This window comes from Coffea arabica, chromosome 4c, assembly GCF_036785885.1.
Source record: "Coffea arabica cultivar ET-39 chromosome 4c, Coffea Arabica ET-39 HiFi, whole genome shotgun sequence".
Lineage (NCBI taxonomy): Eukaryota > Viridiplantae > Streptophyta > Magnoliopsida > Gentianales > Rubiaceae > Coffea > Coffea arabica.
The window spans coordinates 5,771,221-5,841,339 of record NC_092316.1 but is presented as its reverse complement, the minus strand read 5'-3'; the positions used below and the strand labels follow the sequence as shown (position 1 = coordinate 5,841,339).

The window sequence follows — 70,119 nt, the reverse complement described above, 5'->3', positions numbered from 1 at the left end:
AAACTAGCACATGCATCGTGCATGCTGCAGCCCATACTAAACTAATGCAAGTTCATCTATTTATGAAACCCCCTTGAGCATGGAAAAATCCATCTCAGAAAAATCAAACACAATCGGCCTCATTCACCTAATTTTGATAGACAAATGGCAGCTTCTCATCTCATGCTTCCTTGTGTCACTGCTTCTTTAGTTCTGTTGTTCGTCCCTTGCTTCTTACCAATTGTCCAGCCACAAACCATTGGAAATTCACAAACAGGTCCTACTGTTAGCGAATGTGTGCCTCGCCTGCTGTCATTGGCTCCCTGTGAAGCATTTGTGCAAGGCACATCGGCATCACCTCCTCAGACATGTTGCTACAACCTCAGACATGTCTACAACCAGGAACTTAGCTGCCTCTGTCTCATGGTGAATGACTCTTCCATAAGTGCTTTTCCTATCAATAGAACACTAGCCCTTCAGTTGCCGGTCCTCTGTAATCTTCAAGGAGGCTTATCTGCTTGTTCAGGTACTACATAACATCTCATTATGCACAAAAGGACGAGGTTCTAAACATGACTAATTGTTTCTTGACATTTTGATTTTTCTTCATCAGTTTTAAAATTTTGCTTTGGGAGCAAGATAACCCCTTATGCATTTCTGACAAATGTCACTTATCTGTGTTTCGCTCTTGTCTAGCTGGAGGCATAGCTGTACCCTTCCCTCCTAGTTCACCAACTTCTCAAGTTTCATTTGGGACAAAAACAAATGCTACTGTTGCTGGTATGCAAACTAATCTAGCCTTATGTATGCTTTACAGACTAACTTAAATCTGTGCGCTAGCTAGTATATCAAACTAAAATACCGGAACCAGCTAAATACTGATGCAGCCAGAAATTAATCACAGAGAACTTGAGTTAAAAGCTTAACTAAATTATCAAAGTTTAAAAATAGATTAGTACTTCTGATAGGGTTTAGTTTCTTTGTTGTCATGCACGCTCTAACAATCTTAACTTGTTTCTTGATTTCAGCCTCTCCAATGATCACAGTATCGCCAACGACTGGCATCCTGGGATCCATCCCGCATAGTGTAGCAAATCTGAATGCAATAAATCACTTGGTGGTTGCATTGATAGCTGAAATGCTCTTGCTTGGGATGACATACACTTTAGAGGCTTGGAATATCATGTTTCTTACATTCTAAGCCTTGGGTCAGTTCATAGTAATTAGTTACTATATGTCTTATATCCATTGCTAAAATAAGTTCAGCACAGTTTAATCTCAATTAGCTTGTTGTTGTGGAACTTATTAGCAGTTTGATGTTGTAGCTTAATTCTGTAGCTCTATAAATTCTTTATAAGTATCAAACTGCAAAATCTTGTACATTAAAGAAGCTCTTACCTCCTATGCCATCATGCTATGTATAACTACCGAAAGCAAAACATTGCATATTAAAGAAGCCCCAGGTTCAGACAGCATTTTTCTCTGTAGGGTCATCCCTTATAACTGGATTTGTTTCAAAACAATAAAACATCTGGATACAACAGCTTTCAAAGCAAAGTTGCTATTTAATTACTTGAAAGAAGAACTGATCTTTTAAAGCTTGTGACATGGCACTAATCCAGAATAGCTATCACTGACCAGTTGCACAACTAGTTCAGAGATAGACGGACAACTAGATGGAAAAATTAGATAAAGGACAGTTTGCAACCATGCATAATTCTGAGGTAATGTTGGCAGCAACAAACCTGAAATAATATGGGTGCTTGATTTGGTGATGCACCTATCATTGTATGCACAAGAAAAACACTCTGCTTGTTTATTAACAGACTATGGCATAAATGCACCTTCAGCTTGAATTGGTAGTTTTTAGCCTTATGCACTCAGATGACAAACTAAAATTCTGATACTTCTTTCAAGCCATTGAATCAACCACATCTTTTGGTTTTTGGCCAGGAGAAGATCAAGTCTTTGTGGGAGGCTTAAGCTTCATCAGCCAAAAACATAGGGCAGAAGTCATTAACAGTCCCCTCAATCGGGTATGGCTCGGTTTCACAAGAACTTCAGATAACCAACAGTGTGATAGGCTTATTTTTGTTATTACGAAATTGCATCAAAACTCCAAATTTTAGCTAGAAACTGTTGACCTGTCAATGAAACAATACCCATACCAATAAATATACTTCAGTGAACAAAAAAGATGCCTCTTTCTCCAATATCTGGCAAACTTGCAATTAGACAGAGAAGATACCAAATATGCAATGTACAACTATTTGCAGTTGAAACACAAACTTCTTCCATGATCTCATTGCAACTCCTTGAGATCAGTTGAACTGAGAGATGCAAAGGCAGCATACAGGTATAAATTGGACCAGAAATAATGTGTATTTCCTCATTGAAGCTACTGAATTCTTTAAGTTTCACAACTTCAGTGCATATCATTTCTATACCAATGTAATCCAAAAGAAAACAAATAGAAGATAGACACAGAATTCAAGATACCTTAGAATTTATCACAATTTCATGTCAGCCAAAGCCAGGATAGTTATTCCAAACTAGGCGCTTCCTCAGTCGGATTAGACTCAAAAACATCTGAGCCAGAGGCCTCTGGTTCCTCTAAAAGCTCTCTAGATTGGATTGATTCCTTGTATGCTGGTGTGTCTTTGAAATCTGTTGCTCCCTCATTATATGTAGCCACAGCAATGCCACAAGCAATTAACTGCAAACAAAAGAAGACAAATTCATCATGAATTCCTTCAAACTTGTTGGGCAGTGCAAATCTACGAGAAGAAAACCCGTGTAAGATGAATCTCCAATAAGACTGATACCATAAATAAATAAGCCAGAATCAACCCTATCTTTAGATGTAATACGGCTTTTCCAGGTCCTGTGAGCTCTTGCGATATTCTTCTCACCAAATTTCACATTGAAACTATTATGAATCTGTACTATGAAACTATGAGTGCAATCTTTTTGTGTTCCAGATTCTATAATTATATGAAGTTCATCCTATATGCTTTGTATCGAGGCCCTAGAGACAAGATATTGGGTGCTTTATTGTTCTCTTTGCTGTCTTTCCACACGAGCAGTGGGATATGGTGCTAATAACTATCAGAAGTAGTGATACATGCAAAATGTAAAGCATCTATCCTGGCCTTTGACTGGGATAACTTTTTCTTGGCCAGTGTGAAACATCCACTCAGAATCCCTGCATTCTTAGGGAACACTAGAGTGATAATTTGAGGGGGCCATCTTCTCCTTCAACTGCCTAATCACACGAGAAACAAGCACATGAATTGCGACATCATGACCTGTATCACTTGGCACCCGGATATGACTTCGAAAACCATTTTCAGCTAATTAGTAACCTTAGTTCGCTATCAGTGTCTTTATTCTTGAGCATCTTTACAAACATGACCACGTTGACAACTTTTTCTAACTATACTTCATCAAAGTTGGTTTATATTCTCCATCCCCATAACGTGATATCATTGAAGAGCAGCTATAAATTGACAGACCTGACTTAATAGGAATCTAATCCACTTGATGCATTTCTTTAGTTGCTGCAGTTGACGAGGAGGGAAAATCTTTTCTCAAATGGGTTAACAATAAAAACTGGAACAAGAAAAAGAAAAGAAAAGAGACCTAGGCATCCCACTATATGGGAGCTAAATTATTCGTCCATAAACAAAACTAGAAACATCAAATATTGCACAATATGTAGGGAACACAATAGTCCTAAAAGTTTATTGGCAAATACAATATTCTTGCTTTTCCTTTAGATGTGTTTTTCTTTGTATTCCTTTCCATTCTGTGGTGGAATGAGTTTATTTTTGAAGCAAGTAGAACTGAATCCACCTAACTTCCTATTTCCAACTACCTCAGCTCACCATCTCTTCCCTTCCTCGTCATGAGTTGAACAGAACAACCACCATTTTAATATAAGAAAGAACAATGAACAAGAAAAGCTAGCTTTCTCCTAAACAAACATTACTTTAATCAAGCTTTCTCGTTACCAACCCACCTAGTACAATAAATTGTGCTAATGTAAATCTATTACTTTTGCTTAATTTCATCTCACTTCCGATTGTTCAGTACTCGAACCAATCAAATTAACATTTGAGCATAAATTGAGTAAATTAACCAAAAAAAAAATGTACAGACAAGAAAGAATCAACTAAATTACCGCGAAAACAATGCCAAAGGCCCACAAGTACTGGATGACGAATCCAAGAGTATCCCATTGAGGACCTTCCCAAAAATCAGGCTTTTCACCAGGAAGCTCCGGCATCACAAACCCGTCATCAACGGTTACAGTTGGGCCACTACCATCAATATCAGCCGTCCGATCAAGCTCTTTGAGCTTTGGCGCTTCTTCAGCTTCTTCTGTAGTTGAAACCGAGCTTCTTCTCTTCTTGCTGTCAAACTTGCCTGTTCTTGAGGAAGACAGCTTCTTTGAAGCTGAGACTACGGTCAGATGATGGGTTCTTGGAGATGACAATGGTGGTAGTAGAATCGTACGGCGGAGAGGGCAGTTGGCGCATGGCGTCCTGGCTGGGGTGTTGTAGAGGATTTGATTAGTGTTGAGTGCCATTTTTGAGTGGCTAGGAGAGTCTGAGCAGAGGACAGCATATGAGCGGATAAAACGAATTAACTGTTTTTCAAAGAAGATTAAACCGGTGAAACGACAGCATTTGCGTTGTTCTTTTATTGGGCTCTATTGGGCCTTGGATCAACCCAAGGAACTGCTCTGCATTGGACTGGCATTATTTCGTTGCATCTCTTGATAGATTTTTTTCGGTTTTCATCTTTTTAAGACTGATTTTTGTTATACAAAATAAATACTTTTCTACATTTTTGTTTTATTGAAATTATAAATTCAAGAGAGAAACATTTTTTTTACTATGATTATCGCAGGAGATTAAAGAGCCAAGGGGTTTAGTCTACTAGTAAAGTTAAGATCTACACAAATACTTGGTGTGGGCATTCAGGGTCATAGGCCTTCCTATTTTGAGATCATTCGGTTTCTGAAAGAAATGAATTATAACAAAGCTTAAACCGTGTAGATTGTATTTCCTTTTTGGGATTTTTTTTTTTAGAAAATAAATAACATAATTCATTTTTGAGATGCAATATATGTGAAATAATAAAGTAGTTCGGAGATGTGAATTGAATATCTTCCTGAAACTCAAGAAAACTTTCCAAAAAGAGTATCCAAAAATTATATTACTAACATTTGAACGCGTTAAGTAGCAACTTAGTGACAACCTATTTTTAAGAAAAAAATGGTTTTTACTGAATAAAAATTTCCATATAAGAATCTTAAACATAAACATGTAACCTTTCACGTACGTTGCTTCATTAGTTTTTGACAGCTTGTATATTCATGTTTGCAAATGCTATAATATATTTTGTCGTTAGTTTTAATATGATAGAGGGCTTGTTCTCGTTTAATCGTTTCAGGAGAAAGGTTGGGTTGAATGATAAGATGGAAATGTTTGTAAGTATAAAATCTTAACTTCAAGATCATCCACTCATTTCAATGTAGCTTCAAGATTCATCTTTGTTACAGCAATAGAAGAGGGGGGAAGGGAGGGAATCTAGCTGATTGCAAGATGATGATATTTTAAACATTGATTGAGTGACGAATTAGGTACAAGACAAGTACGATATGCAGAATTGAGCTGGAAAATACACGTTTCGTAGTTCTCGCATGTGTCAAAAGTCTTGATCAAGACCCTCTTGAGTCTTCGATATTTGCAAGCTCACTGAAGTTTCATAGCTCATTCTCTATTGGACTGAATGGTAAACGTTCTAAACTTGGAAAAAGAGAACCCCCACAGGCCAACAACGAAGTTACACGCCTGAGTTTCAAGGTACATAATTGAGATGTTTTCTAAGAGGAATTCGACAGTTCCGGTAGTGATTATCCAGTACAAATGGAGAGGAAACTTTATCCTGGTACAATTTGCTTCAAGTTGACGTACAAGACTCTCGTAAATTTCCCAACCAGTCTCCTAGAATTTTTGAAAAATCGCCCTCGTGAGTGCTGATCTATTTCAAGAAACATTAGGAAACTACTTGGAAAGTTTAACGAGTAAAGCGACTTGGTGAGAAAAGTCTAGGCTTGATTTGTGGCGTAGTAACAAGACTTTACAAAAGACTGGGACCATGCAAAGTCTATACTAAAATTTTACCATGTCAAGTTTGTCTTGCTCAAATTAGACCGCACTCCTAATTGTAACATATAATTATATTAGAGGTGTTAATTACAATCTAATCATATTGATAGGTACACCAATAACCTGTCCATTTATTTTTAATGGGTTTAAATGAGTTTTCAATTAAACCCATTTAAATGGTAAGTAACGGGTTGACTTAACTTATCCATTCATACTCATTTAAAAATAATTATATATTTAAACTCAACTTTTAAAGAGTGTTAAGCAAATAAAATTGAATTTATTACTAATCTAATAATAATAATAATAATAAAATACTGTTATTTTTTTTGTCAAACGACATGCCAAAAAAAATTGAAAAAATAAAGTAGAATTTTAAGTGACTTATAAATGGGTATTCATTTATTTAAATTGGTATAAATGGATTAATCCAATTATATTTATTATCCAGTTACGATCCACCTAAACTCGTCCGAATCACCTGTTTTTACACCTCTACATACATTAGGTAGTCTAAATACACGCAAATATATAAAAAGTTTGGTGTTTAAGTTTAAATTGAGATGATATGATATGCATTTAGACCCGTTAATGTATACAGTGATAGTATAGAAAAAATTAATCCATAATATAAAGTACAGTAAAAATTATGTGCCCTAGTGTGACAATATAGAGCACCCTCCTAATTGTAACACGAGAATAGGAAGTAAGTGCCTTAACATGGTAATTGCATGGTACACTTCTAATTCCCATACACAATAAGATGCAAAAATAGCTCACAGAAAAAACTCAGTCAATTTACTATTTCACCCACCTCATTTCTTCTTTTTTTTTCGGAAACGATCACCCACCTCATTTCAAATTACTTTTTTTTTTTTTGTTGTCTAATTGGCCTTTTTGTCCTTTTTTACTGTCTCTCTGTCCGTGAAAGCGACGGAAGCTAGTGGGCTGGACCTCATCAATGACACAGCTGATGTTGACCCAAGGCCCGCTAATATCTTTTCTTTTTTCTTCTTTTTTTTTTCCGAAGGAGACTCAAGTCTTGATTGATGCAAGCAGACAATCTGCAGCTACTTTGTAGTTTTCTTTCTTTTCCTTCTTTCACACTGGAGAGAGCAGTACAATGTCAGATCAAGTAGTCTAATAAATCACGCCTTGTTTCACCATACCATGCATTAAAAAAAGCAAAATAGCCATAGAGACGTGGGATTTAAGAAATGGGAAAGCATAAAGGAAAATACTCAACAAAAATTTGTTAAAAACTCTCTCAGGTTATTCGATTGATTGCTCTCATACTTGGCATGAGATGATAGAAATTTCAATAGTGAGTGTGTTTAGATAGTAGATTATTTGAATTTTTTTTTTAAAATTCTGTGATACACTTTTTTGTTCTTATATATATATATATATGATATAAAAAAATGATTAAAAAATGTGTTGACGATACAAATAAATAAAAATTAAAAAATAAATTACAATCCAAACAAATCCACAAGTGTCTTTTAATATATTAAGCTCGATTTGGTAGGCATAATTTTCATTTGTTTCAAAAAAGTCTACTCCTAAAACTCGACTCTTTTAATATAGTAAGCTCAATTTAATAGGCATAATCTTCATCTGTTTAAAAGAAAAAAAAAATCTACTACAAAATTTTTTTTTTTCAACTATCCAGATAATTAGAAATCCCCCAACAAAATTAAATTAACACTCAAAGATAATCGACGTCAAGGTGCAAAGCACATTCTAAGATAGAGCCCACAAACCAACACCATCCAATCTAAGGTGCAAAGCACAATCGAAGGTAATCTACTACAAAAGCTTGAAAATTGCAATTAGATATTAAAAAATAAACCACGCTCCCGCAATAATTTTTCAAACTTTTTTGTAATCAAACAATTAAACTAAGCCGAAGAGAGAGTTGATCAAGTGTGTTTGGATTGAGATGATTTAAAAAAAAAAAAAAAAACTTATTTCATAAATTTCAATCATCCTTTTATCTCACATATATCACATTACAAAAAATACTACAGTAATTATTTCAAATAAATCATCTAAATAAAACTCGTATCCAAACTTCATTTTTATGGCCTCCCACTTATAAAAAAAAAAAAAAAAATCAAGGTAAGTAGGTTAGGTTCCACTGCATTACACCCTAAAATAAATGACAACAGATTTTGAAGCAACCTGAAGTACCGCACATGCGGGCCAAACTGTTGAGGCTTAAGATTCTCAAGACGGTAAAGTGGTCATTGTGCTTTGCCGTTGTCTTTTGCCATAAATGGACCATCAAGGAAGTTTCCCCCAAAATATGGCGAAACCTTTCTATCTTTTGAATTTCAACTGTGCCAATATCTATGGAAGGAAAAAGGATAGACGTGAAATTACAAATTATGATAGCCAGAAGAAAAAAATAAAAAAAAAGCCAAGAAAGATGGCTTTTTTTTTTTCAGTTAATGCATGGACATTTTTGCTTCTAACAAATTCTAGATTTTGTGAATGATGCTCAAAAGCTGCCCGGTCTGTGACACAATCCAGCAATTTATTTCAATTTGGTATGCCTTTCTTAATAAATTTCCAATAAAAATAAACAAATAAAAGAAATTAAATTCTGCTTTTCATATGCATAACATATCCATTGAATTTCAGTATCAATTTTCTGACAAATCCTTTTGTTCTAGTTTCCTTTTTCGTTTGGGCATCTACCAGATTTACACCCTACGCTACCAACCACACCTACTAACATCCTCCCTCTAGCCCGAATATTCCAAGCTTTTACAAGGCAGGCAAGGACTCGGGCCGCCAGCCCAAGTCCGAATAATCGAACAGCCCATCAACCGTCACGAAATCTCCGTTGCCGCTGGCACCGTGATTGTTCTCACCGAGTCCCAACTCGAACGAGTCGTAATTCGGCAGCTCATGCTCAAACCCAACCATGTTCCCTAGCCCGTCCACGTCTTGCTCATTTCCATCTGGCATGTTCACGGGCTGATTCTGGGCTTGGGACTCGGAGACGGTGGGAGGAAGGCCCAGCTCATCGTCGGAGGCTTCCAGGAGGTAGCCCAGGTCCGGCCGAGAATCGCCGGAATCCGAGTTGAACTCACCGGCCGGTGGGTGAACTAGGGAAGGTGATGACTGGATTATCTCTTCCTCGAAGCTTCTGATGACCGAATCAAGGTCCTGAATCCCCGTAGCAATCTCCGGTTCATCGAGGATGTCCAAAATGTCTTCCCGGAACGTCATCACCCCGGGAGGGTCCAACTCGTTCTCGGCTGGGTCAGACTCGGTCGAGTTATCCTCTGAGTCGTGCTGGCTTTGGTTGGGCTCGTTCGAGTCGGGCTTCTTGTCCGTGTCAACTCGGTCTGACTCGGGATCCGAATCGGTACCGACTTGAACCCGCTTGGACTCGGGTGAGTCGGGCTCCAGCTCGCCTGAGTCGTACCGGGCTCTTTTTTTGCTACTCTTATTCTCGCCCGCGCACTCTTCCGTTATTTCCATTTCGCTACGGCACAAAAGAAAGAAGATTCCTACGGGCGCGCGTTTGGCTAAAGAGCAGAATGAGGACCGCGGGACCAACAGAAATAATGGAAGACAGGCGACAAAGTGGGGGTGGAGTTTGTAGTTCGGACACTGTGAGGAGAGAAGAAATGAGCCCTCAATATATATAATGCAAAAAGATTGCAGAGACAAACAAGACCTAAAGATATGGGGTTTTGGGAGAGGATCTTAGACAAACAAATAACTTGTGGGAATGTAGTTGGATGAGATGTGGAAAGGAAAATCAATCAATCAATCAATCCATCCATATAGCCAAGTCACAAGAGAGAGGAAAAGAGAGAAATGAGATGAATAACAATTACTACCGGTTGAAAAAAAAAGGGGGGGGGGGGTTTGGGAGAGAGAGGGAAAGGCGAGGGGGATGGGTTTGGGGTTGGGTTGGAAACAAGAAATCAAAAGGGCTAATGACTAATTGTTGGTTTGTTGGTTGATAGAGAGAAAGGGTGTGTCCACTTGAGATTGCAGTGAGGGGGAAAATGAAGTGTAGATGGCTTATATAGTGGGGAAATGGAAGGTGGAGAGGTGAGAGATTTCCAGGGAGAGAGAGAGAGAGAGAGGACCAAAAGGTTGAGCTGTTGGTTGAGATGAAAGATAAGGAAAAATAGGGGCGGATGGGATGGGTTTACTTTTAGTCAAGACGGAAGGATTTCACGAAAATTCCAAGAGAGAGAAAATTGTTCCCAGTGGGTGGATGGGTGGGAGGAGGGAGATGAAATGGGAATGGAGGAGGATTTATATAGTGAGTAGGGTAAGAGAGAGATTGTTTAAATTTCTGGGGGCGGATTTGTTAATTTTGTTTAATAATAGGGGTTGCGGGGGCCGAGGGGGGGCGTGTTGGGTTGGATTAGAAATGGAAAGATGTCGACAGGCGCGTGTTTGGCGGATTCTTAAAGTCCCCTCCCATCACGTTTCACGGACATCTTGCCTTTTTCATTTCTTTTTCCTTTCTTTAGTTGGATTTTAATTCTCTTTTCCCTCTTTTTCCTGTCCCTTCCATTTTAGATGTCCCTCATTTTAAACTGCATTTGAATTCCGCATTTCAAGTCCGCTTCCCCGGGCCCACTGGTTTCGGAGAAAAGTGCGGCTCCACTTTGGACTAAGGCGTCTTCTCTTGCTCTCTACACTACTCGGCTAAGCCGGCTATAGTTGGGTTCAGATCTCACACGGCTCCTCCATTTTTTTTTTTCTTTTCTTTTTTACCTGACGTCTCTTTCTCGCTTCGTGTAGGTTTGTACCTCTCTATCCGGAATGTGTACTGTCACTAAAATATTTCTATTCAGAACCACATCCGCTCTACTGTTCTTTTGGCTGTAATGTAATCCAACGCATCCCCAATTGGCACTCTTTGGAGGCTGGAGCGTGGTTCGTTGGACCGGAGGAGATTATTTGGGGTAGCACTTTTTTTTTATGTGATATGTGCGAAATAAACAAGCGATCAAAAAATATATTGATAATATAAATAAATCAGTGTATGTAAATAAGATATAAATTAAATAATTTTATTTTTAGTGAGTGAATTAGAATGCAAGAGGTTAATTAGGGGGTGCGAATATTTTTTTTTTAAATTATTTGTCAAAAATTATTTGTTTATATCACAAATATAATTTTTTAATATATTTTTCTATCTCATGTACCTCGTCTCGTAAAAGGTGTTATCGTAATTATTTCAAATAATCTACTATTCAAACATTGGATTAGACATAAAATCAAAGAACTTTTTCTTTTTTTTTTGTTTGTCTAGAAGCGGTTTAAGATTTTTCCAAACTGTGCATATCAAAAGTTTGCTCTTATTATTTTTCATCATTTTCGCCGCCAACAATAAGTTTCAACACACATGACAATCTTCTAGAGTTTCTTTAGGAGTAATTAACAGCCACAATAATTAACCCTTTGATATAGCTGACAACAATAAGTTTGAAAATTAGGGACTTGGGAGTTTATCTTTATTTTTATTGTTCCATTAAAAAAAAAAAGATTTTCACTTTGTTTGACTCTCAAATTTGAATATTACTATTGGAAATTCAATAATTTTAAGGGAATCTGTAAGTAATGTAATATATATAAATAGTTGGTACCTGCAAGTCTTTTCTGAGAAAACTAATCATCAATATCCTTCAATTGTATCTGAAGTGTCTCACATCCAAGAAAAGAAATTGAATGCTAGTTTCTACACGGAAGAAAATTCTTGTGAACTATAGAGGCAGCAAATCTAGTCACGACACGTGTCCGACCGGTCTAACCTATCGAGTCAAGGGATTGAATGAAGCATTGAATTTAAGAAAGGATGACTCCGTAAATCCCTAAGATAAGTCCAATTCCTTTTGTTTATTATCCATAGTTACCTAATAATTTCCATAATTGTTTGGTAGAATGTTATTTATGAATAGAAAAGATAAGTCCTACCTCTCTCTCTCTCTCATGCTTATCTCATAAGACCCTATAAATATCATATTATTGTTTGATTGGATTGTCAACTATAAGCAAATTTTCATTTGTTTGTGATATCGGTATATTTTTTTAATTATTTTTTATCTTATATATGTCACATCAAAAAGTGTTACAGTATTTAAAAGAATTATCACGCACTCATAGAATAAAAAATTATTCCAAATAATCTGCCATCCAAACACACTCGTCCAAGGCAAAGAGGCCCAAAAAATGAAATGATCAATTATTCTTTTCTTAATCTTCTTCAAAAATTCTTTGTTGACTTGAGCATCGAAATTAATACGGGAAATTAGTCCCATATTTATTCTGTGCAGGTTAGTCCCATATTTATTCAATTTCGATTTAGTCTTTGTTCAAGTGCATGAAATTGAGAGCTCATTAGAAAACAAGAGGCAACAAATCATTTGCTAAATCACCTTATTAAAAGAGAACGATTTTGGTTAATTATGGTACAGATCGATTTCATTTACCTTGCTAGCTAGTGAGGGCTACTACCATCATTTAAAGTTACGGTGCAGAATTGGAAAGCAAATTATTCGACTAGGGTTTGTCACGCCAACTTAAAAGAGTGTCTACCCTGTCCATAAGAATAAGATCCACCATACTAGTTGCCGAAGCAAAAGAGGTTGTTTGAATCGCACTTCTTTTTTTTTTTTTTTTTTTTGACAAGACCCATCATGCCAGTTATTAAAGCAGAAGAGGTTGTTCGAATTGTGCTTTTTTTTAAAGAAAGTGTTCTTGCGTGCTTCTAATGGGCGTTAACTTTCGGGTGTTTCTAATTTAATTGTGTGTGTGTGTTTCTATCGTTTACGAAAAAAAAAAAAAAAGAAAGAGCTCTTGAGAAAGATTTTAGCACATTTTAAAACGTCATATACGACGGAAAAATGTGTAAAAAAATGTTCACAGAAGAATATAAAATTATTCCCCAAAAAAAAAATATTTGCCCTTGAGGTGGGCAACAGAAAGGGTCTCACGCGTCTTTGATCCTTATAAGGTGTCAAGTTTGGAATTTGCCATTCTCACAAGCATATGGGGATTAACTTTCACATTTTTGGTCATCGAGAAGAAAAGAAGAAGAAAGCATGGCGTCTTAAAATGGAACCAACGTGATATCTTTGACTAGCATGATGCTTTTGGCTTAGGGGAGAAGAAAGGTTTCAAGTCATGATGGGCATCATATCATATCATGACTGTAGGCACCCATCATGACCCGTTACACTTCCATCCCTTCAAAAAAAATCCCATCAACCTTTTTATCATCTGATTAAGCTACGAAACTCCTTTTGCTCTAATTGGACATGCCACGTTTTGCATACAGTATTTATATATTGATCATCAAATGTAATTTATTAATACTCCTATCAAACATTAATCATCATGTTTGGTTCACAACTCAAGGGCCCCATTTGATAATACATCTAGTTTTTGAGATTTTGATCAGATAATGTTGGGTAATGAATGACATTTGTCCAGTTTTGACAATAGATGGCAGCCACGGTTGAACATTGTAAGAGTTTGATCAGTGGCTAATTATTTGTGTGTGTGTGTTTTTAATACCTGCATGCTGCTTAAATGAAATTCTGAGGTAGAAGATTCTCAACAACTTGACTTGAGAAAAGACACTGATATATGCTAATAATACACGCACTTGGAATTATATTATGCATTTTGTACAGCGGTAGTATTTTTTTATTAAACGATAGCATTTAATTAAACCTACTTCTATTTTATCCTGCATACACTAGGTTCTAAAGAAATCAACGAGGACTGAATCATCATCCAAACAGGTGGGTACACTATGCACGTTTAGAAGAAATTACGTATAATGACACGTTGATATAGACTATTTGTTTAGCAGTAATTGATTTAGACCATTTGGAGGCTACGGAGCATGGAGGGAGATCTTACTTACTGCATATACCTAGCATGCTTTCAAAATTCATCTTTCTTTATTTGTGAAAACTGGAAAGAAGTCGGTTTAGTCCAATACAAGCAAACTGCAAAAAATGGTAGTGATACCTAATGCACAAGAGGAACGAGCAAAGAGAGATCTGTTGTAGGTTCTTGCTTTTGTGTGTCGAAGGAAAGAAACACACTACTACTAGTACTATCATAATTGTAGATACTCCTCTCCTCTTTTTCTTTGCTTTTCTTTTCTTGGCCAGAATTACGTTAACCTCTTTTTATTTTTTGTTATTTAAAGTAGTATAAAACTTCTCATAGATGTTGCAGTCTTGGGGATGTTTCTTGATAGGGGGTTCTCCAGGATTCGATCCCTGGTCCCTTGTATAAGGGGTCTTGCCAGGATCTCCCTCCAAGCACCATCAGGGAGAGTCCAGGCTTCCCTGCTCCCCGTGACGGTATTGAAACGGACAAATACACAATTGACTTTCACATCTATCAAAGTATCTTTTTTTATATTTATTTTTTAATGAACAAGGCAACTTGTTGAATCAAAATATTCGAATATGAACTGAAAAAACCAGTCGCTAATGCTTGCTGAATCCAGTTACGTCACTCCGGCCACATTATGTCACTGTGGACAGAAGCCAATTATTCTACGGGAGGAGGAATGAGCGGTTAAATCAGGCGCGTTGTATAATTTGTTCTAAATGATTTATATACCGTGTAACAATCACTTATATTTAATTTATACTGGTCACTCGTGATTTGTCAGTTAGAGATAGAACTTGTTATTATTATTTAAGTTTCGCTTCGTTGTTGTTAGTCGAACATGTTAATTATAGTCTATAATTAATTATCCATGCATGTTAATTATATTAGAGCTACGAAGCATTCATTATTGTTTGAATTTTTTACATTTTCAAAATTTTGAATCACTGTCGAACAAATAATTGCCATGGACGTATTGCACTGCATCACAACCGTCCCAACTTCTTGTCGCTACTTACCACCGCCGAGTGCCACCCAGTTAGGTGGTGAGCACGCAGCCGAGATAAAAGTCATAAAGACAAGCTGACGAATGCATACTCCTGAGCCGGCCTTAAATTAAGGGCGGCGCGGAGCTGTCCAAGTGGGGAAATAGCGTCCAATACTGTCCAATAGAAGTAGTAACGTATGGAAAAAGGAGAGGTTGAGCCGAGTCAGCCTACAGCGGCGGGCATGCACGGCGCCACGTCTTGAGACTCTAATGACCACGTGGCGTAGCCTCCATAAAAGCAGCCCTCTGAGCCGCACGCCGCACCCCTTCGCTTCCCCACGGATGAGACCAGCTCACCCTAACAGCTCTTATCTGCTACGGAGTTTGGTGACGCAGGCCTCCGTTTCATTTGAATCTTAGCTGCATGGTACCCACCGCCCACCGCATTTTCCATGACCTGTTTATCCGGTGAACCAATCAACGGCTAGTCAATTCTGTGGCCCCCGCCTCGTTTTTACAGTAATCGTATCTAACGTCTTTTCTCTTAACATTTATTTTTCTAACGACGGAAACATGAGATTTTTTTTTTTTCACTTAGAGGCGCCCTAGTCTTTATTTGAACGGACTAATCCTCTAAAATTTACAGAGTCCTGTCCAAAGATATCAGCGAATTATGTTATGAAAATCGAATCCAAGACTTTATAGTAAAGACTGACGAATAATCTCGAACGAGTTATCGGGTGGCAGAAACGTAGGATTTAAGGAGTGGAGATGAAAAAGAGAAATCAAAAGCTCAATATCAGAACTTCTAAGTAAATGCTAGAGTCTCTCAATCTCAAACGTTAGATCAAAACATCAACCACAATTGTACTGTATCTAACATCTTCTTTTCCTTTTTGTTTTTTTAATTTTCTTGATAGTCAAAAAGGAATTGGGGTTAGTACTAATAATTTGAATTTAAGAACCAAAAATATTTTTAGTTCTTCGGACCATTTTAAGGATTTTCCCTCGTTAGTTGTTTTTCTCTTATTTTGGTAATGACAACAATTCACCACTTCATTGTTCTTCTTCGATTGGATGTGGAACTATTCTTTTTATGACGAAAGTTAAGGGTTCAAAACTATAAGTTTATTCGTGATTGATATACCACTAGGTGTAATTTGTTTTTCTTGACTCGACAGAAAAAAAAAAGGGAAATTAAAGCATAAGGATTTAAAAGGTAAGTGATGCTCAACATAAGGAAAATATTACTTTTCTTGACTAGATAAAAGTACTTTAACAAAATATTACTCTCTCTGTTTCATTAAAAGTGTCATACTTTCTATTTTTGATTTTTCAAAATATTTGTCATGTTAAGAAAATCAAAGTACTTTTGAATCTTTTTTTCTAATATGGTCCTTTCTGTTAATCATATGTACAGTACCATTCAAATTTTAAATTTATAAGAATAAAATTAAAAGAGCAATATAAACATCACACTCAAATCATTACTTTTAAAAAGTTGAATTCTCCAAATATGATAAAATAATTAAAACAGAGGAAATAATAAAACTTCCAACAACTCATATGGTTGGTGTCTAGAAAATGAGAGCATTATATTATCCGTCCCACCTATAACGATTTGTGGACCTACCACGTTTAAGATTTGTTTAAATCTGTTTGGATGGTTGAGTTTTTCAAAATTTAATTTTTAAATATTATTAAAAATTTTTTAAAAAATATTCTCAAAGATACTTTAAAAAATAGTTTAAAATTTTTTAAATATTTAAAAAATATTTCAAAAAATATTTTAAAAATTCTTCTACTCTTGAATATTCTAAAATATTTTTTAAAAAATCTCAAAATATACTATAAAAACTCTGTTACAGTGAAATTTTTCAAAAACACTCCAAAAAATAATGAACTCAAACGGAAATTCACAATAAAATGCTTAAGGCCTTCTAACTTATCACCTCCCCATAAAGAAACGCTGTTTAGAGCAAAACAAGAACCATTCAACGCTCGAAACTTAAAAAAGTCTTCAAAGCAAAAATAGAAGTGAGTTTTGTTCCTCTGCTAATTTATGCAGAAGTGGCAAAAGTCGCACCTTACACGCTACCGATAATGCTCCATGTATTATCAGATTCAAAACTCATATCAGATTTGACCATCGAAGACGTGAACAAATTGTCGACTAGACTGCAGCGATTGATTAATTTGAATTTAGAAAATATTTTAGAATTTTAATATTATCTTTGTTGATTTTTTTTATTTGTTTGTATGTATTACACGTTCGATGAATTTTCTATTATTAGTCAAATTTATTTATTTTTCCAACAAACGCAAAGTGAAAGAAATCTAAACCTATTCCTCAATCCCATCCACAAGGCGATTGCTAACTTCTGGGTATGACCAAGGGACTTAAATCTCACTCACTCAACTCTCACCGGATCGATGTGGGAGAAAGGATGAAGGGAAACTATAATAAAATCATGTTGTTTGTATAGAGAAAAAAAAAAACTCAATATATGATTCGAAGAATTTTAGATGAAAAGATGGGCATTTAGCATCACATGCATTTCTCAATCAACGGGGTCGACAGGTTAAAAACCAGAAATTTCAGCCGCACCTACCAAAATAATAGCAAATCAATCAAACCAATTCAACAACTTGAAATATTTCCGTCCATCCATCCAGAACGTCGGTGTAGGACGTATGATCTACGAAAGAGAACTGGACAAACGAGTTTGGACTGGACGGATTGATGCACCGTACAAACCGCTAGTGGAGCTTCTGTCAGAAACCGGGTGACCCGGTAAAAAGTCCAGGGAGAAATTTGGTTGAGAAGGGACACGTAAGTAAATCTCTGACATAGGTTGGACCAATCACGTGCAGAAGGTGTAATTGACTTGTCAGTTTTATAGGTGAGTGTGATGTCACGTGCTCTGTGTCGTGGGTTTCACGACTGTACCGGTGATGCGATCTATACCACGCATTGATGAAGATATTTTTTGGTTCCTTGGATTGGATCTGTTCGAACCACACACTACTATGATTATTACTACTGGTGCTTATTTATTAGTAATTGACGAAGTGTACGTTTCACTGTAGACCATGAATTTAAATCTGTGTACCGTACTTGTAAAAAAATTCAAAGATGTACGTTAGTTAGGGCAAAGTAGACTAATAGATTCCTCTTGGTACTTTTGGCAAACCTCCAAAATTAATAAGTTCAGGCTTCGTCCCTCGTTCCTTTTTGTGGCTAAGTCTACATTTGACAATTAATTTAATATTTTAAATTTAATAAATTCGAATCTTAATATGTTCAGATACTTTCGATAACAAAAAAATAAAATATTTAAATTAATTAAATGACACTAATTTTCTAGACAAGACTTCTCCAGAAAATAAGCAGTAAGTTATTTATTTATCATTTAATGTAATCTATTACACTCAAATGTATTAGATTTAGTATTTAACAATTTAACGGATTCAGATTTCAAATTTTAATTTTCAGACTCCAGTGTTTATCATACGCATCCTAAGGAGGACAAAGAGTAAGAAATATTTTTATCTTATTAGCTAGTTGTAATGCTTTGTTAATTATTACTATCTTTTTTTTGTTAATTATTAGGTACATGATAGGAGAAAATTGAAGAAGACAAGTTTATTGGGGCTTCTTTAGCAACTATTATATGGTGTCCGCTCACAACTAAACTTGGTTTAATTCTTTATTTTTTTTTTTTAAACTTGGCTTAATTTTTGAATGTTCAAAAGCTTGGCTAAATTTCTTTCTTTCTTTTTTGGGGTGAGATAGAAGTTATTTGATATTATAGTTGACAATGTGGATTCTAACTCATTTTAACTGCGATATAAAGGGATGATCCAAAAAGTTATTGGGTGAATCACCTGTACCATGCATTAAATATTTTTTCCTATAGGATCCCTACATTCATCTGCTTTCAATTACATTACATCCATGGCAGCAAATCTCATTATCAAGCAATAATCACATGAATTGGTGTGTGCAAAAATCACCAACTCCATCCCTTTTCTTTTTTTTTTTTGTGGGGAGCAAACCAATTTCATCAAGTTAGACAAAAGAAGTTAAAAGCTACGACGTGTGCATCCCCCAGCATCTGTAGATTAAGAGTTGCTATCAAGTCCCATAATGATAATTAGACCAATTAATTAAAAGGGTTACAAAATCAAAATGTTTGGCTTCTTCATTTTGGGTCATGATATATACTTTACTTTCATGTCTGCGGGAAGCATCTCGTTGAAGTTGTTAAGCAAACAAGATGCTTTAAGCGAGTACGTGTCTAGTAAAAGAGACCCCTTAGAAGATTTCCAGAGTTACACGCCTTCATTCGAGGAAAAGAAATATATATATATATATGGAGAAGATGACTGAAGATAATGAAATTTAAGGTGCAGATTAGAGATATATAAACTTCAGGTCTTTTGATCCAAAAAGAAAAAAGAAGGACTTTAGATGTTGTTGTTTCAATTGTCAGTTTCTGAAAGAAGGAAAAAAAAATCACTTTGGATGATTTTTTTGAAAACATTCCTTAATTATATTTTTACTTTACATAAATCACGTTAAAAATTTTATTAAAAAAAGTGTTATAGCATTATTTTGTTAAAACTCTTTCGAAAAAATGCAATCCGTTAAAGAAATAATTGGATGAACCATTAAACACGCCATTATATTTTCAGGAGAATGGAGAAGATTCTCCATCCCGAGAGGAAGTGTGGAAACGAGAAAGATTCCTTCCAAACTTCCAAATTCATGTCATAATTCATATGTAATGCAAGACAAAAACCAATTCATCGAACTTTAAATCCGAGGCGCACTTATTTGAAGGTCAAATTCTGCATTCCTTTCTCATTGTGAAAGGCAAAGGTATATAATTTCTTTCATTTTTTAAGAAATATTTGAGCAGAAGAAAATATTGGATGGACCTCTGCACTTGTCAACAACAAAAAATGATGCAGGAATGAAATGGGCCTTTTCCACGAGGACGATTGATGAATCTTCCAGGCATGCCACTAAGAATTTCTGAGGCCTGTGGCATGAGTCCTGAAGGTTAAAATTATGCAGCGTTGCTCCTCTGGAAATCTTTCAAGATTTTGATTTTTTTCTTTAAAATAATTCTTGAACTTTTTTTTTTCTCTCATTAATTATTATTCTGAAAGTTGCTTAATAAAATTTTATTTTGACCACGACTCCCATGAGATCACTAGAGTTCTCTCAATCTCTGGGATGAAGAAGGAAGTAAAAGACAGAAAAGGGGAGCAGCAACTCGCTAAGGTTATGGCGCTGATATTTTACCCCAAGCAGTCATGTTTCTAGTTGGTTCCAGACTGGGCATACCAGAGAATAAGGATAAAAGATTTTTGAGGGTGAAAACATGGCTTAAGATTAACAACGGAAAGGAGTAAGGACTAGGGGTGTATTCGAGCCGAGTCGAACTCGAATACCGCTATACTCGAGCTCGACTCGGCTATAATATAATTATACTCGAGCTCGATCGAGTCGGAGAATCACAGCTCGAGCTCGAGCTCGAGCTCGATTGAGTCCTTAAAAAGCTCGAGCTCGAGTCGATAAGGGTACTCACCGGTAATTTCTCAGAATTTATTTACCTATATTAGTAATTATATATATATATATTTTTAAATTTTTTATGTGATATTCGATAGAGCTCGTCGAGCTCTCGAGTATCAAATTTCTGAGCTCGAGCTCGACTCGATAACTCTAACGAGCAGCTCGAGATCGAGCTCGAGCTCGAGCTTCTGATCGAGTACATATTGAGTTCGAGTCGAGTAGCTTAAATCAGCTCCACCCCTAGTAAGGACCGGACTTCCAACAAAAAAGTAGCTCGAGTCTTTAAAGGGGTGTGGCATCAGCAATAGCATTTGGCAATTGGTATCATGCATGACCAAGCAACTATTTCCCACTTTGATCTCCACAAACATATGAAGGGTACGAGGAAACAATCAATCAAGAATGAAGATTCTAAAAACGTCAGCTCTTGACACAGTCGGTTTGTTGTTGGCATCCCTTCATGTTTTTTTCAATGTGGTGGGGCAGTGGAAGTTATGTTCTTTGTCTAAACTACAAGGAATTTCTAGTAGTGGATACTTGAGAAAAAAAGGATACAAGCTTTTGCTACAAACATCAGCTATCAATCCATCGTGTATGCATTTTGACCTGGCACAATGCATATCATCAAAGCAAAGAATATGTCTCGTCACTTGATCAGATAAAGAGGGCACCACGTAGAGGATGGGCATTAGTAGGCATCTACATTCGAACATAATTAGTGGTTTTGAGTAAACGTGGGCTCCCTTGAAGAAATCAATTAGCACCTCCTTGTTTAAGAAAAAGTTTCCACTAGTTAAAAGCAAGGAGCGAGTGAGTGGTTTAAGTTGTGGAAAATCCCCAAATTCTTGCTGAACACTAGTAGAATTATTGTTCTCTTGGGATAAAAGAAAGAGAGGAAATGGATTTGTTCGTTGCTTCCTGTAAAAAAGGCTGAAATCGAAGCAAAAGGTAAGACAAAAGATAAATGAGTCTGAACATTATAGTGGAATATTGGGCTATGGGTATCAGGTAAGATGATAACCAGAAAGTCCGCAAGCATTTGGTGCTGATATAGAGCATATGTAGCTTTCTTGTTTTCAGAAAATGGTATCGTTCCCCAATTTATTCTGATGAATACAAGAATAAATGTTTTTACTAATGCTCAAGATATGTACAGATGCTTAACATGAAAAGGTTAGCAAGCTGGGCAAGCAAAGGAGGCAAACATCCCACAAGTTATACTAGAATGTACTAATAGCTTTTTTTTTTTACATATTTTTTTTTGCCGGACATGATAGATTCTAATCTACACCTACTCTTACTCTACATCCAGGGGAGCCCAAAGAGGTCAAGGGAGGGGAACCTGAGGGATTGAGCAACCATCGGTCCAAACGGATGTCGATGTATCGGTTGGCGAAATTTTTCTAGAAAATTCTGGATTAGAATTCAGACTAACGGATTTAATCTCTTGACCTGTATCCAAGGAGAGTTTAAGGCTCTCTTGGTGGTTGGTTTGGTTGTACCAATAGCCACTTGGACGACATGTTTTTACCATTTAATTACTTTGAATATGAAGTCGCTGTTCATAATTTGAACTCAAAAGTAGGCACGGATTTTGAACCTGATTAATTGAAGAGAAAACCTAACCAAACGCCTTATTTGAATACGCGGAAACTTATTCCTTGATTCACTTCACAACTCAATTTGTCTAACCAACAAATGGAAATAACCTTCAATTAGTACATAGCTTATTTGACTTAATTCTATATAAGTACAATAACCACCAAAAAAAAAAAAAAAAGAAAAAATTGTTGGTGAAGAAAAGATCTTTCCCATATGTCAGAAATCACTTCTGAACACAAGTGGGGAGATCTCTGAGTTGCTTAACTGAAACAATTGGTTTTCTTAATCTTGTTTTAACAACTTGTAGAAGGGTGTACTAGTTTTGTATGTCCTATAAACAGATGGGACCAGATTTTTATAGTTGATATTTTACCTTTTGGGTCCGGTATCTTAGACGAAGTCTTTTTCTTGAAATTTTTGTGTCATACTTTTCTTGAAAAAAATATCAAAATGGCTTTGGAGTCCTTATCCACAATAAATTGATGGCTAAACTTTCAAGTTAGTAACATGTGCAAATCCACAACATTGAACCCCAATTGAGTCTACATCTTTGAGAAGATAGCTTATCAAGCTCAACCTAATGACTTAGCAAGTAATTTGCTGGTGACTTTACTAATTTATCAGGCCATGCTCATGTATGAGGTCGTAGAAGTCGATTCAACATTAGTTTGATTATCTTTATGGGTTACGTGAATTTGATTATCTTTTAGTTGAGTAGGATTTGCAAATAGTTTGATTAATAATCCATCAAATGTGGTCAAAAGCAGCAACCAGCTAGTACTTGTTTATATATGTAATTACATTTTTTATCTTAAGTTTTTGTTTGGTTTGACTTTGCTGTGTTTGAGTTGCAGATGCTTATATTATTGGGAGAGTTCTACCGTCCTTTAGTCCCTTCCGGATATGGTAACGATGATGCGATGGTTGGATATAGGATAAGAGTTATCAACTTTTAGATTATTTCAGGAGTTCAAATCACTAAATAATATGATAAGATATACTCCCTCCGTCCCACTTTGATAGTTCTGTTTCTTTTTTCACACAGTTTAAGAAAAAGTAGTTAATTTTGTTGAAAAAGTAAATTTAGATTGCTATTTTCCTAAAATACCCTCACATTAAATAGAGTACAACTTTATGGGAACTTGAATTGATGGTAAAAAAAGAATTAACTCTCATTAAATGGGTTAGGTTTATAGCAACAACAACTTGTATTGAATAAGGGTATTTTAGGAAAATGAAAATACAACTACATTCTTCAATTGGAAAGTGGACTGCAATTTGGGACAGACAAAAAAGGAAAACAGGACTATCAAAGTGGGACGGAGGGAGTAATTGGATTGGAATAATGGACATTATGCTCACTTCAAACTAGTTTCTTCTGGACATTATTAAATGGATTGTCAAATTTGAAATCCAAATTATCCAATTACATAATCAACTCATCTTAAGGCGGTTCATTTTCAAAATCTTCAAACTCAACATTTGCGGTCTAGGTTAGGATAAGTTTTTGTATTCATTTTTTAGGTGAAATTAGCATTATCTCGAAGAAAAATATATATTATGGACCTCTAAATTATTGAGTACCAAATAATTGGGATGGTGACCCTGCACCCGCCAGTTGTGTCCACTTGCTCGTTGTGGCATCCCCAATGCAAATCAAGCCTAGCCAGTTGAAGGAGTTGGAAATCAATGAGAACATGGTTTTGACGTAATGCTTTAAATATCTTTCCAATCTCGTCTTGTTTGCCCACTTCTCTCACATTCAGCTGGTGAAGACCATAAATTGTTTTCAATTTTCAGCATCCCATAGTCTGAAACTGAGAGCCAAAGAATACCAAATTTGATATGAATTGTATGTTAATACATCTACGTGCATGGTCCTGATATGCATCAAAATTTTTACGTAAATATATATTTTTTCGAATCCTGACGAACCTTTCTCCCATAGATTAAGGGTGCGCTTGGTAAAACTAAATTCTGAAAAACTGAAGTCTGAAATTTGAAATCTGAATCCATTAAATCACTGAATTGTTAAGTATTAAATCTAATACATTTGAGTGCATATAATATTCGATGATAAGTGAATAGCTTATTATTTAATTTTAGAAGCAAATTTTGCCTAGAAAATTCAGTACCACTTAATTAATTCAGATATTTAATTTTTAGTTATCAAATAGTCTGAATATGTTAAGATCTGAATCCATTAAATTTAAGTGTTGAACTGGATTATCAATAAGGCCTAACTATCAAAAGAGAGAAAACACTTCAACAACTTTCCACACAATTTTCAGTCTCACAAAAGTGGGTATCCCCTCAAAATTATGAGAGTATGATCAGTTGAGATCCATGGGATGGATGCCTCTTTAGAAGAAATCAAAAAAGAAATAAGAAACATTCTAAACTTTAGTCAAGGCATCACATAGAAATTTAACCTTATTCTTCAGTTGAGACCTTAGAAATTAAAATTTTTTAATTCAAATCCCCTTACTCCTTCCCCGCTTCTTAAATCCCCTCTCTCCCCTATTAGAATTTAAAAAAAAAAAATCCTTCAGTACTAGACATGACCATGGTTCCATTTGGAACCAGGAACCGGACCAGAACCGGAACTAGAACCGTGGCAGAATCTTGGATAAAGGTTCCGGTTCTGGTTCTCTTAAAAATAGAACCAGAACCAGAACCGCCGGTTCCAGAACCGTTAAAAATAATTAATATAAGTAGTGAGATAATTCAAAAAAAATTAGTTGTGTTTAATAGGTTTTAAAAAAATTTAAATTTTATGGACTTTCTATATATTTTACTAATTATTTAATTATTTCTATTCGTCTAATATCTATCATTATAATTTGTAAGTATTAAATTATTACTTACAAATATTTTTTTTTTGCTTATTTGCTATAAAAAAATGGCAAGTTTTGATGGTAGTAGCTCATCTTCAAAATCAAGCAAGCAAAAAATATTTTTTGCAATATTTCTTCAAATGAAATCTTTAACATTGATGATTGTCGAAGTCAAGAAAGTCAACACATGACAACCATTTCATAGTGTAATGTATTTTTTAATTTGACAATATAATGTACTTTTCATAAAATTTGTATTGTCTATTTATTACTTCTTACTTTGTAGAATAATAATAAAATTAAAATATGATCTTTATTTTGTATTTATTTTTGTACATTCTATTTGAAAATTTAAATATATTGTTATATTCGTATTAAAATTGGTAAGGATAAAGAATTAAATAAAATTGTATGCAACTATTTGGTACTAGAACCAGAACCATAAGGAACCGAAATCAGAACTATGCGATTCTGATTCTACCTCTTTGAAGAACCAGAACCAAAACCATCTTATACTCCCTCCGTTCCTTATTAGATGTCCTAATCCATTGTTTCTTTTTATCTGTCATTTTATGATATCAAGAAAGCATTTATGAACTTTTTTCCAAATTTACCCTTGCTTACCCTTTCAACTTTCTTGAATTGGAACTCTAAATAATTAAATGCAGTATTTGTAGCATTAACAATAAAAGTAGTTGAAGAGATGAAGAGAGATAAAGGGTAATTTTGAGAAGTAAAGTTAAACTTTTGTTGACTTTTAGAAAATAACCAACTTTCTTAATCTAAGAGAATTAGTTATTCAGGCCATCTAATAAGGAACGGAGGGAGTATAGTGTGGTTCTGGTTCTACCTCTTTGAAAAACCAGAACCGGCGGTTCTGAAACCGTGACCATGCCTATTCAGTACTTTAGTAATGTTAGTTTAATTAATGTTTTGATAAATAAAAAAAAGTCTTCGCTTTCTTGTTGTTTTGCCTTTACCATCAGTCCAACATTTCTGGTCTGAAAGCTTGTTCAATCATTTTGGCCCACCACTCATCTGCATTCCTAAACAAGCCCATACTGCACAATCAGCCAGCAGGCTGACATAGGGTTTTCCACCTATCAGATTTTGGTCCAGCTGCAAGATTACAAGGGGAGCCAACATCAAATCACATGGACGGTGTGATCTTAAGCGAAGATTGCTGTGTAGTCAGTAATCTTGTTGACATTTCGGTGTGGGAAGCAAGTGCATTTGTCAGCATGCTATGCTAGCAAAGTCAATATTGCATTTGCATCTCATACGTTTCAACATTAGCTTATGCCATCATTTACCCAACGACCCCCCCCCCCCCAAAAAGAAAAAAAAAAGAAAAAAAAATCCCCAACCACATAACAAAAAGGAACAAAAAGAAGAATTTGTATTTATGAGGTTTCAAATTCAGCAAATATTGAGAAATGATTGAATTGAATGATAAAATAACAGAAATTATAAACAGAAAATTCCGAATTCAATACCTCTCACTTACAATAAAAAAAAATAACGTCAACAAATATTAATTCATATAACAACTTGTTAGACGCCTAAAAGTGGTTCAGCCAATGAAAAATTCACTGTCAGACCTGGTTCGCTTGCTTGTTAAGCAACTATTTCTTAAACAACTATGGATTTGATAGTTGGATCATAAAGATTTAAAGTCCGGTCACACTAATTATCTCACACAAAGTAGCCTATCGCATTCCACCCGTCCTTCCATGGTTAACGTGCAACAAAAATTTCACATTTCCTCGCAACTTTTAGCAGATTTTTTTGGTTCCTTGGGCCCAAACTTTGGCAAACACCAATTATTTGATCGGATTCACCAGCCGCAGGTCTTTGATAGAAAGATGACTTTGTGGATAAACTCAGAGCTTCCAGCCGCCTACATCTTCCAACAGCTGTTGCATTTCATTTGTCACAGATATTATTTTTCCTATAGTTTAAGGATGGAATTTCTAGACTTGGCGTGGGAGAAGAAAGGCGAAAGAGGTTCGATATTGGAAGGTTAGCGAACAAAATGATTAGTACAAAATGATTAGTGAAGAAGCGCAGAGCTTCCCCGAGGAGAGCTGACCTGATCAGCTCGGGGTGTCGATGGGAGAGCTGATCCAAGATCTGCAAAACAGAGAAAAGGAGCTAACAAAGGGGGCCCGAGGGTTGTCCCCGAGGGCGCTCCGACGGCCAAGTTAGTTTCCCGGTGAGTAAGGTTCACGGGAAGTAGCAACTGTCCCGGGTAAATTGTCAATAGTGAGCGTACCTTGTACAGTGGATGTGTGTTATTATTTATACCTGCAAAGGAGTCCGGCCTCCGCACGACGCGGGACTTGCCCGGTATAGATAGCATCCCGCACTCAGGGGGATTTCTCCCGACCTCCTCGGGACGGACCTTCGCCTCCCCTGGGAGCCCTAGTCGGTGCGGCCCTGGGCTGCTGCCAGGAGTCTGGGGGCCAAGGCCCAGCTCGGTTCCTCCTGGGCTGCCGCGTGTCCGGGCCCAGAACGGGGCCTCTGCACTAGCCCCCTAGATTAGGTAGGACTGTCAGGCAGGCCTTTTTTGAAGAAGCTCGGAAGCTTCCCCGTGGAGGTCAATTGTGTATTTGTCCGCCCCAGCATCAGGTGCGTGGAGGGGGCCTCCCCAGGATTCGAACCCTGGTCCTTGTGTATAAGGGTCTTGGGGTTGAAGTCCTGGTACCACTTGAGGGTTCGAATCCTGGGGAGGCCCCCTCCACGCACCTGATGCTGGGGCGGACAAATACACAATTGACCTCCACGGGGGAAGCTTCCGAGCTTCTTCAATTAGCAAATAGTCCAAGAAATTTTTTTGTCAAAAATAAAATGGGTGCTGGTTAATCAGCAGTTCTTTTTTCTTTCTTTCTTTCTTTTCATCATTATTATTTTTTCCCCGGTAGAAGAGGAGTGGGATATCAGAAACAGACAGGCAGGAGAAGAAAAGTTTTGAACCCAAAACCTCTACGGCGACTGTCCTGCAGTTCTATTTTTCTTTCATTAATTCAAAGCGTAGCTGGTTAGAAGGAAGACCATAATTCATAGCACAGGAATCGAATCGAATTTGATTTCACTCCTTATAATGGAACTATGAGTCTCCTCCGGATTGACTTGCCTCGTTTAGCGGCTGCCTCAAACTCAATACGCTGAATTTTCTTCCCAGAGGAAGAAGTCTTTTCTTTTTTTTTGTGCACTTTCGCAAATTAAGTACACTAGACTAGACTAGAAGAAACCGGGGGAAGAACCAGTATCCTAGTAGCTGCTTCAAAGCAAAGTTGTGATCACAGAGCAATCCTGCCCATGCACAGTCATGTATCACTTCCTTCTTTTGACAAAATTTGTTGAGTTTCCTAGCTCTAACTAGAGACATTCCACTTTTCAAAGAGACTTACTATTTGCTCAACTTTTCCAGTTTCCACTAGTCCTCTTTGGTCCTATCTTGGGTCCTATGCCCAGCACTACAACAGTAGCAGCATACCCTACTAGAGTACGACGCAACAGAACCCTGATTCCCCAACAAAATCGACATCCAGCAATCAAAGCCATAGGTGTATTAAGTAGCAACTATATGGCTTCGCTTCTCAGGTTGGCATTAAAAAATGACAGCTCTTGGTTCTCGATACTTGGATACAATAACCACGCTTGCATCCAAACAGTAAATGCATAATTGAATAAAGAAAAGATCGAGTGTGTTTGAATAGCAAATTTTTTTAAATCATAAATACAATCTTTTTATATTTTCACATCACAAAAAATATATACAGTAATTATTTTAAATAATATTTCAAATAATGCACTGTCCGAACTTTTTCAAAAGTAAAAGAAAGTTAATTTAAGGCTTATTTTTTTGACCTACTACTATTAGCTTCTGATTTTACAAAAGCAACTATTCCGTGATCTCATCTGCTTTTGCTTTTCGTTTGTTGTTTTTTTTTTTTTTGACTTTTTTAAAGCTACAAAAAAAAAAAAAAAGAAAGCCAAATTCACAATCTACAGCATACTTTTTTTTTTCCCCTGATTTTTTGGTTTCTCAAAAATTAGAATCAGTTGAGTATTTAGCAGAACTTGAATCTGACAAACGACTTCAAAAACAATCCCTCCATCTACTAAAACTGAAGGATCAAGAAGAATTAATCAAATCAAAGCGAGTTTTCATTTTAACACCCAATAAACACAAAATAGACGCACCCCTTTCCATACAATGAAATGTAATAAATCAGAAAATCTTTGGGGTATTCTATAAATCATGCACTTAAGATATTGTCGCACGAAGAGCCTCTTCAGTTCATGATCCGATACAATAATACCTTTTTAGCATAGTTCATGGATGTCCCCAGACTCTGTCACACAAATAATTATAAATTCAAATTTATTATGATGATTAAAAGTACAACCAAAACTTGGTAATATGTCAAGTTCCCATTTGTACTTCCATTTCGTCCCCTTCAAACATCAAAATCAACTGCCAGGGTATTATTATAATTATATTACAAAGTTTAATAATAAATATTAATGATTTCTATTTCACAGAAACCGGAGATAAAAGAACAAAAAAATAATTACTACTATAATAATAATAATAATAATAATGATACCTCACGCTTATCGTAGCCTTCATTAGTCATCATCGTCTAAAATGCACCGCCTTTTCCCATTTTAGCAACCAAACAAGTCGAACAAGCACCGTTAAGTGTCCGCTTCCGGAACCGCATTGAGATCCAAACCGACACCATTAACATCTCTTTTACCGCCAATTTTAACGCCCTGAACTCCTTCCTCAGCTGGTGACTCCGTCATCTTACCGCCGTCGCCGTTAACCACATCGATATAGGTACTATTACTCCCACTCTTCTCAAAGTACTTAACTGCCACGTGCATCCTGCGTAAGATAGTAAAAAACTCCTCCACCTCCTCCTCCGACGGCTGAGCTGCGGCGGTTTCCGCCTCAACCACTTCATCCTCCACATCTTTTCTCCTCTTCTTCCTCCTCTCCCCGCCACAACCGTGATCAGCTGCCCTCTTCCTTTTCTTCTCATCTTCCATTATTAATGATTTTTGACGGAAGCTCTCGAGAAAATAATTAATAATAGTTTCTCTCCGGATGTACAGACTATGGAATATATGCTATGCTTTAGTCTATGTAGCTTTAATGCTGGAACAATGAGGAGCGAGCGTGTAGCTTTTGTCTGGTGTAACAGTGTTGATAGGTGATGGCGAATTTCAGCCGTTCGATTGGGGGACCATTGAATGATGTCATGATAATGAGGTCAGGATTGAATTGGGAATCCTCATAGCAGGATGACGGGATTTGATTTTGTAAAGCAGTCGCCACGCGCTTTTGTTGCTTAATGCTCACGTTTTCCATCAGCGTTGGAAACTTCTTGATTTACATTTTGGTCCCTCGGAATTCTCTGTTATTACATTTGGATCGTTCGCTTCTTTTCCCCGCTTTTCTGAACTTGTCATTTAGGAAGTGTACCAGGAAGGAAGGAGTGGAAAAGATGTGCAGATGGCGAGAATCAAAGTTTATGATGTACAAAGATTGACCTCTAAGTATTAGCATAAACATGATAGACCATTAATGAAAAAATAGTTACTATTAAAATTAGTACATGTAAGAGAGTTTGCAAAAGAGAGAGCCAAAGTAGTACCTGAATGACTTTTTACTAAGACAACTTAAGTCATGTTTTCTTTAATAGTTAATAAACTTGATTAAAAAATAAATACATGAAGAAGTAAAAATAAATCTAACCTACAGCTATTTCCCATAGTGGTGAACATATTTGATTTTTACAGAATTACTGATCGATTTTGAAATGAATTTGGAATTTTCAAATTAGTAATTTAAGAAATGGGTGGGAGTTCAAAAATTTTGAATAAGGTATAGTAATGGCATTTGGTTTTTAAATTTGAAAGTTACATATTTGAAATTTAATAAATAAATAAAGAAAATATATAATGTTAAATATAAACATTTAGATAACATTACATAATACACAGTAATAGTAAGTAATATAACCTTATACAATTTTACATCACATGTAATATGATATACAATATTATATGCATTATGCATGTATATTTTTTTTTTTTGTTGAATTTGGCATTACCCAATTTTGATTTCAATTTAATTCGAAATCAAAACAGTATATATTCATTGCGAAATCGAAATAGGTTAAGATATCTTATGAGTAAAAGTTATCGAATTTATAGTATCTAATTCGATTTTGATACTCACCCCTAATTTTTTCATCACAGATTCGAATTTCGAGCCTCCAAGAGTGTGTCACCCATAATAATAATAGTTAGGGCCCTTCTTCTTCAAATCAACATGCAAGTCTAATTATGTAAATTATAGGTGTAAATAGGTAGTTTTATAAGTTCAATAGATGAAGACTGGGAATTCACGCTCCTATAGATGCAGCTCCGCCTCGATGATTCCTGAAGACTTTTGATGCCTACTCTCAGTGCACGACGACTGAAAGTCTGGAAGTGGGTCAACATATACAATGATTTAATTAGAAAACTAAAAAGATTTAATAAAACACAAGATTCTACATTGAGGAAATTTCCCTTCATTTGGAAGCAATAAAAGTGATCAGACTTGAATGAAAACTTCGGTCTATTACAATTTACAACGACTAAGTTTAGACTTCAGATCCACTTCTGGTTAGTTCGGCGTGGAATTAAATCCTTGGTGCCTCTGGTCAAATTATTATTATTACTAATTTAACCCCAAAAAGCAGTCAGGAAAAATCAAATCAAACCAAACGTGGAGCCACTGGGACCGTTCATCTTGATTCGTGGAGAGTGGGGCGTGGGGACTGCAATGGTCTAATCTTTGGTCCTGTAATTAGACTAATAACACTGCAACTGCTGCTCCAGCAATGCAATGCAATGCAAATTCTATAAAGTTTCCTCGTGCCTACTGTTTTTCAGCATGATGAACATGAAACCCTCGCGTCTGAAAGAAAAAAAGAAAAACATGAAACCCCACCGCGGCACCAACTCCCCTTGTTTTGACTGCACGTAGGCCACGAATTTTTGTACCATGGACTGGACCAAAGTTGAAACAACTTTCCACCAAGAAATTAGTCCAAATCTACTTATGAATTAGTAATTGCATTAAATTCGATTTGATCAATTACGTTCTGGTTAGGAGTCAAGTGTTTTGTAACTATGTTTCTCCTAAAAGGTTGAAGCTTAGTTTATTTGTCTAGCTTTAAATGGGGAAAAGAAGCCTCCTGCCGCTAGTTCGAATAGTTCTGTAGACAGGTAATTACTAGCAAGTATCGTGATGGATTACCGTGTGTTATTTCATTGTGTATTCTTGAAGTAAGATTCTACATAATTTTAGGAGATTAGTCTGGTCCAAAAGTTGGGATATCCCTAAGTGAAAAAAAATTGGGAAAAAGAGGAGGGGTTAAACTTTGAAGTTATTAACTTTGATAGTACTAGTTTTTTTTTTTCACATAGTTTAAGAAAAAATAGTTAACTTTGTTGGAACAATAAATTTAGATTGCTATTTTCCTAAAATACCGTTATATTAAATAAAGTACAACTTTATATTAATTATTCATGGAAACTTGAATTGATGATCAAGAAAGAATCAATGCTCATTTTACATTATTTCACATTTTGGCTTGAAAGAATAACAAAGCTGGTTTTTCATATATCAATATGTTTTGAAAAATCTAAATGTATTATATGTGATAGGTTAACAATAACTATATCAAACAAGGTAGTTTATACTAATAACAACCCACGTTGAATAAGGTATTTTAGCGAAATTAAAAGATAACTACATTTTTCAATTAGAAAGTGGACTATAATTTGGGACAGACGAAAAAGAAAAACAAGACTGTCAAAGTGAGACGGAAGAAGCAGTAAAAGAATCTGGGCGTAAATGAACACTTCGTTGTGGATACTTAGAAAGAACTTGGCACAAGAATCATCAAGCATTAATTAGATCCTTATCCCTGAGTGGCTGAGCTGATTAATGGATCCTCTTTAGAAATATGCCTTTTTCCATCTTGTTGAGAGCCTGAACCTTCTTGTTCTTAATGTACTTGGTCACGTAAAAATGAACTCAAATTCACATGATGAACCTATGTACACTAGCTTATTGGTAAATATGAAAGTTCATATCCAGTTTCGATAGATACATGCACACAAAAGAATTATATTATAGCTGTAAACATATTTTTCAATTAGGAAGTTCCTTATTTTTTTACGAAGTGTAGAAGTCTTTCTCTCGTTTGTAGCACTAACATTATAGAGAAAGTGAAAGGTAAGATTATCAGTCAATATGAAATTTTTGCAAAGAACATTTATTTCCCTGAAATCTATGAATTGGGTAAGCTTTTACAGCTCTACCAATGACAATGTGCACTTGTGACGCAGTGAAAAGACTTTTCCTGGGAAGCAATGAGGCAATATTTACTGAAAAAGAAATACAAAAATAATTTTGTTTGTGGATGATATCGTAGTGCATCTCAAGACAAAAACTTGTTTAATCATTGAATTTGGATCAGGGTTTTTGAGAGCATTTATCCCTTAACAACAAAGGAACAATTGAAAGCAACTTATCGTCGGATAACAGTTATCCATAACTGAAGCGACGACTGTGCTTTGGGAGGGGAGAACTTGCCGTGTTCCCCGCTGGGAAAAAGCGTCCATATGTTTCTCAAATTAAAATTTGGCTCATGCATGATACGTCATGGTGTATCATGCATGGCAACATGAATGGTCTTAGTCGACAGAATTGTTTTTTTTTTTTTTTTTTTTTGTCGACACAAGGGGTATTCAAGTCAATTCTCACGGGGCCATGAATGATCTTAGTAGACAGAGTTGTCACTTGAAAAGATATAATTACATCGTACACTTCAACATAGATGGCAGGATAATTCTTCTTGCTATACTATAGCCCATTTCAATATTATCTGAAATACTCCCACAAATTCTTATTCTTGAAAGCAAGGCGAACTTAGAGCTACTCACTACCAGTTCTGGTTTGTTGTATATTTTGCAAACTGATTATGGAAAGTGACTCCGGAGAAAAATTTAAATTACTTAAAGCTACTTCAGTTAGATTCTAAATTTTACCTTTTTAGCTAATAGAGAAACTGAAATTTGGATTAGCTAAAAAAAAAAAAAATCTAAGATCAAGATGCAAAGATAAAAGGAATACATAATGAGATAAAATTATAACAAAAGAATTTGGGCATTAATCAAAACTTGGTTATGGATATCCAGAAAGAACTTGGCACAAGATTCAAATAGCAAGCAGATCCTCGTCTCTGTGCTTATAAATCCTTGTTAGACTTTGCCTTTTTCCATCTAAAGAACCCCCGTTGTTCTTAATGCACTTGCTAATGTAACAATGAACTCTAAATCATGGATCGAACATCTGAAGAAGCATAAAAGTGGTTATAGAAAGCACCAAAAATATGTATGCTGGCTTATTGATAAGATTAATAAATATGTAAGTTCATAGCCAGTTTCGATTGATGTGTGTACACAAAAGAGTTATAGCTGTAAACATTTCTTATTAGGAAGTTCCTTATTTTTTCAAAGTGCAAAGTCTTTCTCTCATTTCTAGCATTAACATTTGGACTAACTCCATTTTGCGCCTCCAAACTTACTCATTTTACACCATAAACTCTCAATTTGGATACTTTGCACCATAAAATCTTAATTTTATACATTTTTTTTGTATGCTAAGCTCTCAAATCTGTCCAATTTAAATCCACTAAATGACAAAGTTGCCAAAATTAACAAGATAAAAGCAGTGTAAATTAATGATAATGTATAATTTTGTTCTAGCTACGATTTGCTTAGTTCTTTTTGATCATTTTCAACATATTATCATTGATTTGTATGGTTTCAATCATTAACATTGTTAGCAAATTTAACAAGATAAAGTATGGTACAAATTAATGATAATGTATTATTTTCTTTTAAGTTTTCGACTAGTTTTTTATAAGAATCTATCACGTGCTATGCATGTGATTATTTTTATGGGCAAAATTATCAAATCAGATTTTACATAATCTGATTCATAGCCCCTCACATTTCATAAAATGAATTTTTTCGTCTCTCATATTTTACAAAATGAATTTTTTCATCCTTCATATTTCGCAAAATGAATTTTTTCCATCCATTATTTATCATGTATACGAATAGTTTTTTTTGTTAAACCCATATATATATATATATATATATATATATATATATATATCTATTTGATTTTACCTAAATAATATGAATAGCATGTAATATATCTCTATTTGATTTCACATATAACTCAATTAACTTGTTTAAGTGAAATCAAATAAAAACATATTATATGCTATTTATACTGTTAGGTGAAATTAAATAAACATATATATATATATATATATATGAATTTTCAAAAATAAGAAAAAAATATTCCTACACATGATTAATGAGAGATGAAAATTTTTATTTTATGGAATATGAGGGATGAAAATATTTATTTTTAGAAATGTGAGAGACAGTTTTGACAATTTTATCCCTAAAAAATGAGCATGTACAAGGTACGTAATGGATTTCAGCAAAAAACTAGTAGAAAACAAAGATAGAGACAAATTTTAATCAATGTGAATTTGTAAATGACGTAAAATTATACTTTTAATATTGCAAAATGTGAGAGATGTTTTGAGTGATTTTTCGTATTAGTTTCTTTTGATTACATTTAGCACATTATCAATTATTTGTATGGTTCTTTATGCCATTAATTTATTAGCGTTATTATTGATTGGATTTAAATGAGACGAAATTCACAATTTAGAATACAAAGTATCTAAAATTGAAATTTAAAGTGTAAAATAGAAAAGTAAGATTGGAAGTGCAAAGTAGAGTTGATCCTTAACATTTGGTCAGAGTTCGTTATACTGAAAGTAAAAGGTGAAAATAGTTAAGTTAAACAGTCAAGCTTCCGCCAAATATGAAATTTTGCGAACAATGACATTTCCTTGAAGGTTTACAAAATCTACCAATGTCCAATGATGATGCATTTATAAATGCAATGACTAGACTTTTCCTGGAAAACAATGGAGACATGCCAATAAGGCAATATATGTTGAAAAAGAAATACTACTGTATGTTTTTGTTTGTGAATGATATCGTAATATATCTCAAAGCGTTAATCTTCATTATGAACAGTTCCAAAAAGTAGAAGGAAACTGTGCAAATGCAGTCCAGCAAACTTGTTTCATCATTCAATGGAAAAGGGTTTCTAAGAGCATTTATCCCTAACAAAAGATTAACAATACTTGAGTGCAACTTTATTTATCATCGGATAACGGTTATCCACTACTGAAGCGATCGTGCTCTGGGAGAACTAGCATGTTCTCGTGCTCCCCACTGGGAAAAAAACAAACGTTGATATGTTTCTCAAATTAAAATTTGGTTCATACTTGGTAGATTAGGTTTTTCATGCTACAAATGATCTCAGTCGACAGACTTGTCAATTGAAAAGATATAATTTACGTCGTTCACTTCAATATAGTTGATAGAATAATTCTACTTGCCAAACAAGCCATTTTCAACGCTAACTGAAATTCTCCCACAATATTTCATTCTTGGAACCAAGTCGAACTTACAGCTATTACTCCTGGGTTCTAGTTTGTTGTATATTTTGCAAAAACTGACTGTGAAAAGTGATTATGGAGAAAATTTTAAGTCAATTAAAGTTGAAATTATGTAAAATCACAGGAGATTATAAATAATTTACCTTATATATATACACACATACATACACACAAACACAAATTATCCAAAATCATGATTTGAAATTAGTTGGAATGATTTTTTTTTTAAATTTTTTTGATAAGTAGGAAGTTTTGAATTCAAAATCTCATACTTTACCATCCAATCCAATCCAACCCTTACCCACTGGACCGATTAAATGAGAACAAGCCTCATGTCATACTTGTCATACTAAGACTAGCGACAAAATATGTCACATCTACAAATACGAATGTACAAGCTATCAAACACAAATAAAATCTTATCATCCAATTCGATCTTTTCACCCAGAATGATTAAACAAGAACAAGCCCTCTATCATACTAAAAATGTATTTGATAAAACTGAAATTTGAAAATTGAAATTTGAGATCTAAAATATAAAGTCTGAATCCATTAATTTATTGAATTGTTAAATTTAAATACTAAATCTGATACATTTGAATGTATATTACATTAAGTGATAAATGAATAGATCATCACTTATTTTTGGGAGTAAATTTTATCTAAAAAATAAAGTGTCATTTAATTAATTTAGATATTCAATTTTTACTTATCAAACAAATCTGAGCATGTTAAAATTTGAATTCAGTAAATTTAAATGCTGAATTGATTTATCAAATAGAGCCTAAGACTAAAGAAAAAAAAATATAACATCTACAAACACGAATATACAAGCTGTCAAACACTCATAAAACAGTAGTTTATTTGGATTACACATTATTTGCACGTCATTTACACATATTGATTTGTTTGCATTATTAATACATTTTTCAATCAATTTTCTATTTTACAAACATCACATCAAAAAAAGTGTTATGATATTTTTTTTTTCAAAAAATTATCCCAAATGATCTCTTATCCAAAAACACTCTGATCATCCAGCTCAATTCTTCCCCCTAGAATGATTATATGAGAACAAGCCCTCTATCACACTAAGACTAACGACGAAACATATAACATCTACAAACATGAATATATAAGGTGTAAAAAATAATAAAACCTTATCGTCCAATCTAGTCCTTCCCTCGGAATGATTAGATGAGAATAAACCCCCTATCATACTAAGACTAATGACAAAATATATATAATGTCTAGCAACACTAATACACAACCTGCCACACACTAATACAATCTTATATTCTGACTCAATCCTTCTCCTTGAAATGATTAAATGAGAACAAACCCTACATCATACAAAGACTAACGACAAAATATATATAACTTTTAGAAACACGAATATACAAGCTGTCAAACACTAATAAAACCTTATCATCCAACTTAATCCTTCCCTCGGAATGATTAAATGAGAACAAGCCCTCTATCATACTTAGACTAACGACGAAACATATAACGTCTACAATTACAAGTTATCAAACACTAATAAAACCTTATTGTCCAACTCAATCTTTTCCCTCGAAATGATTAAACAAGAACAATCCCTCTATCATACTAAGACTGATGACAATATATATATAACTTCTAGAAACACGAATATATAAGCTGTCAAATACTAATAAAACCTTATTGTCCGACTCAATCCTTTTCCCCAAAATGATTAAATGAGAACAAACCCTACATCATACTAAGACTAACGACAAAATATATAATGTCTACAAACATGAATATATATATATATATATACATACATATAAACTGTCAAACACTAATAAAGTAATGTATAAAAAAGTAGCGCATTGACGTTAAAGATTCTTATATGGAAATTTTCAATCAATTAAAGTCCTTTTTTTTAAAAATTAGGTTTTCATCTTTTGTTCTCTAATTATAAGAGGAAATAATTGGGTTTATGAAGCAATGCATGCAGCATTGATTGTTTGCAAATTGATTTCAGGTCAACGTCGGAAGAAAATTGTTCAAAGGTGGTTATGCAAGCTTACGTACTAATCAAATATTGTTTAAGAATAACTTTCGATTAAAAAGGGTTAATTTCATTTTGCATCCTTCAACTATATCCAAAATCCTACTTTAGTTCCTAAACTTTAAAAATGAACACTTTAGTCCTTAAATTTAAAGTTTGTTTCATTTAAATAACATCATTAAGGAAGTGAGAGAGATTTTATGGCTTAGTGGGTATACTTTAGGAGCTAAATTGAAGCAAATTTTGTACCTTAAGGGCTACAATGGACAACTACTCTACTTTAGAGACTCAAAAATATGACAAATTTTATAATGTAGGAATTAAAGTATCATATATTAAAGTTTATGGATTAAAGTGAGAATTCGGGTATAGTTAAAAGGTACAAAGTGGAATTTACCCCAAAAAAAAAAAAAGGGTTGGAATATAAGAGGAAAGAAATTCCGATTTCCATTGGATTGTACGAAGATTGTGCCCATCATGCGTCAGCAAACAAATGTATCGAACTAATACCTATAAGTGAAAGCAAATGCTTTTTGAGTTTTATATTCGTAAGACAGTCATTTTAGCTTTTTTTTTTTTTTTTTTTTGGGAAATTCAGGGAAACACGTGTAGTTTTGCAGCAAAGTCACAATGCACGTAGAGATAAGGTGGTGTTTGTTGGGATGAATAATCATTTGATAAAAGCCACAGCTTTACATAATTTTCAGTGGGTTACAATAGACTGTCTCTGATTGAATGGAGTTATTTTTTGATGTTACAAAAGTTCCTGGTAGAATATTTCATGTTGGTGAAAACAAGCGTGGAAAGTTAAAAAATGTCGTCCAATTTTTAATGAAGTTGCGAAGAACGACTTCAAAATGCTAATTCCGACTTCAATTCATTTCGTACTCAATTTTTTTTTTTTTCCCGTTTAGATAATAAAGCTTTCTCTTATACTGCACTTAATATCATCACAACCCAAGAGCGGTATACAAACAGAAAAATGAAAATGCCTATAACTATAAGGGCAACATATTTTTGGTTGTGAGCAGATTCAATTAACTACTATAATTATTCCAAGAAAGAAAATATAAAAAGCTTATTTTGGTTGTGAGCCATGCGTGAATCAACTCGACATCAGGTATCTTTGGATGGTGAATTTTTTTACAAATTTTTTTTATTGCATCATAAATATATTTTTTAAAACATCTTTTCTTTTGTATTTCACGTCACAAAAACTTCTACCGTAAAAGTTTTATTCAATAATCTTCCATCCAAATAAACCTATTGATTTTCAATATGACCGATACATTTATGTGATAAAAGGACAAAACTACCCTTATCGCACGCCATGACCATGAGCTCCAAAGTCCAATCCCACATCCATTGTTCCAAAATTTCTTTTTTCCCTTTTGCCCCTTAAAATCAACCAGTTACTCTAAACTAAAGCCTCCCGCGGCTAGATCCAATCTCTCGGTCCCTGCAGAAGGGAAAAGGAATTTCATGCTCTTCCTTTCGGGAAGGGAGGATTAGGGAAGACCAAAAGCAAGCAGCTGCTTAGGCCCAATGCTAGAGATTGGATCGGGTGTTAATAAAAACATTATGATGGTCCCCCTTATGATAGCACGCGGGGTATATAAGGGAAGTAATCAAAGTGCCAAATCTCCAACTTTTGGAGAAAGGTTGAGAGCATAGACAGCGTGATAATAGACAGCGAAATCAGTACTGGTTACAAATACCAATTACCAAAGCCTAATAACAACAAATGAAGGAAAGGAAAAAACTTTAATAACAACAAAAGAAGGAAAGGAAAATACTTAAAAACTTGGCAGCCAAAGATTAGAGAATTAAAACTAAGAGCACAAGCAAAATTTGGGCAATTTCATTATTTACCCGCCATCTCTTCATAGTCTATGTGAAAAAAACTTTTATTGAAAATTCTTTCTTTTTTTCCCCCTTAAACTTTCTATGCGACACAAACTGCCCCACATACATGATATATCTTGAACAAGAAAATCTGCTAAAATCAAGTTTTCTTACTTATTTGGGCTCTCCATTGAACTTCAAAACAAGCGACTTATACGTTAGTTTCTTGTGCTTCTCTTTATCACTCTCTCGGGAAAAACGCTGTTTGGGAGGGAAAAAAGTGAAAGAAGGCCAGAGGGGATTCTTTGATTATATGTTGTTTGGCACTGGGATTTCGGGTTGCATTCATTTGTCTGGAGTGTCGAAGCACCTCTGGCTTCCATTTCCCTCATTGGCATTCTCTGCCTTTTGCCCAAGAATTTCTCTCTCTCAGAGCCAAAAACAAGTCATTCCCTCATCTTCCATGCGTTTAAGACCAGAAAGGTATGGCCTTTTTCCCACTATTTTGTACTTATACGAGGATCATCATTTATTTATACACTCCTGCATGTTTGTTGTGCACTTGCAACTCTGGAAAGGTTGATAAAGACTTAATTTTTTTTTCTTTCTTGCGTTTGTTTTTGTGGGTTTTAAATTCTTCTTCTAAAAATACAAAAGAAATTGATGTGTAGCTGTTTGAGGGTTTAAGGGGTTTTTTGTTGTTTGTTTTAAATGAATGCAGGACTTGTTCTGGAATGGCATACTATGGGGCCTTTCATATAAAGGCCTGTTGCTGCTTTTCAATTTTTGGTGTTTCTTGGGACTAATAACAAAGATCATTCAAGATATTCAGAAATCGGAAATCTTTTTTGATCAGTTCTCTTCAGTCGGGGTTTTGGCAGGGTTTATCGTCTGTGGCTTTGCCTGATAGATTCTCTTCTGTGATATGCCATTGTTCAGTGGTGAATGTTAAATCTAGTTGATATGATGGATAAACAAGAAAATAAAGATCAGAAAGTTAGAAACATGGAGGAGATTTTGAAGTCTGTTAAGAGAATTAGGATCACTTATACTGATCCTGATGCTACTGATTCTGATAGCAATAGTGATGATCAGTTCAATGACCGGCGTAACAAGCGGAAGGAGATTGTTATCAATCATGATCTTCCTCCAAGGAGTCCATGCGTTCAAGCTCCTAGAGAGCATTTTGCAAATGCATACAGGATTTCTTGCAACATTGGTGAATTTAGCAAGAAATCGCAGAAATCATCATCAATGTACAAAGGTGTAAGGAAAAGGAAATGGGGAAAGTATGCCGCAGAAATCAGAGACCCTATTAGAGGTAAAAGAGTGTGGCTTGGTACTTATGATAATGAAGAAGATGCTGCTAGAGTTTATCAGGCAAAGAAGCTCGAGTTTGATAGGATCATGGCTGACAGGAAGGCAAATTCGAGTTCTTCTGGAGCCTCAGCTGTTGAGGGCTCTGTGGCTTGTGGCTCTGCATCAGAGGAGACTAATGCTTTGTGTTCACATCCATCTCCATCATCTGTTCTAGAGATATCTACAGCAGCTCCCATGGCAAAGGAGTCTCTCCAGGCAGGTGGTGGAGCAAAACTTAATAGAACGGTGGATGTTGAGCCACTTCTCTCGGGATCTACGGAAAATGGATTGATCTTGCCATTGGTTTGTCAGGATTTCAATCCCAGGGCTGATGGTGGATTGTTATATTGTAGTAATATGGGAAAGCAAGCCATTTCAATATTAGTGGAGGATGCATCGAGAGAGCAGCCTGTGGTTAGCAGCATCAACGAACCATCTGATTTTAGCCATGCAATAAAGGAAATGGAAGGATGGCAACCTTTCTCGAATAATCAATCAGTTAACAAAGATTCTATTCTGAACACTAAGGATCAATTATTCAATGGCAATAATGCAGTGGGCCTGGAGACCTCAACATCCCCGGCTGATTCACCCGTGCTACCTTCAATAAGTGCACATCTCAATTTTGAGGAAAATTTGCGATATGACAATGATTTGAAAGAGTTAGGCTTTGAGGAGAATTTGACATATAGTAATCGTTCACATGAACTGTTTGATTGTCTCAGTCAGGTCATTTCTATGGATCAACCAGAACTTGATGAAGAGGAGATTGCTTGGTTAAATAAGGATCTGTTCAATGATGACCAATTCTGTAATTAGGATTGAGTTGTCCAAGTATTTCCAGTAAATAATCACAAAAAAATGTAAATGAGGAATGGGGGCTGTTCTTGGATGGATCTCTATGGCCATGGAGCCATCCCAGATTTTTCTTGAAGTCTCCCCAGTGCTTGTGCACTGTTAATGTAGCCAACTTTCTTCATGGCTTTTAGAAGTGAAGTATGTTATGAAGAAATGAGAAAGTAGAAGAAACTTAGTAAGAGTTGCATTTCTGTGAGTCCCAATTTGTGCACCTTTTCACATTGTGGTGGTTTGATTCTTGGTGGAGGATGTGGAACGCAGCTAATTCTTTGTGCATGCCTTTAAAACTTTTTTCTTTCTCGTGTGTTCTATTCTGGCCTTTTCCTAACTGATGCTTTTGTCCTACAAGCTCTAGAAAAGTTAGATGACACGAGCCATCGTAATTAAGTTGACTTTGGGGAAGAGAGAAGTTTCTGGGGCCGCAATTTTTGACAATTTTTTTTGCTCCTCCCTCCTCAGCTAATCAGCATTAGCAAAATTTGTGAGGGAATGTCTTCAAAGCTTGCAATTTTTTATTGCAAGGTAAAAGCAAAAGCAAATGTCTATCTTTTTGCATTTCATCAGTCTGTCCAATTTGTCAGAATCGAGAAATTTTTAGCAGCCTTTGTAGCATATACTTTTTTTTTTTAATTTTGTTCCTATAGACCTTTTTTAAAAATTTTTTTTTTTAAATTCATATTACCACATTGCAAATACTTTATGAGATTAAGAAGCTGTTTAAGAGTGAGACACTTTTGCTAAAAGGGCATTTTAGATAATAAAAGTACTTTTGAACTATTTAGCGTACATAACTTATAGACTTAAATGTAGAGTTTTTGGTGTTAAGAGTTATTTTAGCAATCGTTTAAATTTGGTGCTTTCAAAATAATTGTGTAGGTTTTTTTTAAAAAAATAAGACATACACTTTAATCACTTTTTCACTATATTATGAATTCAATGAAGAGATAAATACATTTAAAAAATTTAAAATTAAACATTATCTAAAACAATAACCACTTATCGAAGTGCTTGAATTATTTTTCAAAAAGCCACCACAGCCCTAACACTTAGTCCAAAGTCTAGCATGGAAAAGAGTCGGCAATATAAGATAGACTTGAATCCGAGCATTTTCTTTAGAATTTAGTATTTGTACTTTACCACGCAATCAAAGCTTTTATCACTTTTTTTTTTTTCCTGGGTGCGTGTTAAAATGCTTTTCTCTGCTTGATACTGAATTACTGTCTACCGGGGTTCCATGAGATGGTATTTGAGCACAGAAATTGCAAGTTTCAAATATGCAAAGATTTCCCTTTTATCAACAAAAAAAAAAAAAAAAACTTTGTTCTGGTGAGGCGATTGAGAAAAATTAAGCCGTCAATTTGAACCTTGATGCCAACCGCTTTGACCGACATTTTCCGAAAAACTTGCAAAGGTGGACTTTGGGAAGTCAAAGCTGAAGCCAACTACGGCGAAGACCGACAAAAAAAACTTTTGAATTTGGGGCGCAATATTTGCGGAAACGATCACTTTTGTCGTCGTGATATTCTATTATCGGATACTCTGTCGCGTGGAAAACAACTACGAATTGGTAGTCAAGAAAACATTTAACTCCTTGCAGCCACGTTTCAATCGCATTACAAAATCTGGGCATTAGCCCTTTAGTTTAGCACCTGTTTTCTTTGACAGAGATATGTATCATCCTTTCGATATAAAAAATGTATCTTTCAACACAACTGCACCTTTTTCCCTCAAGAAAGTAACGTATCGCTTGCTTAATAGATGATGAATATCCATTTTCTTTTGGATAAAGATTAATAAAAACTACGCCTGGCTAATCCTATGACTTTTAAATCAAGTACTTGCAGTCATAATGTTACAATTTAAGCTACAACCTACACATTGTTCTTCCAGCAAGATACCGCTGCAACTTCTGCTGTCTGCGCATCCTGATGTAAGGTGAGGATGTTTCTGTGTATGACTGCAGAGACAATTATCAAACGTCTCGTTCTGCATAATCTCTGCAGCAGAAGTAACAACATGCTCGAAAAGATAGCACAGGATGTTGGAAGTCATTCCTCAGTTCCACGATCAGCAAAAGCAAGTTCGCATGCCAGAGCTAGATGATCACTTCCCCATCTCTGCAAAATGGAATTATGCTTAATGCCACAGAAAACTGCAATTCTGTCAGCCTTGGGTTGATGAATGTGTGTAGGTTTACCAGAGAAGATAGACCGACATGCATTGATGATTAAACTTCTAGTGCAGAACAAGCCACAACATGTTTTGTCAAGTCCAAAAATAGCCTGCAGGTAAAATTAAAGATACCTTGCTTGGGAGTCCACCTGTTTCCTTCAATCTGTTGATGGGCAATGTTTCAAGAACTTTGACAGGAAGAAGCTCGCCTGTATGCCTGCATCAGCTCATGTCGTCTGACAACATATTTTACACTGCAAAAAATGCTTCGGAAAAGATGCCGAACGGGGGGAGGAGGAGAAGGAAAGTAAAAAGTCCAGAAAGCAAACAATAATGTCCTTTCACAGGAAATAAGAGTACCATATATAATCAACAGTTCCCATGAATTTGGAGTGGTATGATGTTGCCAAGGGTTCTCCGATGTTATTCCTGCTTCTAGTGCTTCCCTGCATAAATTCAGACAAAGAAGTATTACAAGAGAAGAACTTCTCGGACATCTCATGTAACACAATAAGGTGGCAATTTTCTAATAAAGTTACATCTTTAATAAGCTGAATCGTGGTTATGCTTTTCGTCTGGAAATTGAAGAGCTCTAGTGCTTCATGCATGAATGTTAGAAGAAAGGATTGAAGCACCAAAATCTTACAGGAACTCCTACATAAGCACTGCATAATTTCAATGGGTGCCTCACGTGACTAACTGCTGATCCAGCTGCCAGCCTAAGTTCATCTTGACTCCATCTATGCATTAATGGCTTTTTTGATGAATAAAAACTGCACGCCAAATTTCACAATTAGTTAAATAAAATCAACAGTTGCACAATATTAAAGAAAAAGAAAAAAAATAATTTCAATCATGCAAAAACTCAAATCTAAATTAAAGTGGTATAGTTGCAGGGCCTGGTGTCCAAGCTGAAATGCACAATAACAGATTAGATGACATATTTTGTGCTCACGAGCACCCTCAGCTAAGTTGGGCCTTGCTTGGATTCAGCAAATTTACTAAATTAGGCATAAGTTTCTTTCAAGTTTGACTAATTCAGTACATCTATGCCAACCTTAAATTAGCAAATATAATAAGCTCTTCACAAGCATTCCATTCATTTGGAGCCCTTTAGGCCTTTCACCCTCTTTCTAGTGAATGCGGATAGCTCTGCACCACTCGTGATGACAAATACACATCAGAATCAGCTGGCCTTAATGGAGAAGCCAACTAAAAAGGGACTCTGTCCAATTTCCATGTGCATGAATGTTTTCTAGTGCCAAAGCAATAATAAACAGAAAGCTCCAAGCATACCTCGCAGCATGGCTACTCCTACAGTCAAAGCTTGGGTTCTCTAGTGGACAAATCTGGCCAGATATTTGTTTTCGATCATGCTGTTGGACATCCAACTATAACAATTTGAATTAATGTAAAGGAAAAAATTACAATGGTTACAACTGTTAAAAAGACAAAAACAAGTAAATGAAGGAGCTAATAGCACTGCCTGAAAATTGTAGGACAATAAGTTGGGAGCCAAAGCTCACCTCAGATGAAGTCAGAAACTGATACATAGCACTCTGAGAAGAAAAACAGAGGAACACATCTAATAAGCTGCAAAGGTAACATATAACTTGAAACATAAACTGGAAGTTTAGAAAGAATCTGAGAAATAAATATATATATTTTTTGGTAAGTACCTGTGGCATACTATTGAGGTCCCCAGCAATCACAACCGGTATGCCACCCCATTCTTGTGATAGTTTTTGAGCCTTTTCAAGAAAAAGTCGCATCTGAAAAAATCTGCAGGTCATATTCTGATAGATATATTGAAATAGTGGAGATTTTAAGTGTATAGCCAAAAAAACACACAAATTTGCATCATTATCCTCGGTACATAAGCATATATCCAAAGGGCACCATCAGTAGTATAAACAAATCCCAGATGTAGAAGAACTGCTTTCTGTAGTTAACTGGAAGAAAGAGGCCCCAATCACGACAATCAGAAAAAGCAAAGAAGTTTTACAGTATCTGAAGTACCCAAACGAAAAATCAGATATGAAGAGATGAAGCAAGACAAGAAGAGACAGTTCAGCATACATCTAAATGAATAGCCACACTGTAAATAATACATCTGCTCATCTTAGTTAGATACAATCTCCAGAAGAATTAGAGTAAATTGGAAGACATGGGTGCATGGACAAAGAAGAAGGTACCTGGCCCAGTTTGATGTCTCCACGGCTTGGGTTGAATAGCACATGTATGTTGCCAACGAGAAAGGTTCTGGAGGATGAATATCTAAATGCAAAAGACAATATACAAAAATTAATTATTTAAAGAAACTGTAGACCACAATATAACAAAAGTCAAAAGTTCCACCCAGTAAAAAGGGTAGACCCTAGAAAGATCCCAGCAACCATAATTTATCTGTATGCTATTGCACTAAATACAAGAATGGAGCACATCTACACCTACTTTGGTGCTTGAGAATTCATGTCCATAAGCAGCTGGCTTTGGTTCATCTGGGTAAATACAGTAATTCAGATCGTCAAAGTAAGGTTCAGAAACATGAAAAGAAACAATTGATCACCTGAAGCATACTACTGTTTTACACCAAAAATCTATCCAAGAACTTACACGTCTAGTATGAAGTTAAAATTTTTGATGAATCACTTTATTGAGCTTACTCTGAAAATACAAAGTTGCGAAACATTATTGCGAAGGCCAAAAGTCTGGAACTCTAGGCTTTCTTCATGCAATAGGGTAAGCCTGTGACAAAATATATTTCTCTTTGTCAGATGTTTTAAAGCATAAATATCAGTCCTCAATGCAGGCATTTGATAGCAGTGCAATTTAAAGAAAACGAGAAAATAGGATAAAAATTCGGATGCTAATGGCTAACTTAACTCCTGCTCACCCCACCCCCTTCCCCTGAGGCACAGAAAGGGCCTATTTGTGCATTCTGTAATCTATCTAAAAGCAGTTGCACAAATAAGATGTTACAGGATTATCAGATTCAAACATATCTCTGAGTCTACAAGCTGGATCATTCATTAACACAAGTTCAAGTAAACTACAAGCAAGCAGGAAAGAGGTGTTGAAAGGAAATGCAACAAGACAGAATTAGTCCGTCATAATAAACAGGGAAAATAAAGTAGCAATTCAGGCAAAGCGAACACAGATCTTACAGTTCATTATTCCAAAATATAGCACAGCCATCTGATGCTTCACCAGTTCGTGCCTTTAGAAGAACAGTAGTCACATTCTGAAACTTAATCATCAAGAATTAAACAATTTGCTAAAACATAATTCTACTGTACCTTGTATACTCCCCTAAAACCATCTCTTTTAAGAAGATCATCCAAATCATCAAATCTATCAACCTCCTGCACCCATTGGTTTGAGCTGTAAGATTCCCTCAACCTGCTAAATTAATATCTATCAAAGTTGAAAATCTGCCAAAATCTTACTTTTCTTTGAGACTGTAAGAAAAATGTTAAAAGTTCCAAAGTCGAACTACATTATCCTTGATAATACAAGATGCCAAAGCAAGTAATGCCCCAATCTTAAGGTAGAATAACTAATTTATCTTTTCTGCTTATTTGACTATAAACGTTGTTCACTTGTCCTGTTTCTCATCACCATAACACGAACTGATACCGTTAAAGCTCGAAGAGAATAAGAAATTGCCTGAAAACATATTACTCCTGGCTTGTAATTCTTAATTTCCTTATGCAAAAGCCGCTTCCTATAATCCCAATCCAAATATTTTGGTGAGATATTACTGTACAAATCCGGATGCTTTGCTGCATTTTCCACACCTAAGATATTATATGATACAAGGAGTACCCTATCTGCCAAAAACAAAGAAATTAATTCACATTCTAACAAAATAGAACTTCAAAAAAGTTCCATTTGAAAAAACATCGTATAAGTACACGAATCAAGTGATACCTTTGCAATATGAGAAATCACGAGTCGAATAAGACCACTGGCGATAGTCTCCAGTAATTGGCAATTTACTTGTTCTTTTCCTACGGTGTTTTTGCTTCCGATGAATCTGATGAGAAGTGAAATTGGCGGTAGAGACAGTCGAACATCGGGTTAGGGTTAGGGTTTCAATCTCTGACTCAGTTCCGGTTTTTGATGCAATTAACTTTTCCTTTCTCGAGGTATGGTGATAATGATGATTCAATTGAGAGGTTTTGCGCTTGGCAGACTTAGGCGGAGGCGATTGCTCCGCCGTCGGAACTCGGCTGTCGCAGCCTCGCAGCATATCTGCTACTATTTGCTGCCGCTAGATTTTGAATTTTGGCGGCGGGTGGGGCGAATTTATTTATCGATAAAACTGTCAAGAATCCTAACTCTAAAATTACATTAACATCCTTGAACGTTTTAAAATTTCTGTTATACCCCATCAAAAATGAAATAAGGAGCTCTTTTACCACACTATACATTTTAAATGGCAATTTCAATGATCAATGAATGGTTCTTAGTCCTTAGTGCACATTAATAATTTCTGAAATTTGAAAACGCCCACTTTCCTCTGTTCCTTAATTTTTGTTTTAGATTGAGAAGTAAGAAATAAGAAATTTGATTAAATACGATCGAATTGCTTCTTCTCTTACACTCGACTAAGACGACAGGATAACCTTAAGAGATCATCTATCTTAGTAGTAGTAGTAGTAAAATTCTCAAAAATCATAATGAATACTAAAGTTTGAAAATTAAAATTAGAAATTTAAAAAAAAATTCACTGATCATCATCGAGTAATTTGGCATGAGAATATATAACAAATATATATGAACATTCTTCCCAGATGGAGGAAGGGTGTAATTGTGAAAGTATTTGGCATGCCTCCCATGAATCAAATTTTATATGAGTAATAGAATTCACACTCGTCAAACCTACTTGATTTAAATATTTGACACTCAACAGTTTTCTTGGGGGAAAATTGATCATATTTTGGCCTTTGAACGGAAAAGAACCAATAATATTTCTACATATATATAATCGTTATATATATAATCACTTTAGATCTGACAACTAACCCTGCATTAAACCGGAAAGCAACAGCAAATTAATGCATAATGATAACAATCATTCGAGTCATAATTAGCCTATGAGAGACCTTTTCTTGTCTAGTAGTGTGTCTCTATCCTCTTCTTCACAGTTCATCACCCACCATCTCTGTCACCTACCAACTTAAATGCAAGCAACCAGTCTGCAAAAATGGAGCAAGAAACACATCAACGTACGTATACAAAGGTCACTCATTATGCACTTTTGATCACTCGTAGACAAAATTGCTAGTGCCCAGTAGTGCTACCTAATTAGCAAGCAAAAGTTTTTTTTTTTTTTTTTTTTTTTTTTAAATGAGACATCACGAACAACATTTGGTTTTCCTGTTATTACTCCTTAATTTTCTCCCACCAATGTATTCAAAATCAGTGATCGAACACTGTAGTTCTTCAGATTCATGCACTTCCCACCTCTCCTATCGCCTGCCTTTCGATTCCAAGCTCTCCGCCGAGGTATCCTGCAAGTTCCAAATCAACATTTCTGATATCTTAGCCTGGAACTCAGTGGATCATGACATACCAAACCCATCTTCGTGGAACCAAATTATCTTTCCGAGAGGTTCAGTTCTTAAGCTTCCATTAATGTCTTGTCCATGCATCAACGGCATTCGCCGATCGTTGTCGACCCTTTACCCCGTCCAGCCTGCTGATTCTGTGGCTTCAATATCAGAAAGCTATGGAGGTCTGGTTAATGCGGATCAACTAATGGCTGTTAACAGTATCAATGCAACTCACCCTTTAACCACGGGAGAGAGCCTTGTGGTTCCACAGCCTTGTGCTTGTTTCAACAACAGTAATTATGGTGCAGCTGCGGTTTACATGTCCGATGTGGTTCAGGTAGGGGGGGAATTTGAGTAGTATTGCAGAAATGTATGGCACGACCGCTAGTGATTTGAAGACAGCCTCAAATTGATCCTGGTGACATTCTTGCTATTCCTTTACCTGGTTAGTCCTGCATACGATTTTTTCCCCTCCTATTTAAATTTAATGATCCTTGTTTGGAAGAAAGGTTGTGTGAATTACTAAATATTCAACAATAGAAATGTATTATTTTTTTTTTTTGGGTATTGAAGTTCAGCATTGAAGAATTAAGAAATCTAGGAAAATACTTAATCGATAATTAGATTTGGACACTAGTTGAGTGCTTGGAGATCCTTTGGAAATGAATTAATCCCGTGGGGATTGTTGTCGATATTCCAAAGTCAACCATGATTATTTATTTATTTTGAATAGATATTTGATAAATCACTCTTCTATTGTGGGAATGCAGCCTGTTCATCAGCAAATCTCAATTGGTACAATGAGAGCCTAATTGTGCCCAAGCATTTGACTGCCAGCAACTGCATCAAGTACCAATCTCAAGTGAGATACCATATCAATCATCAATACGTCCTTTAAACTATACTTGTCTTTATTTCTTCATCATTCGCACCTATTTTTGGCCCATTACTAGATGTTGCATGCTTTCAAATGACTCTTAAGAAGAAGTATACGTAAATGGATGGAAGGGTTTGAACCCAGAAAGAAAAATTCTTTCATTTTTTCCCCCTCTTAGTAAGGGGATTTAAGATATGGGGAGAAGGAAGGAGAATCTGAATTTAAAATGTCTAATTTCTGTTATCTTTGTCATAACTACTAAATCAAGACCTTCTCGGCATCAAAACAGATGAAGAACAATTCTTCAAGCTACAAATCTTTACTAAATGCTTCATCAAATGGGCCATTTGGATAGTGCAAAAGCCATGTGCAACCTTATAGATGGAGACTTTGATGATCAGGTTGCATTGCTCAGAGTCAGGTTTGATAGATGGCATCTTGCCCGCATGTACTTTGCAAAGGATCCAATATTTCTATCGGCGATGCAGAGCAAATACAAACGCCCAGTGGTTGCAATGTAACGAAATGCGTCTATCGTGGACATTCTGGCCACAAAATATTCAGCAGGTACAAACATCTTGCCTTAATTCTTCCTACCATCCTTTGCTCGAGAAATTTTTTGCCCCCACAAATCAAATCAATGAAGTTATATAACTCCGAATTTGGCCTTTAGAATTTATAACACTAGACTTGATTCTTGCAGGTAATCATCTTACCAACCCTTACTCGACATTATGTCCAGCTTCGGCCCCCTCACAGTCACTGTATTCTGCATTTAATGGGCCTATCGGAAGTATGGCAACTAATAATCCTGCAAGTAGGGAGGTTGCCTATAGAAGCGGTGCAAATAGGAAATTGATAAGAGAAGCTGCATGGTTTTACTCACCGCTTTTGGAGATTACAATCATCTTCCTGTTACTCTTCTACATTTAGTTCTCACTATTAATTTGTACACTTAGTTCTGAGCTAGTTAGACTCACTAATAATTTGTCAGGACTCAACATTATAACCTCAATTTTCTTTCCTCTTTTTTTTTCATGATTTTGAGGTCATTTGTTCAACCGAATATACATACACATGCACACTGCACGTGTTTGCATGTTTATCCAAATTTTGATTTAAATTGATTGGTTATTATGAATAAATTGTAGTACATTCTGACGTATTATTGTGAAGCAAAATTTCAATCTCATGTACTATATATGTGACGATGTTCTGTTGTTAAGAATGGTTACAAATATAAACTTTGTTGGTTTATCTTTTTCGGATTAATATTTCTTACATTAACAGTATATACACTATCAAGTCCAAATTAAAATTTAAATTGAGATGACGTGTCATATATTCGAATCTGCTAGTGTATAGTATACGTATTGTCAGTGTCGGAAATACTAATTCTTTATATATATATATATATATATATATATCTTCATAATACAAAAATACAAAATTTAACCACCAAGCTAGAAGAATCGTTACCCAAAAAAGAAAAAAAAATCCCATAATACTTAAAGCAGCTTAGACTTTACATTTGGTGTACAATTAATCCCCTGTGACAACTGAAAAGAGTTGATTTGGTTTTGGCTTCTCCTCTTTATAATTTCCCTTCTGAAAGAACACAAATTAGAGAGTGGAAACGGAAGTACAAAGGGGCCATGTGTACATGAGGGAACTCTTTAACTAACTGATGAACATTGCCTTCCGAGTTGAACATGATTAGCTTCTACTTTGCCTGATTTCGGAATCTGTCAAATATTTGTTTTAGCTTTCAAGAGGATGATGATATAGTGATCCGATCAAAATCATGACCACAATGGGGGGCCTTCACTGTGTGAGCCCGATGACACTGATTGAGGTTTCTTTCTGACCAGGCAACCACCATCAAAACCTAAATAAATTCCTTGTTCAAGTCCGGAAGATGGAGATAGGCAGATTCTGCATTAGATAACAAGAGTTTTTATTATGGACTAACATTATCTGGAATGTTTCATGTTCTTGCCACCCTCTAACCCTGTTGTGCTTTGCCGAAGGTACCATGCAAATCAACGTCTCTACCCATTCAATCATTTTCGGCTATTTGGACAAATCATCCCATATATCAATACAACTAGACTAGAGTGTAACCTGGATATGACTCTAACTGAATATCTCACTTGAAGATGCCATACATGATACGTTAAATTGACATGCGTTGATAAATTACGATCGAAAAAGATTTCTAACCTAACCACATAAATAGATTCTCTTTTTTTTTTTTTGCAATTGAGGAATTAGTTACAAATGTGAACAAAAAAATTGTTGACACCTAATATACTTGGGTACCGATTGTTTTAGATTTTTGTAGTCCATCTTCTTCTTTTGATTAGGACATTGCATTGAGATTCCACATTGAAGTAATTAAACATATCCTTGCCTCTTTCCTTCAGAACTCCCAAGTATGATTATCTGGGTACGGTAAGAGAAGGGAAACCACAAAACATAATAGAGAGGGGAAAACCACTAATTTCAACAACACTTTTTTGTTCTTTCCTTTTCTTTTTAAGGCTACATCTTTCTTGTCGTTAAAGCCTGACTCGTTTTTTTTTTTTCTTGAAGGCAAAAATGTGGTTGTACTTGTACTTGTATTATCCCTCTGTCCTTTCCGGGTTTTGTGGTTTTGATTGTTGTTGAGGTACACAAAATTGTCAAATCAATGATCGTCTCATTGTCAAGATTGCAGAAATACGTTGTGGTACTTGATTGCCTAGTTACGTTTGTGAATCCTCCCCGTCGAGTTTTTTCACCATGAAGTTGAGGCCATCTTTTCATGAAACAGACCTCTGCTATTGCATCGAGTGGAGCAGACCCGCTAAAACCATCTCAAGATCTGCATGGCTCTCAAGTTATTATCTGTAATATTGGTGGACATAGACTAGCTAGAATTTTCTCCTACACTTTCAGCTATGTTTCATATTTGTCCTGCTTTGATTCTCGACAATATTTCAATTGTTCAAACAAGAATACAAGTTCAATCAAATGATTACATGTGATAAAGAAGCCGGCCAAATATTAATGTCCCAAGCAAAATGGGATACATATAGCTTGGTTGAACAGTCCAATATCTTTTTTCTATAGTTGTACATTTAGCTCTGCTTTGTACATTTACAAACGGGACTGTAAGCCTAAAGTGTCTTTTGAGCCCTACTTCTTGATTCTCACAAGTTACAGTATAAAGCAACAGAATAGGAAATAAAATCTAAAATGGCTTAACAAAGTTCGCAATCATTCTCTCTAACACTGCATAAAAGTATGAAAATGAGAGGAGGAGAGATAAGAAATTACAGTTGAGAGTAACATCGCAAGGACCACAGGAAGAGGTTTTCAATGACTGAGAGGAATAATTGAGCCACAAATGCAAAAGACCAAGAAGGTCTAGCTCACAAGTCGTATACATCCATGCCTCTTAGAACTCCGAAGAAAGAATAGAAGCTGTGTCTAATGGTAAATGTGCCCCACAATCCTATGGGCCCACTAGGAATCCCCAAATATTGATAGACAGCCAATAGGAAAGCAGAATTCAGGATGGACTTCTGAACTTTAGCCAATGAACAGCCAGATAAGACTAATTCATGGGGTCCAAACTCCAAACTGACCTTAATCCTTTACTATAGTCTGTTGAAAACATCCAAAAGTTCGTGGGGCTCTCAAGTTTCAAAGGCTGTGAGCATTATTTAGTATGACTAAAAGCCCCTTGGGTAAATCACTCTCCCCTTATAACCATTGTACTTTCCTCCGCATAAATACTGTAAACTAATACTTCAACAGACAATCTTTGATGTTGCAATCTTTTTAGTTCAGTATCTTACTATCAGCCTTTTAGTCAGAGTTCAACAACTACATTACCAGTTTTCAGCTCAATACAAAGGACTTGTATTGAATTATCTAATATTCTTGACTTAAATTTGCGTGCAACAGCCTCTTCCGGGAATCTTCAACTATTCTTGGCATCCCTCCTGCCGTAATCCATGATGATTACGGAAGGAAAAACCGCAAATGTTCTTGGAGGCAAAACGGCAAGGGCTTGTGACAGTTGTTTGAAGAAAAGGGCAAGATGGTTTTGTGCTGCCGATGATGCTTTTCTTTGCCAAGCTTGTGATACATCAGTTCATTCAGCCAATCAGTTGGCAAGTCGTCATGAAAGGATTCGACTTGCAACATCATCTTTTATGCCTATCGAGACCAAAGGTGATGAGAATTCTCTGCCAACCTGGCACCAAGGATTCACGCGTAAGGCCAGAACCCCGCGAAATAACAAGGCTTCACTGGTTCATCAGCCTAAAGATGAGGAAAAGATGGCGAAGGCGAATCCTCTTCCTTTAGTACCGGAGATTAGTGGTGATGAAACTTCTCCCGATGAGAGTGAAGAGCAGCATCTTTTTTGTCGAGTCCCGGTATTCGATCCTTTTGCTGCTGAATTGTGCTCTGAACTGAGTGATGAAGTGCAGAACATACAAGCTGATAAAGGAACTCATGATGAGATTCTGACTTCTAATGAACTAAATGTTTTGTTAAATGATGATCAGGATTTGGACATTCCTGAGTTGATTGCTTCTGATGCTGAACTTGCTGAGTTTGCTGCTGATGTTGAAAGCTTGTTAGGTACAGGATTGGATGAGGATTCTTGCCATATGGAAGACCCCGGGATGATGGTGTGTAAAGAAGAGGATGATGTTGTAGATGTTTCTTTTGAAGATAAATTAGTGAAGGTTGAGGATGAAGATGATCAAGAAGTACAAGCAGTGATAGCTTGTCATCTTGATCCAGCTTTGGACATGGCTAGGGAATCATTGAATTGGGATTTTGATTCCTCGTCTCCAGTGATTGAAGAAGAAGAGGAGTTGAAGGTGACAAAAGATATGCCAGATAAGGATATTAAAAGTAAGGAAGAAGAAAGGAGGATGATGCATTTGAAGCTTAACTATGAGGAAGTTATCACTGCTTGGGCCAGCCAAGGTTCTCCATGGGCTGATGGAACGAAACCTGAGTTCAACCTTGGTGACTGCTGGCCTGATTTCATGGTAATTGAATCTACTTTACCCAACGAAGACAAAAATATTTATTCATGTTAAATGCTAATAATTAGGTTGATGTAGTGGAACAATTCTCTCTCTCTCTCTCTCTCTTCGCAGCTTAGTTCATCAATCATACTCTTTGAGGATTGAATTTTCATACTTTTTTCTGAAATCTTCTAGGGTATGAGCCTGAATGAACTTCATCATCCAAATGGAGCTGGAGGAGGGAGGGTGAGCAGCCACGATGAAGAAAGAGAAGCAAGAGTAACAAGGTATAGGGAGAAAAGACGGACGAGATTGTTCTCCAAGAAGATTCGTTATGAAGTTAGGAAGCTAAACGCAGAAAAGAGACCTAGGATGAAAGGCCGGTTTGTGAAGAGAACATCTTTTGCAGGGCCATCGTTTCCTTACCTAATGAAGAAGTAATGATGTAAACTTAGGGCTAGCTGATCAGTTACAACTATGCACCAGACAGCCAAGTTGCTATAGCCTTTCTTGCAACTTTGGATTAATCATTGCAAGTCGTTTTGACTAAGCGTAGAATAAATTATTAAAATACTAAGTTCTATGGGATTTTTTTTTTCTGCCATTTGTGAATCTTGTTGCAGATTTTGTAGCATATAAAAAGTTGAAACCTATAAAACTTCTGATGTTTGAGCTTGGGGTTTTCATCAAAATTTTGAACTGTCCATTAGGAGGAGCAACATAGTTTTTTTCCCCCCTTAAATATACTGTCATGAATGAGTCTATGCAAAAAAAAAAAAAAAAAAATGCTTAAGGACAAGCAGTGGGAGTGTGGAAAGTCCCACTACTAACGTAAAGTGTAGAAGATAAAGTCGTAGATTTGTAGAAGATAAAGCCCTAGATTGGAAGAAAAAATAGAAAATATTCGAGGAGAAAGAAGAACCCTAGTGTTGGAAGCTCAAACATTGATTTTTGATTCTTGTGGGAAAATTTGGGCTCAAATCTAAAGATGAAAACCATTTCAGATTCTTGTTCTCCTAAACTCAACTCAAGAGGGATCGAACAAATATAGATACATAGGTGGAAAGTATTGGAGTTGGATATTCCGGAAGTAGAAAGTGTGTAGAATATACAACTTGAGAGCGACAAATCGCGGCGTTCCTTTTAACTCTTCATCAGCCTCCATTCTCCTTACGGAAACCGCGCTGCATTGCCGAACAAATTGGCCCCAGTGCGCATGTTCTCTCGCCGTCGACCTTGAAAAAGCCAAAAGGTTCGACTTAGAGCCAAATGCTGTTTTATAACAGTCGGTTCTTGGCGCCGCAGCGTTGGCTGGTAACCTAGTCCAATCATCAAGTAGGGCTAAGCACCGAGAGGATACAATGAATAGACAGCCACTGGGACACTGGAAGAGATCAGGCCGATCGATCGAGGGACGGGAACGAGAGGCATGTTGCTCTATTTTCAGCCCACCGCCAGCAGATTTAGTGCTAATTGGTTTCTTGTTGGTAACATATAGCTGAGTAACTGTGTAAATATTAAGAGAAGGGTTAAGTTCACATCGATCCTTTAATCCCATTTTTTGTGGTACGCTGAGTTGAATCCCTGCCTAATCCCTTGCAATTCTATCGGCTCGCTTTTAGACGAGGAGCTTCCTCCGCAAGGGCTTGGTGTCTCTAGTCGGATTCCAACTCTATTCACCATGTTCGGTTGAGGGCACAATTACCTTCCTCTGCATCCTTCCATCCATGTCCATCCCTTGATGACTTGTATCTGCATGTTATCACCTTGCTACCATGTGTAAATGAAATTTTATGGATTTGGTCTGAACTTTTTTTTTAAATGTTCTTCACAAAAAAAAAAAACTTTGTAATTTATTCACATAGCCACCCAAAAAAAAAAAAAAAAAACACATGACCATCCAAAGCTCATATTGCCAATCAATACAAGCACAACTATATAAACAACATGTTAACTACATAGACAACTTCTGATGGGATCGCGCATAAACTCTTGCTTCAAACTTATAAGCCCATTACCGAATTTGGGCCTTTTCGTGGACTAGTGCTCTTGGAAACGATTATATCTTGTCATTTTCTGCTAGTTGATTACACAAACTAATAAATAGCCACACCAGCACCCCGCCCTAAATTCGCAGAGTTCAGCCACTTTTTGATTTTGTTCCTTATTTTTTTTGGGGTGAAGTAAAATAGCATTAAGCTATTTCAATCCCAATTTTGGTTACTACTTTGTTGCACGCCTACGGGGTTTCCCCTTTTTTTTTTTTTTTTTTTCTCCCTCGTTTTGTGTCTCTGGTAAAAATTCAGGTATTAAAAGGTAAACTACACTTTGCCTGGCCCCCCTAACTGGATCAAAATTTAACAACAATTTTTAAAATTCAACAATATATTAGTCATTAGAGAAGAATTTAATGTACAATATAAGGTAAAATGCGTATTGTAGCATGCATAACCAGATTGACTTTGATAACCCATCCAAGAAGTGATTAGTTATTCGTAAACTATTGATTAATGCCAATGTAATTACCATTTGATGCAGATATTAGAAAGTGATAGAGTATGCTGACTGGAATTGTGCAACATTTCTGCCATAGCACGAAAACGAAACAGAAATAAAGTTAGATCAGAGGCAACACACTATTGAAGAATCCGAATCCCAAAAGTTGAAGGGACGACAAATACAAAATTCAGCAGCCGTGCCCGGATGATCAGCCGTCTCGAATTGTCACCAGCTGGAAACGAAAGCTAAGGACACCTTTTTGTCGCCAGGCTCAGCTAGCGAGAATCTATGGTTCTAAAAGCATGCCTTAACCTTAACCTGCGATGATGATGATGATGATCGGAATCGAACCCTCAAAACTATTATTATTCTACCTACCAAAAAATGGGGGAAAAAAAGGACACATTTTTGGCAACTTGGACACGGATTCCTCTTCAACGGGCCACATGGCACTTCAGGTGACAACCGATCATATATGCAGTTTTATCCACCCTTTTTTTTTACTTCTTGTTTCTTTTGTCAATAGCAGGATGATTTAGTTTTGATTATTGGCGATTGAAGTAAAAGATTAGGGAAACGGAGTCCGTGCAATTTGTCTTTTGGTCCGTCTTTTATAACTCTGACAATCAGGAATGAAAGAAGGAATTGAGTTCAGGAATCTTCATAGTCTCGTCTCGTCTGTTCTTTTGTAGCTTTTGTAGTATCATGTGAATAGGGTACGGCTGGATCTCGACAAAGATTTTAGTACGTAGTATGATTCTTGTAATCAAATGAATTACGACATTAATCAAATGATGATGGTTGTTTAACTTAATGAAAGGCTGGCTTTTCCAAATCATGTTCACAAATGGTCAAACTATCCACATCAATTGTTCCATAGATTCCGTGCCCCGAAAAAAAAAAAAAGAATTCGTGACAACATACAAGAATTTTAATTTATGAGCATGGTATGAGACAAGACACGGAGATAAAGTTGACCAACAATTAATTTAACAGATTAAGTGATGCATCATGCATATACTTGGTATTCCTGCGTGTTTTAGACTTATCCTAGTTTATCCTAATCCATGTACCCCAAAAAAAAAAAAAAAAAAAAAGGCCACCAATCCTTTGGTCCGGTGGTCACTGTCAAGCACTCAAGTCTTGGTGGTATTGGAAGGTCAAGGGTTCAATCGCTGCTTTCAGTGGCTTTTTTCGATGGAGTTTCTACTCCCATCAGCTCTAGCTCCTCCTAGATTAGGATAGATTAAATTATAAGAAAGCTGGTGGTCACCACCAATGCATTAAGACTTGGTACATCAATTAAGATTTGAACCCTTATCTCCCATCAATTTGTCACAATTAAATGTGGCATTGCTTAAAAAATTCAGACGGGTGCGCTACGCACCCGTCTGATCCGGTAGTGGTTCAATCTCCCATCAATTTTTTTTTCTTTTTTTTTTTTTGGTTGTTGGCCTTTCACATGACTGCATGTAACTGAATTTTGGGAAACTGATGAAAAGAGGCTTGAGATGGAAACAGAAATGGGGCGTCATGGTGATATCAAGCTCATGATGATCACGAATGCAAGAAGCAATCATGTTTTTTGTCCCTGTCCATGTTGTGGTGGCAAAACTTCATTTGACCGGTTAGGCACTTGGGAAATTTTGCCAACTGATCTTTTATATAATGCGCACGAGTATTGTCCAAATCCCAAACCATGGATCAGCATTTGATCAGGAAAGAGGTATATAAATATGTATATAAATTGCAAATGCATCAGATACTCCAAACTGATAGAGGTGGAAAGGTAGCGAGATAAAAAATTAACCAGTTTGGTCAAAGTAAAATTAAGTCATTACCATATTGAGTTGGGAATCAGCCAATCAGGTGGTGTGTGTGCGTGTCTAAGCAAGTCATAGATGGGTAAAGTTTGAATTGTTTGTTGCTGGAATGAATTATTGAAGTCACTTATCATCAGTAGGTTGAAGTAATCTGATGCATTTAATTCTATTGACTAATTTGTATGCATGTACCTAGAGATAGCAGATCAAATACGACCACATGCACTTTTGGTTAAGAAATAGTAAGAAGGAAAAAAGGGATATTGTGGTCGGAAATTCTATAATCCTTCTCCAGCCTGAAATCTCGGTGAAAGTGAAAACCGCCCCACCTCTATATAAGAAACCAAAAAGGGTCTTAGGGAGGCCGGAGGAGGCCCCATCTTTTTTTCCCACAAAACTTTATGGTCCAGGGTCCATCCATTCTTGATTCTCTCGTGGTATATATATATATATATATATATCAGGTAGACATGCCTGCCTGATCACCATCTAGTAGGAGGAGGAGGGGAAAGAGAAGAGGAGCTCCCTTCGGTCCAAGACCGAGGGCTGGGGAGCGGCTAGAGCTGCCATCTCATGCATTCGGTTATGCTTAAGTATTCTCTTTTTTTTTCTCTCTTTGCAAGGTAAGGTGATGGATACTATGGTGAGCAAGAATTCAACAACAGGTCTGATGCGAGGCATAGAAATGTTAAGCTTAGCCAATGCATGGTGTGGGAGCAACTCCTGTCGCTCACTTTGCCCGCCCATTGGACTGAAGGGAGCTCCCCGATGGATCTCGCCCTTCACTGATCCCCTCAGCGTGCCTAAGAGCCCATCATATCTGCTAAGAATTTAAGCTTCTGTATTACTATCTCTTTTCTGTTTGATCATCTGCTTTCTTTTGTTTCTAATGGAGCTTCAGTTGCTGTGTTTAGCAGTTGCCGTGGTGCAGAGAAGGATCAGAGGATGGAGCGATGCTGCAAATGAAATTGGGCAAAGGCAGGAAGAACGACGGTGAGGGTGACCATGATGTGATGGCCTTGGGATCTGAGGGTTCTGCAAAGTTTACTATTACCAAGCTGGCAAGAATCTCACCCCCACGACTACTTGTTTTGCTCTTTGTATTTCTTCTTAATTTCATAGATTGGGAGGCTATTATTAGTTGTGCCGTGAAAAAAGAAAAAAAAAACATATTGTAAACTACATGTGTTAGGACTTAGGAATGTCGGAATTCAATTGTTTGGTGAACTGTCAAGCCGACCATTGAAATATACACATTTTGTTTGTAAGTTGTATAGACGGTCAAATGCTGCAATATCATTCCAACAACATTTTCTTGTAACTTGCTTTTGTTGAGTGGAATTACAAAGAGATCACTAATTCAAGAAATGTCCCGATTTAGAGATATTCAATGCCCATCTGTAATATAGCATTTAGTCGACTCCAGATAATAATTTATGCAAATCTGCCAGAAATCAGTTCAAGAATTTTCATTTTAAGCTTTTTATTTTTTGGTCCTTCAGTATTAAACTTGTATGAAAGAATGCTCATATCCCTCGTATTATGTCCCTGTGTAAGCTCAAAGACATGATTTTGTCTTCTCGGGCTTCACAACAACATTCGCCCAATTTATAATGCGCAAAATCCAAATTCATCTAAGCGTTCACCTATGTTATTAGGAAATTCACCTATGTTATTAGGAAATTCATCCAGAAGCACTTGTTTGGATTTCAGTTTTCCGTCGAAAAATTACGTTGTTTTCCGTGATCACATTTTTTTATTAAATTTTTTTTCTCACGTACATCAAATCACTACAGTAATTTTTCCATGAAAAACTATGGAAAATACAATCCAAACACAAATATCTGGAGACTCGGTTAATCCAATTGTCCTGCATTATTCCAGAAACCTAGCAACTTTCCCCAACTGGCTCTCAGAACTTCTCGCATGCACAAACAATGAAAACTTAACTAGTAATCAAGAACTTAATAAGATCTTAACTAGTAATCAAGGACCTCAAATAAGGTCCATCTGAGGAGAGAAAGCAAAGTAGCAGAGAAAACAAAGTTTCAGCTTAAATTTTTTTTCCCTCTATATAACTGGAAGCCATACAGAAGCTCAAGATTATCAGAACAGCTCTAGAAAGCAACGGATGAATGTAAAAATTTATTGTTTATCCTCGAAATTCATTTGATTCAAGTAGCTGTTGGCATCCATGCGACCAGGCGAGCACAAAATGTCTAGAGCCAAAGCCATCATGATTGGCGCTTACATACAAATCAAAAGTAAAGATGCAGCAAGGTCTTAGTAAAGCAAAAGAAATTAACAGCAACACCACCATGCTGGTTGATCTCCAAACCTCAGCCCCTCTCCACTTTATACATCTTTCTATGGGAAAGTCGATCACCTGCAAAAACCAGGAAAAATTTATAATTCTGCATTTATGGATCACCTAAGAATTGAGTGTGCGGGCGATGAAGCAGCATACGTTTTAAACCGATCACGATTTCTACCCTTATTCGCCATCACATATTTTTTAAAAAAGAAAAAATTCACCATCACTTTATAAAATCAAATGCTACTCCATCTGGATAAACACGCACACACGCACATCCAAAAAAAGGGGATGAGAAAAAGAAGTATTCTCCATCAGAATGACAAACACTTGTCTGCTGTTCACAATGCTACAGAAAGCTACCTAAACCACTTAAAGAAAAAAGAAAAAAAAAAGGAAGGAATGAGGACTTCATATAAGCCAGGTAGTGAATCCAATTGATGATAACCTTTGCATTGGTACTTAATTATCACCAATTTGAACCCACAAAGCAAGAGGCGTTATTTTGCACAAAAGTCTCAACAAATTCTAGAGGACTTTAACATTAGCCGGTGCACATTAATCAAGAAAAAAGTTTCCAATGTAACACAATCAACAAGTTTGATAGAAAAACATATTTTGAGCCATAAAAAAATCAAATACAATTAGCAGGCCGTCAACATGTAGAAAGACCACTGACCACCATTATCAATGTTGATCTGCCTTACTAGACGTTGAGTTAAAACATTGATTCTTGAGTAGTGGTAACTTACATTCTTATTTCTTCAATTAAAATCTTATTCTCACTTTTTCACAGCAAAAAGACATATTCAGGTGGTCTCATTGACTTTTTACTTCCCTTTTCAGCTCAAGTTTCTTTTCTTTCTTTTTTTTTTTGTTGGGGGGGGGGGGGGGAATGTTCCTGTGAAGCATCATTTAATATCCCTTTGCACCATAGCTTCAGCTATTGAAATGCTTCACACAAAAAACCATCCAAAATTCATAACATCTAATTCAAGATGAAAGCAGTGGTTTGTGATTTAAGACAAGAAGATTTCCACCTGTAGAACAGTACCATGCACCCATTCACACAAACAAAATCGAATACTTTCAACCACCAATGCATATCTCAGCATCAACCCCAGTATGAGTTAACCATATACTTTCTAGTGAAATGTTGCCTGAATGCATCGGCTGTGATATGTATCAAAGCTTCTTATTCCAGATATTTGCCAAGGAGCCAAGATAAATAGTGTTTAAACTATTAAAAATGAAGCGTAAGTCAATGTTACACATTCTTCAGTTCTGGAGCTTCATTTAGTGAGAATTAGGCTCCTTTGCCTAGGTGAGTTCAGCTCAATCAAAACTCCTCAACATTTGTGGAACACTAACAAGGAAATGAAATTACACATGATAAAATGTGAAATAAGATAAAATATTCTGAACATATTTGATGCAACAATTGAAGGAGTGGTTTCATATTTACGTAGATATTCGCATAACTTCAGAGACAAGCCCTGAAAGGTATCTAGCAACCACTGAAAGGACCCCTACAGTCTTGACTTCACAAGCTCAACAAAGTGGAAACCAATATTTTAAACTCCTCGCACCTCCTTGAAGCAAACTCAAAAGTATGTCTATGTGACGAAAAATGGAGCTTAAACAACCTAAGAACCAACTCAAATTTCAGCTATCCAGGATGACTAGATTCATTTGCAATTGTAAACTCTCAAAAAAAGTTATCTCAATGCATGTCTTTACGTAACACTTGACCAAAATAGCCAAGAGAAAGCTCTAATGGCATCTCAAGCAACAAAATGAATAAAAGGAGCAATACAAGACGAGCTTTCTTTAAAACGAGTGAGTGACAGAGCCTATTGATTAACATTACCATCCATGCAGCTCGATCATATCATCATAATCATCTATCACACTGGCATGAGATTCTTGAGAACACATGGAAAGGAGAAATCATACCACGATGTCCCCAGATGAACTTATGAGCTCAGATGTCAATTTGATTTTCTACACAAAAGCCCTCTACTTTGTTACCAACAAAACAGAACCTACCTATAAAAATACCCAGCGGAAAGAAGAGGCAAAAGGCAACATTCATATATCAATTTTAGAGCACTTTCCAAGCAATCTACACAGAAAAATTATGAAATACAGCAAAAGACCTTTCCTTTACCCAACTTCAGTTAATGAACTGAACAAGATCTCTTCTTGATTAATACTAACAGATGTACAATCCAAGATAACAGGGACAGTTTATATATTCCCAAATTTAGCATAAACGCCAGCATAGCATAGCAGGATCAACCTAAAGAAAATTCAAAAAGTGACAATAAACCACCAAAAAAAAAAAGAAAAAAATTGATCACCCACTCAAATTCCACCAGACCTAAGACGATAATTAATCAATAAACACAGAAAATACCTCGACTCACAGAATCCAACAAATTACTCAGCCACTCCGGCTTCGACTTTAGGCCCTGGTAAACCCACAAAAATAATAAAAGATAATCAATAAAATTGACATTAAACCTAAGGACGAACAATGATAATACTTGCGAGAATAAAAAAAGGGGGAAGCAATGGAGAACCGTGGAGAGAAGGGGGGCGTTGGTCTTTCCCCCATCCGACGCCGCGTGTGGCGTCGAGATACTGGTGGACGAGGTGGCGGCATTTTTGAAGATGATTAACCCCTTCAACCCGATAGCACCACTTGACTTTCTCACGGAGGATTTTGGCCTTCTCGATGTCGATCCATTTCTCTCTGACCAAGTGCTCCCTCATCTCCAGCATGGCAACCGGGTCCTTGTACGGGTTCTCCGGGTCGAAGTCATCTGGAGCTCCCTCGTCGAAAACCACTCCCTTCTTCCTCCCCATATTTCCTTCTTTCCTTTTTTGTGGTTCCTCTGTGATCTCTGCGCAGAAACGGAGACTCTGAGGAGTGACCAGTGAGGTGGGAACTGAGGCAAGGTGCCGCACCTGATGGGCTTATGTGAAATTGGGCCTCGAGCCCGATTCATGAGATTTGCGTCCAAAGACAAACCCGTTAGCCCAAAGACAAACTTGATTCTACAACAACATGAGCCAAAAGAAAGGGGCAAATAAACATGAACATGGATACTTGTCCTCTACTTGAACCCCCCCCCCCCCGCCCCAAAAAAAAACATAAATTGCACTCACAAATGTGTACATTCGTGCTTTAAATGCACGTTATATATAGAGTTTAAATTCAAATTTTGTACGCTTATCATGCATTCAAACCCGTTACTATATATGATTTAAAGTTTAAACGCTCTTTCTCCTTTAGACTTTTGGCCGAATGGAGGTCAAAAGCCATTAAAAACGCTATTACTACCTCTAAGGAGGAGGAGGTAGGTTAGTTGGTTAAAAAGACTGGTATAATTTAGCTTCCTTCTTCGTTGTCGAGCGTTCGAGTGACTATGGTCTATGGTTCAAAGTTCAAACACAACATTCAGTAGTGAAATCTCTCATGGTTGCACCTCTGCGAAGTTTCCTATGCTTGTCACGGGTTTCTTCCTCGGACCATATATATACATATAGGATTAATCTTTACTATACTAATCGTATACACTGTCAGCGTGGACGAAATATAAAATTTAAATTTCTACACATATATCATAAATACAACGATAATAATACACTGTTAGCGTTGGACGAAATTTAAATGTAAAATTTTAGATATATATTATGAATAGAACGGTAATAAATAATATATATACTGTCAATCATGCAGGACATCCGTCCCTTTTTCTTGAATTCCAAGATTTAGACCGGGAAAACGATAATTATTTTGATTCAATCCAAATCCGGAACTTAAGAATTTGGTGTGAACTGGAATGTCAAGGCGCTTATGGTCTGTGTCATTAATAGTTGGATACCATGTCATCTTTTGCGATACTCTGAAAAGAGCTCTTGCCCAAAACCTCCAATTCGGGACCATAGTTTAGAAACATTTCACAACATACCACCATATAAAATATAATATTGAGTGTGCTTATTTGAAAATTAGTACTAATTACAGGGCAACAATCAACCCACTGTCCAATCTGATGGACAAGCACCAAACTCCACAAGGGACGAGCGGAGAATCCCAAGCAGCTAAGCTAAAATTCCACTAGATCAGCGGCTGGCTTTTGGGCTTTCCCAAGCTGAGCTCTTCAATTTCTTGACCACATTTCGCGTTTCTTCCTTGCATTATGACCGCTGAGACGTCACTTATCAGCAGTAAACACAACCCCCACAAATAAAAACAAACACCTTTTCCTCTTTCAGGCTATACCACATTCAGGAGACCAAGAGGAAAGAAAGGTGACGATTTTCCAATATTTGTGTTAAAAATCATTATTGTCACCAAAATCCTATTTTTTTTTTAGGTAACAACGCATCTAATATAACCTAACCTACTAAGGAGCCTATGCTAGGGGTGGCCCAACTTAACCGAAAAACTTGATAGGGACTGAATCAACAACTAAATCGAAAGACTTGATAGGGACTGAATCAAATCAGACGGATGCACCACACACACAGTTGTATGAATTTAGAAGGCATATTAATGATGTATGAATTTAGAAGGCATATTAATAAAAGATAAAATTTGAACCTTGACCTTCCGTCCGCGCAACTGTATGAATTTGGAAGACAGATTAATAATGAAAGACAAGGTTTGAACTTGACCTCTCATCCCACGTTAAATTAATGTGATGGCCAAAATCCTATCAAGTTCGGAGACATATTTTATTATTCTTGATACACATTGCGGCTTTTTGGCTATTCAGGGACAACTCAAAGCTAACCTCCGGACCACAACCTGCTCCAAACTAAACGGAATTGGCGACACTTTCTACAGCCAAAAGGGTCGGTCACCATGCCGAAATTTTACACCCTTTGATGTCCAAAATAACAAAAATAATTTCAAAAAAAAAAAAACCCTTTTCACAAAATTACTACCCCCACCAATTACTATTGAAAATTACTATCAGCAAAATCAATTCGTATTCTTGACATGGATGGATTTTTTGCTAATCCTAACCCGGCTGATAACTTACAACTCAGGAGCCACCTTCAATAAAAATTTGCTCCAATTTAATGGAATCGTGGACCCATTTTATCATTATAAAAAAAAAAATGTACATCCACTGGGACCACAGCCACAACGTCACCATGGCCAGATTTTACACTCTTATCGCCCAAAGTAACAAAAATTGAAAACCCTCTTTACACAAAAATTACTCCCCCATCCCCAATCCGAAAAAGAACCAAAAAAAAACAGAGAGAGAGAGAGAGAAGGCAACTAAACTAAGATAATGTGAATATGAGCCGCCAAAAATGATTTTTTTTTTTAACTCCTGAGAATTATTAACCAAGCTCCTCTTACTTGTTAACACCTCCGTCGGATTCATGGCGCCCCACTTTCCGCTGCCTACACAGAACAGGCTCAAAGCCGAGAGTCAGCTCCAGCTCCACATCACTCCCATCGGCTGGCTCATCCGGCTTAACAAGCGACTCCTCCACCGTCTCCACGGAAGCACTGTCAGCATCCCCACACTCACCGCCCCGACTCGGCGGCTCAACATGCTGGCTCACTCCCGAGTCACGGCTCGGCGATCCCACAACCTCTTCCTCCTCCTCCTCCTCTTTGTGAGACCAGCTCCACATAACTCGAGCCGCGTTATCCACATCAGGCGACTCCACCCTCACCTTCGGCTGCTTCACCCCGGCTCGCTTGAACTTGCCCTTACTACACTTCACCTTGTGAAGATCTCGCGCTGCTGAGCCAGCCGAGTTCTCGTCCTTGGACACGTGGCGAATATCACCTGCCTTGAGGGGTGGGCACACGGTGCATGCAGCCGAGTCGGCCGAAACTTGCGAAATCGGGGAGCCACTAAGAACGGCTTCAACTGCAGCTTGACAGAGATGCCAGTTTCCCGACCACAACAAGCCAGTCGAGCCGTATATTGGATTCACAATTCGCCCACATGCCTCGTATAACAAAGATCTAAATATCCCTGCAATAATCATCATAACATAGAAATATTGATACCATAAATCAGAAAATATAATTACCACTTAAGGAATTCAAGCATTATTTCTCCTAATTTTTCGTTTGGGACCACACTTTATTTTGTTTAGGACAATTGACTTTACACTATAGCGTATTAAGGACTTGCGGGACTGAATTACTTTTGAATGGAAAATTTTTTTTTTTAAAAAAGAAGAGGAATTAGATTTAAAGGAAATAAAAAAGGGGGTGATTCTTTAGCTGTTAATTTAATGGTATGAGATGGGATAGGAGGAGTACCGGGGCGGAGGTGATCAGGGCCAGCATTGATGAGGTTGAGGAGGCCGGCGCGGCCGTAAAACTTGGCAAGGAAGACGGTGGCGTTGGCCTGGGCTTCGGGGGACTTGATCCAATGAAGGCAAGGTTTGATGCTGCATTTTTCACTACACCCTTTCCGGAGAACCCGGCATCCATTGCAGCTCATCCGCATGATTAATGGTTATGTCTCTTTTTTTTTTTGTTCCTTGAATTTGAGTCTTTGGTGGGGTTCCAATTATGGAGGATTTTGTCTGGCTGGGGTGGACAGTGGAGGAAGGAAAGAGGAGATAACTGGGGAAAGAGGGGCTCTGGGAAACTGAGAGAAATTGAGATGGGTTTTTATTATTATTTATGTATGGGAGGGGAGAATTAGGAAGTAGTGCCATACTAATAAGAAGTGTACTGTAGCAATGGTGGGGGAGAAGGGGGACCGGGGGGAAGTGCGAGAGAACTTGTGGCAGCTGGCGCAAGTGGTTTTTACCAAAGACCAAGAAGTGGTATCGTGGGGCAGCGTATTCTTAAGCTTCGCTGGTTTCCATTATTCAGGGAGAAGTTTTAAATCCGCTGGCTCTAGCTGCTGTTCTTCTGTGAATTTCTCATTTTGCCCTTCCCGTCGTTGGCTATAGTTTAACACCCTCTCCCAACGTTTTGTTTTTTTTTTTTGTTTTTGAATGGACTGATTCTGTCATACTTTTACCTGTTCTT

General features: G+C 36.4%; 9 protein-coding genes across 16 annotated transcripts in view; 4 read left to right on the top strand and 5 right to left on the bottom strand.

Annotated features, from left to right (window-relative positions):
- LOC113740130 (non-specific lipid transfer protein GPI-anchored 10-like) overlaps positions 1-1,180 on the top strand; it is a 1,256-nt gene extending 76 nt beyond the window's left edge. Inside the window, exons 1-3 of the mRNA XM_072045114.1 lie at positions 1-505; positions 676-759; positions 1,008-1,180. The exon at positions 1-505 is cut by the window's left edge and continues 76 nt beyond it. Of these exons, the coding sequence (XP_071901215.1) occupies positions 145-505; positions 676-759; positions 1,008-1,180 (618 nt within the window). The 5' untranslated portion in view covers positions 1-144. The remainder of the gene's footprint in view (positions 506-675; positions 760-1,007) is intronic.
- A 263-nt stretch (positions 1,181-1,443) lies between these two features.
- On the bottom strand, positions 1,444-4,627 carry LOC140005198 (uncharacterized). Its single transcript, XM_072045726.1, has 3 exons — positions 4,163-4,627; positions 2,479-2,695; positions 1,444-2,123 (listed from the first exon to the last, which is right to left on the bottom strand). Exons 1-2 carry the CDS (start codon positions 4,568-4,570, stop codon positions 2,522-2,524), a joined length of 582 nt encoding a protein of 193 aa, XP_071901827.1. The 5' UTR covers positions 4,571-4,627; the 3' UTR covers positions 1,444-2,123; positions 2,479-2,521.
- Positions 4,628-26,549: 21,922 nt separating this feature from the next.
- On the bottom strand, positions 26,550-30,405 carry LOC113738735 (uncharacterized). 3 transcript variants are annotated; one of them, XR_003460204.2, is made up of 3 exons: positions 29,685-30,405; positions 27,161-27,604; positions 26,550-26,984 (listed from the first exon to the last, which is right to left on the bottom strand). XR_003460204.2 is itself a non-coding variant. In XM_072045724.1 (2 exons), exon 1 carries the CDS (start codon positions 30,130-30,132, stop codon positions 29,776-29,778), a length of 357 nt encoding a protein of 118 aa, XP_071901825.1. In that variant the 5' UTR covers positions 30,133-30,387; the 3' UTR covers positions 26,550-27,604; positions 29,685-29,775. The 3 variants fall into 3 exon arrangements, 2 of the variants coding, with proteins under 2 accessions (XP_071901825.1, XP_071901826.1); XM_072045724.1 differs by having other exon boundaries at positions 26,550-27,604; positions 29,685-30,387; XM_072045725.1 differs by lacking the exons at positions 26,550-26,984; positions 27,161-27,604 and adding an exon at positions 29,442-29,551 and having other exon boundaries at positions 29,685-30,387.
- Positions 30,406-40,725: 10,320 nt separating this feature from the next.
- LOC113739501 (uncharacterized) lies at positions 40,726-43,022 on the top strand. The gene is made up of 2 exons (XM_027266726.2): positions 40,726-41,067; positions 41,306-43,022. The coding sequence occupies exon 2, from the start codon at positions 41,530-41,532 to the stop codon at positions 42,760-42,762; it is 1,233 nt and encodes a 410-aa protein (XP_027122527.1). The 5' UTR covers positions 40,726-41,067; positions 41,306-41,529; the 3' UTR covers positions 42,763-43,022.
- Positions 43,023-44,489: 1,467 nt separating this feature from the next.
- Positions 44,490-49,271, bottom strand: LOC113740127 (carbon catabolite repressor protein 4 homolog 5-like). Of its 5 annotated transcripts, none has more exons than XM_072045723.1 (14): positions 48,907-49,269; positions 48,643-48,806; positions 48,273-48,338; positions 48,141-48,193; positions 47,640-47,721; positions 47,428-47,474; positions 47,169-47,250; positions 46,653-46,745; positions 46,500-46,532; positions 46,270-46,364; positions 45,620-45,746; positions 45,334-45,419; positions 45,106-45,239; positions 44,490-44,918 (listed from the first exon to the last, which is right to left on the bottom strand). In XM_072045723.1, exons 1-13 carry the CDS (start codon positions 49,226-49,228, stop codon positions 45,155-45,157), a joined length of 1,335 nt encoding a protein of 444 aa, XP_071901824.1. In that variant the 5' UTR covers positions 49,229-49,269; the 3' UTR covers positions 44,490-44,918; positions 45,106-45,154. The 5 variants fall into 5 exon arrangements, 2 of the variants coding, with proteins under 2 accessions (XP_071901824.1, XP_071901823.1); XM_072045722.1 differs by having other exon boundaries at positions 45,106-45,190; positions 48,907-49,268; XR_011812957.1 differs by lacking the exon at positions 44,490-44,918 and having other exon boundaries at positions 45,111-45,239; positions 45,513-45,746; positions 48,907-49,271.
- A 1,117-nt stretch (positions 49,272-50,388) lies between these two features.
- LOC113738673 (lysM domain-containing GPI-anchored protein 1-like) lies at positions 50,389-50,892 on the top strand. Its single transcript, XM_072045113.1, has one exon. It carries the CDS (start codon positions 50,389-50,391, stop codon positions 50,890-50,892), a length of 504 nt encoding a protein of 167 aa, XP_071901214.1.
- A 4,274-nt stretch (positions 50,893-55,166) lies between these two features.
- LOC113738636 (zinc finger protein CONSTANS-LIKE 16-like) lies at positions 55,167-57,035 on the top strand. The gene is made up of 2 exons (XM_072045721.1): positions 55,167-56,468; positions 56,643-57,035. The coding sequence occupies exons 1-2, from the start codon at positions 55,416-55,418 to the stop codon at positions 56,886-56,888; spliced, it is 1,299 nt and encodes a 432-aa protein (XP_071901822.1). The 5' UTR covers positions 55,167-55,415; the 3' UTR covers positions 56,889-57,035.
- A 5,852-nt stretch (positions 57,036-62,887) lies between these two features.
- LOC113738497 (NADH dehydrogenase [ubiquinone] 1 beta subcomplex subunit 10-B-like) lies at positions 62,888-66,129 on the bottom strand. Of its 2 annotated transcripts, none has more exons than XM_027265734.2 (3): positions 65,669-66,129; positions 65,503-65,557; positions 62,888-63,155 (listed from the first exon to the last, which is right to left on the bottom strand). In XM_027265734.2, the coding sequence occupies exons 1-2, from the start codon at positions 65,952-65,954 to the stop codon at positions 65,526-65,528; spliced, it is 318 nt and encodes a 105-aa protein (XP_027121535.2). In that variant the 5' UTR covers positions 65,955-66,129; the 3' UTR covers positions 62,888-63,155; positions 65,503-65,525. The 2 variants fall into 2 exon arrangements, with proteins under 2 accessions (XP_027121535.2, XP_071901821.1); XM_072045720.1 differs by having other exon boundaries at positions 65,513-65,557; positions 65,669-66,036.
- Positions 66,130-68,179: 2,050 nt separating this feature from the next.
- LOC113738458 (LOB domain-containing protein 40-like) lies at positions 68,180-69,776 on the bottom strand. The gene is made up of 2 exons (XM_072045719.1): positions 69,397-69,776; positions 68,180-69,103 (listed from the first exon to the last, which is right to left on the bottom strand). Exons 1-2 carry the CDS (start codon positions 69,584-69,586, stop codon positions 68,469-68,471), a joined length of 825 nt encoding a protein of 274 aa, XP_071901820.1. The 5' UTR covers positions 69,587-69,776; the 3' UTR covers positions 68,180-68,468.
- Positions 69,777-70,119: the final 343 nt, after the last annotated feature.

Coding starts and splice junctions, on each gene's coding strand:
- LOC140005198 (XM_072045726.1), bottom strand. CDS start 4,570: ATGGCACTCAACACTAATCAAATCCTCTACAACACCCCAGCCAGGACG. Junction 2,696..4,162: donor CCTTTGGCATTGTTTTCGCG/GTAATTTAGTTG, acceptor TTTTGTTTGCAG/TTAATTGCTTGTGGCATTGC.
- LOC113738735 (XM_072045724.1), bottom strand. CDS start 30,132: ATGGAAGATGAGAAGAAAAGGAAGAGGGCAGCTGATCACGGTTGTGGC.
- LOC113739501 (XM_027266726.2), top strand. CDS start 41,530: ATGTTAAATCTAGTTGATATGATGGATAAACAAGAAAATAAAGATCAG.
- LOC113740127 (XM_072045722.1), bottom strand. CDS start 49,228: ATGCTGCGAGGCTGCGACAGCCGAGTTCCGACGGCGGAGCAATCGCCT. Junction 47,722..48,140: donor ATATTTTGGAATAATGAACT/GTAAGATCTGTG, acceptor ATTTTGTCACAG/GCTTACCCTATTGCATGAAG. Junction 45,191..45,333: donor GGAACTGTTGATTATATATG/GTACTCTTATTT, acceptor GAGCTGATGCAG/GCATACAGGCGAGCTTCTTC.
- LOC113738673 (XM_072045113.1), top strand. CDS start 50,389: ATGTATTCAAAATCAGTGATCGAACACTGTAGTTCTTCAGATTCATGC.
- LOC113738636 (XM_072045721.1), top strand. CDS start 55,416: ATGATGATTACGGAAGGAAAAACCGCAAATGTTCTTGGAGGCAAAACG. Junction 56,469..56,642: donor ACTGCTGGCCTGATTTCATG/GTAATTGAATCT, acceptor GAAATCTTCTAG/GGTATGAGCCTGAATGAACT.
- LOC113738497 (XM_027265734.2), bottom strand. CDS start 65,954: ATGGGGAGGAAGAAGGGAGTGGTTTTCGACGAGGGAGCTCCAGATGAC. Junction 65,558..65,668: donor ACGCCCCCCTTCTCTCCACG/GTTCTCCATTGC, acceptor TGGGTTTACCAG/GGCCTAAAGTCGAAGCCGGA.
- LOC113738458 (XM_072045719.1), bottom strand. CDS start 69,586: ATGCGGATGAGCTGCAATGGATGCCGGGTTCTCCGGAAAGGGTGTAGT. Junction 69,104..69,396: donor CCCTGATCACCTCCGCCCCG/GTACTCCTCCTA, acceptor TGATTATTGCAG/GGATATTTAGATCTTTGTTA.